This window comes from Coregonus lavaretus, assembly GCF_964263955.1.
Source record: "Coregonus lavaretus genome assembly, contig: HAP1_SCAFFOLD_2135, whole genome shotgun sequence".
NCBI classification, from domain to species: domain Eukaryota; kingdom Metazoa; phylum Chordata; class Actinopteri; order Salmoniformes; family Salmonidae; genus Coregonus; species Coregonus lavaretus.
Genome location: NW_028166478.1, coordinates 1 through 72,089, shown reverse-complemented (window position 1 = coordinate 72,089; position 72,089 = coordinate 1). Strand labels below are relative to the sequence as shown.

General features: G+C 45.0%; 1 protein-coding gene across 1 annotated transcript; it reads right to left on the bottom strand.

The window, feature by feature from the left end:
* Positions 1–38,390: 38,390 nt before the first annotated feature.
* Positions 38,391–72,083, bottom strand: LOC311114666 (paralemmin-1-like; the record flags this gene model as incomplete). Its single annotated transcript, XM_084189906.1, has 3 exons — positions 72,057–72,083; positions 68,880–69,650; positions 38,391–38,464 (listed from the first exon to the last, which is right to left on the bottom strand). Coding segments are annotated over exons 2-3 (843 nt in total), but the record flags the coding sequence as incomplete, so codon positions are not given.
* Positions 72,084–72,089: the final 6 nt, after the last annotated feature.

Below are 72,089 nucleotides of genomic sequence, written 5' to 3'. Positions count from 1 at the left end.
AGACAGCATTTAGACTACAGCCAGACTGGACCAGACAGCATTTAGACTACAGCCAGACCGGACCAGACAGCATTTAGACTACAGCCAGACCGGACCAGACAGCATTTAGACTACAGCCAGACTGGACCAGACAGCATTTAGACTACAGCCAGACTGGACCAGACAGCATCTAGACTACAGCCAGACCGGACCAGACAGCATCTAGACTACAGCCAGACCGGACCAGACAGCATTTAGACTACAGCCAGACTGGACCAGACAGCATTTAGACTACAGCCAGACTGGACCAGACAGCATTTAGACTACAGCCAGACTGGACCAGACAGCATTTAGACTACAGCCAGACTGGACCAGACAGCATTTAGACTACAGCCAGACCGGACCAGACAGCATTTAGACTACAGCCAGACTGGACCAGACAGCATTTAGACTACAGCCAGACCGGACCAGACAGCATTTAGACTACAGCCAGACTGGACCAGACAGCATTTAGACTACAGACCAGACTGGACCAGACAGCATCTAGACTACAGCCAGACTGGACCAGACAGCATTTAGACTACAGCCAGACTGGACCAGACAGCATCTAGACTACAGCCAGACTGGACCAGACAGCATCTAGACTACAGCCAGACTGGACCAGACAGCATCTAGACTACAGCCAGACTGGACCAGACAGCATCTAGATTACAGCCAGACTGGACCAGACAGCATTTAGACTACAGACCAGACTGGACCAGACAGCATCTAGACTACAGCCAGACTGGACCAGACAGCATCTAGACTACAGCCAGACCGGATCAGACAGCATCTAGATTACCGGCTAGACTGGACCAGACAGCATGTAGACTACGGGCCAGTCCGGACCTGACATCATCAACATTACGGGCCAGACGGACCAGGCAGGGAGGGGCATTCATGGTGAAGATGCTCTTTCTGTAGTTTAGCTTCCCAATAATATCTACATTCTCCTGAAGTGTACATGTGTTCACTACTTGGTGGATTGATGGAGGCTAGAGGGAGTTTCCACCATACTTCGTATATACCAGTAATTTCCTTTTCAATTCAGTGAAGGGAAGTGAACAAGTGCACACTTCGAGAGACGGGCAGAGAATCTGAATGTAGTCCTTCATTTGTAGGGTGTCTGTCACCTTGACTACCTTTCCTCTATACTGGATAGCAGAGGTGGGACCAAGTCACTATTATTCCAGTCACAAGCAAGTCTCAAGTCACAAGGCCGAGTTTCAAGTCGAGTCCCAAGTAGAACGGGTCGAGTCTCGAGTCCAAGTCCAAGTCGTGCATTCTAAGAGCAAGTCAAGTCGAGTCCCAAGTAGAACGGGTCGAGTCTCGAGTCCAAGTCCAAGTCGTGCATTCTAAGAACAAGTCAAGTCGAGTCCCAAGTAGAACGGGTTGAGTCTCGAGTCCAAGTCCAAGTCGTGCATTCTAAGAACAAGTCAAGTCGAGTCCAGTCAAGAAAAAAGAAAAAAATCTATTCATGCAATGACTTGTTCAACTACAAACCTTTGTCTATTTATTGAGGCTTACCAGACAGCCCTTTTCTTTGTTTTGTTTACATTTTGATGATGTTGTTGTGAAATAGGAACTTTGTAGCAGTCGTAAAGGCATGAAATCAGCAGAAGGCTTGTATAATATCCTCTGTATCAGGCTCAACCTGTCCTACCTGGGGTGGCAGGTGGCTTAGTGGTTAAGAGCGTTGTGCCAGTATCCGAAAGGTCGCTGGTTCTAATCCCCGAGCTGACTAGGTGAAAAATCTGTAGATGTGCCCTTGAGCAAGGCATTTAACCCTAATTGCTCCTGTAAGTCGCTCTGGACAAGAGCGTCTGCTAAATGCCTAAAATGTCTGAACAACATCCAGCTTGAAGACTTTTGAAAAGAATAATGGGCAAATGTTGCACAATCCAGGTGTGTAAAGCTCTTAGAGACTTACCCAGAAAGACTCACAGCTGGAATCACTGCCAAAGGTGCTTCCAAAATGTATTGACTCAGGGGTGTGAATACTTATGTAAATGAGATATTTCTGTATTTCATTTTCAATAAACTTGCAAAAATGACTAAAAACATATTTCACTTCGTCATAATGTTGTATTGTATGTGGATGGATGAGAATTATTAAATGCTTTATTCATTTTGAATTCAGGCTGTAACAACAAAATGTGGAATAAGTCAAGGGGTATACTTTCTGAAGGCATTGTACAACGCTTAAGTTATGTTAGTAGATATCTCACGTCTGCTCCTAGTGAGCATGCACACACAAAAACACACACACACACACACACACACACACACACACACACACACTGTTAGATTAATTTGGATTTTAAGAATAATGACTAAAGAATTTCACCCCAAACACAGTATAAATGTTAGAATTATCATGTAGTGTCAACCCACTAACAGAGGGGGCGGTACTAACCATTCAAGGGGGAAGGCGGGAACTGTTTAAGAAAGGTGGGAGGAGCATAGTGTCTTTGTTTGTCAAGGGGTATAAAAACAGGAGATTTGTGTTTTTGAGGAGAGCTCTCGCCATGAATAAAAATACAGATAAGACTTGTGAGTTGTGGACCTTGAATCATTGATGATTAAAACCAGAGCCTTACAACCTCTGGTAATGATTCAAGCTTAGGGTGAATTAGAGATAAAAATTCACATGACACACACACACACACACATACACACACACACACACACACACACACACACACACATAAGGCTGAGGAGGATGGTTGCTGGTGAATTCACCATTCTATACTAGGATTTGACCCAGCAATACAGCTACATGTTGAAGTGAGTTTTTCCCCTCCGCATTTCTCTGTCAATACTAAATTTGGCACACCGGTTGAGAACTCAATTCCCTAAATGGTCAGCCGATGATGCCATGATCCGCTTGCTAGTTTTCTTGCTGGAAGGATGGATAGAAATGTAGCATTCTGCTGTAGGGATTCTCTAAGAAGACATTTATGAAATTCCACTAAGTTGTCAACAGTGACACTCGAATGACAGAGAAACATTACATATCACAAGTGCCTTTCAGTTGAATATCCAAGGATGGTGTTGGTAATGTAATTAAAAACAATATTTTCTCTGAGAACCCAAATGGAATCTGTCCAACAGGAGCTCAAACACTTACATTCTGTAGAAGCACTTCCCAGCAAACATGACCCCATTGGCCCCATGTGGGTATTCAGTGGCAAGGTGGCACGGGCTAGCCCACACCAGCCCAGCACAGGCTAGCCCACACCAGCCCAGCACAGGCTAGCCCACACCAAGCCCAACACAGGCTAGCCCACACCAAACCCACACCAGCCCAACACAGGCTAGCCCACACCAGCCCAGCACAGGCTAGCCCACACCAGCCCAGCACAGGCTAGCCCACACCAGCCCAGCACAGGCTAGCCCACACCAGCCCAGCACAGGCTAGCCCACACCAAACCCACACCAGCCCAACACAGGCTAGCCCACACCAGCCCAGCACAGGCTAGCCCACACCAAACCCACACCAGCCCAGCACAGGCTAGCCCACACCAGCCCAGCACAGGCTAGCCCACACCAGCCCAGCACAGGCTAGCCCACACCAAACCCACACCAGCCCAGCACAGGCTAGCCCACACTAAGCCCACACCAGCCCAACACAGGCTAGCCCACACCAAACCCACACCAGCCCAACACAGGCTAGCCCACACTAAGCCCACACCAGCCCAACACAGGCTAGCCCACACCAAACCCACACCAGCCCAACACAGGCTAGCCCACACCAAACCCACACCAGCCCAACACAGGCTAGCCCACACCAGCCCAGCACAGGCTAGCCCACACCAAGCCCAACACAGGCTTACAAACAGTGTAGTTATTCCCTCCGTAAGGCAATCAAACAGGCAAAACGTCAGTACAGAGACAAAGTGGAGTCGTATCAATCACGGACTAGAAAGGAAACACCAGCCACGCCGACACCGACGCCGACGTCTCGCTTCCGGACAAGGTAAACAACTTCTTCACCAACTTTGAGGATAACACAGTGCCACCGACGCGGCCCTCTCCCAAGGACTGTGGCCTCTCCTTCTCCGTGGCCGACGTGAGTAAGACATTTAAGCGTGTTAACCCTCGCAAGGCTGCCGGCTCAGATGGCATCCCTAGCCGCGTCCTCAGAGCATGCGCAGACCAGCTGGCTGGAGTGTTTACGGACATATTCAATCTCTCATATTCTATCCCAGTCTGCTGTCCCCACATGCTTCAAGATGGCCACCATTGTTCCTGTACCCAAGCACTCACTTCTGCCCCATAGCCCCATAGCACTCACTTCTGTCATCATGAAGTGCTTTGAGAGGCTAGTTAAGGATCATATCACCTCCACCTTACCTGACACCCTTAGACCCACTGCAATTTGCGTACCGCCCCAATAGATCCACAGACTATGTAATCGCCATTGCACTGCACACTGCCCTATCCCATCTGGACAAGAGGAATACCTACGTCAGAATGCTGTTCATTGACTATAGCTCAGCATTCAACACCATAGTACCCACCAAGCTCATCATTAAGCTTGAGGCCCTGGGTCTGAACCCCGCCCTGTGCAACTGTGTCCTGGACTTCCTGACGGGCCACCCCAAGGTGGTGAAGGTAGGAAACAACACCTCCACTTCGCTAATCCTCAACACTGGGGCCCCATAAGGGTGCGTGCTCAGCCCCCTCCTGTACTCCCTGTTCACCATGACTGCGTGACCAAGCACGCCTCCAACTCAATCATCAAGTTTGCAGATGACACAACAGTAGTAGGCCTGAATACCAACAATGACGAGACAGGGGCCTGGCAGAGTGGGGCCAGGAAAATAACCTCTCCCTCAACGTCAACAAAACGAAGGAGCTGATCGTGGACTTCAGGAGACAGCAGAGGGAGCACGCCCCCATCCACATCGACGGGACCGCAGTAGAGAAGCTGGAAAGCATCAAGTTCCTTGGCGTACACATCACTGACAATCTGAAATGGTCCACCCACACAGACAGTGTGGTGAAGAAGGCTCAACAGAGCCTCTTCAACCTCAGGAGGCTAAAGAAATGTATCTTGGCCCCTAAGACCCTCACACACTTTTACAGATGCACAATTGAGAGCATCCTGTCGGGCTGTATCACCGCCTGGTACGGCAACTGCACCGCCCGCAACCACAAGGCTCTCCAGAGGGTGGTACGGTCTCCCGAACGCATTACCAGGGGCAAATTACCCTCCCTCCAAGACACATACAGCACCCTATGTCACAGGAAGGCCAAAAAGATCATCAAGGACATCAACCACCCGAGCCACAGCCTGTTCACCCCGCGATCATCCAGAAGGCGAGGTCAGTACAGGTGCATCAAAGCTGGGAAAACAGGTTCTATCTCAAGGTCATCAGACTGTTAAATATCCATCACTAGCCGGCTACCACCCGGTTACTCAACCCTGCACCTTAGAGGCTGCTGCCCTATATACACAGACATTTATTCACTGGCCACTTTAATAATGGAACACTAGTCACTTTAATAATGTTTAAATACTGCTTTACTCATCTCATATGTATATACTGTATTCTATTCTACTGTATTTTAGTCAATGCAACTCGTCCTAATAATTATATATTTCTTAATTTCATTATTTTACTTAAAGATTTGAGTATTGTTGTGAATTGTTAGATACTACTGCACTGTTGGAGCTAGGAACACAAGCATTTCACTATACCCGCAATAACATCTGCTAAATATGTGTACGTGACCAATACGATTTGATTTGATTCTTTGAATGGGCTAGCCAGCTTACTTAACGTTAGCTAGTTAACAAGCTAGAAATGAACCAAAAGTTGCTTTTAGTTGCCTGGTTTGCTAGATTGACATATACTAAACTCATTTTGAAACGGATGGGTTTATTGGTGTTAAAATACACCTGTTATGGACCACAAGGCTGCTGGTGTCATGCAGCCTGTCGTTTTTGTGCTGCAAGGAAAGACCTAGTTAAGCTGCAGCTGGCCCAGAACAGCCCTCTGAATCATTGTAATCAGAGGGCTGATATGAAAACTACTGGCAATGCCAGTCTCTCTTGGCTAAGAGTTGAGGAGAGACTGACTGCATCACTTCTTGTTTTTATAATAAACGTTAATGTGTTGGAAATTCCTAATTGTTTGCATGTAGCGCAAGTGAACAGCAAACCTGGTTTAAAAAAACAAATAAAGCAACACCTCACGCTGCAACGCCTCTCCCCCATGTGACCTACTTGTTGCGTGTATGTACTGACATGTATGTGGAACTGATAGATGCATACACACACACTACATGTTGATGTTTATAAATGTATGTAAATTGCAAAGTATTTTGTCTGTAATGTCTTTTTCGTTATGTGTTGGACCCCAGTAAGACTAAATCAAAAAAATCTAATCTTCAGCATTACACAGGCATTGTTGGAATGTGTTTTGAAAGGTGTTTAGTTACAGTATCTCCCTCCGCCCAATCAAAATACAGCTGCTAGCTGGTCTCAGTGGGTCTACATCTCCTAGAACTGTCATTAATACAAACAGCACACTAGGACTAGGCTAACTGTTGGAAACTTTACTGGCTGGATGTCATTTGGTTGGTGGACATTTTACATTTTAGTCATTTAGCAGATGCTCTTATCCAGAGCGACTTACAGGAGCAATTAGGGTTAAGTGCTTTGCTCAAGGGCACATTGACAGATTTTTCACCTAGTCGGCTTGGGGATTAGAACCAGCGGCGAGTTCCCCAGGGCAGCTGTCTAGGCCCCTTACTTTCTTCAATTTCTACTAACGACCTGCCACTGCTTTGAGTAAAGCCAGTGTGTCTATGTATACAGAGGACTCAACACTATACACAGTATATACAGTATGAAAATGTATGCGCTCACTAACTGTAAATTGCTCTGGATAAGAGCGTCTGCTAAATGACTAAAAATGGAAAAATACACGTCAGCTACTACAGCGACTGAAATGACTGCAACATTTAAAGAGCTGCAGTTAGTTTCAGATTGGGTGGCAAGGAATACGTAAAAAAATAACGAAAAGCGTTGTATCATTCACTAAACCCTAAACCTCAACTAAATATGGTAATGAATAATGTGGAAATTGAGCACGTTGAGGAGACTAAACTGCTTGCAGTAACCCTGGATTGTAAACATGTCATGGTCACTACATATTGATACAACATTAGCTAAGTTGGGGATAAGTCTGTCCATAATAAAGCGCTGCTCTGCATTCTTAACAGAACTATCAACAAGGCAGGTCCTACAGGCCCTAGTTTTGTCGCACCTGGACTACTGTTTAGTCGTGTGGTCAGGTGCCACAAAGAGGGACTTAGGAAAATTACAATTGGCTCAGAACAGGGCAGCACGGCTGGCCCTTGGATGTACACAGAGAGCTAATGTTAATAATATGAATGTAAATCTCTCCTGGCTCAAAGTGGAAGAGAGATTGACTTCATCACTACTTGTATTTGTGAGAGGTATTGACATGTTGAATGCACCGAGCTGTCGGACACCCATGCATACCCCACAAGACATGCCAAAAGAGGTCTCTTCACAGTCCCCAAGTCCAGAACAGACTATGGGAGGCGCACAGTACTACATAGAGCCATGACTACATGGAACTCTATTCCACATCAAGTAACTGATGCAAGCAGTAGAATTAGATTTAGAAAACAGATACAAATACACCTTATGGAACAGCGGGGACTGTGAAGCAACACAAACATAGGCACAGACACATGCACACACACACACGATAACATACACACTATACACACACGTACACATGGATGCTTTGTTGTAGATATGTGGTAGTGGAGTAGAGGCCTGAGGGCACACACTTAATATGTTGTGAAATCTGTTATGAATGTATTGTAATGTTTTTAAAAATGTATAACTGCCTTAATTTTACTGGTCCACAGGAAGAGTAGCTGCTGCCTACCAGTAGTTTAAACAGACAGCTCTGTGCACCCACACTGCCAAATACAAATACAAATATCAGCCAAACAGGCCACAAACATATAGACAGGCAGACAGCCAGAGAGACAGCCAGCCACAGACCGACAGAAAGACAGCCAGCCAGACAGACAGACAGACAGCCAGACAGACAGCCAGACAGACAGACAGACAGACAGACAGAGACAGTTTTAGCCTGCAGGCTCTAAGGCATCATGCTGTGAGAGATAGCCAGCCAGCCAGCCAGCCAGCCAGCCAGCCAGCCAGCCAGCCAGCCAGCCAGCCAGCCAGCCAGCCAGCCAGACAGACAGACAGACAGACAGACAGACAGACAGACAGACAGACAGACAGACAGACAGACAGACAGACAGACAGACAGACAGACAGACAGACAGACAGACAGACAGACAGAGAGACAGACAGACAGACAGACAGACAGACAGACAGACAGACAGACAGACAGACAGACATACATACAGACAGACAGACAGACAGACAGACAGACAGAGACAGTTTTAGCCTGCAGAATCTAAGGCATCATGCTGTGAGAGATAGCCAGCCAGCCAGCCAGCCAGCCAGACAGACAGACAGACAGACAGAGACAGTTTTAGCCTGCAGAATCTAAGGCATCATGCTGTGAGAGATAGCCAGCCAGCCAGCCAGCCAGACAGACAGACAGACAGACAGAGACAGTTTTAGCCTGCAGAATCTAAGGCATCATGCTGTGAGAGATAGCCAGCCAGCCAGCCAGCCAGCCAGACAGACAGACAGACAGACAGAGACAGTTTTAGCCTGCAGAATCTAAGGCATCATGCTGTGAGAGAGTGCACAGACAGATAATCATAAGAATAACGCTCTGTGCTCTGTGCATACCATTATCTCTCAATCAGGGCCACTCATTATTACCAAATGTTGGTCATTTACACTGAACAAAATATAAACGCAACATGCAACAATTTCAAAGATTTTACTGAGTTACAGTTCATATAAGGAAATCAGTCAATTGAAAAAAAAAAATCATTAGGCCCTAATCTATGGATTTCACATGACTGGGAATACAGATATACATCTGTTGGTCACAGATACCTAAAGGTAGGGGCATGGATCAGAAAACCAGTCCGTATTTGGTGTGACCACCATTTGCCTCATGCAGCGGGACACATCTCCTTCACATAGTTGATCAGGCTGTTGATTGTGGCCTGTTGAATGTTGTCCCACTCCTCTTCAAGTTCCTGGATATTGGCGGGAACTGGAACACGCTGTCGTACACGTCGATCCAGAGCATCCCAAACAGGCTCAATGGGTGTCATGTCTGGTGAGTATGCAGGAAATGGAAGAACTGGGACATTTTTAGCTTCCAGGAATTGTGTACAGATACTTGCGGCATGGGGCCGTGCATTATCATGCTGAAACATGAGGTGATGGCGGCGGATGAATGGCACGACAATGGGCCTCAGGATCTCGTCACGGTATCTCTGTGCATTCAAATTGCCATCGATAAAATGCAATTGTGTTGTCCGTAGCTTATGCCTGCCCATACCATAACCCCACCGCCACCATGGAGCACTCTGTTCTCAATGTTGACATCAGCAAACCGCTCACCCACACGACGCCATCTGCCCGGTACAGTTGAAACCGGGATTCATCCGTGAAGGGCACACTTCTCCAGCGTGCCAGTGGCCATCAAAAAGTGAGCATTTGCCAACTGAAGTCTGTTATGACGCTGAACTGCAGTCAGGCCAAGGCCCTGGTGAGGATGACGAGCATACAGATGAGCTTCCCTGAGACGGTTTCTGACAGTTTGTGCAGAAATGATTCGGTTGTGCAAACCCACAGTTTCATCAGCTGTCCGGGCGGCTGGTCTCAGACGATCCCGCAGGTGAAGTAGCCGGATGTGGAGGTTCTGGGCTGGCGTGGTTACACGTGGTCTGGGGAGGTTCTGGGCTGGCGTGGTTACACGTGGTCTGGGGAGGTTCTGGGCTGGCGTGGTTACACGTGGTCTGCGGTTGTGAGGTCGGTTGGACGTACTGCCAAATTCTCTAAAATGACTTTGGAGGGAGCTTATGGTAGAGAAATGAACATTAAATTATCTGGCAACAGATGCCAATTGCACGCTCCCTCAAAACTTGAGACATCTGTGGCATTGTGTTGTTGTGACAAAACTGCACATTTTAGAGTGGCCTTTTAGTGTCCCCAGTCAAGGTGCACCTGTGTAATGATCATGCCTGCCCACTGGCCACTCCTACAACATTACTGCATTCTAATGATTCTAGGGTGCGTTCTATTCTGGTGGCCACCCGGCCACACCTACAACATTACTGCATTCTAATGATTCTAGGGTGCGTTCTATTCTGGTGGCCACCCGGCAACACCTACAACATTACTGCATTCTAATGATTCTAGGGTGCGTTCTATTCTGGTGGCCACCCGGCCACACCTACAACATTACTGCATTCTAATGATTCTAGGGTGCGTTCTATTCTGGTGGCCACCCGGCCACACCTACAACATTACTGCATTCTAATGATTCTAGGGTGCGTTCTATTCTGGTGGCCACCCGGCCACACCTACAACATTACTGCATTCTAATGATTCTAGGGTGCGTTCTATTCTGGTGGCCACCCGGCCACACCTACAACATTACTGCATTCTAATGATTCTAGGGTGCGTTCTATTCTGGTGGCCACCCGGCCACACCTACAACATTACTGCATTCTAAAACATTCCTCAACCCCAATGTCATGTGATAGGAAGGGATCTATCTTTCATTCTGGAATACTACTCCTTTGAGCTAAAGATATGGAGCTACACACCTCTTAGATATCAACACTGTTACTGTATATCAACAACACCTACTAGATATCAACACTGTTACTGTATATCAACAACACCTACTAGATATCAACACTGTTACTGTATATCAACAACACCTACTAGATATCAACACTGTTACTGTATATCAACAACACCTACTAGATATCAACACTGTTACTGTATATCAACAACACCTACTAGATATCAACACTGTTACTGTAGTATAGCATTTGATGTCGATGGTGGTCGGGTAAGCTTGGCATCGGGTAAGCTTGGCTTTATACATAGCTTGGGCTTTGTCGAGTAAGGCTTAAACTATGTATTTAGATTGTAGTTAGGTATTGTAGGTATGTATCGTGGGTTGTTGTATGTAATTATTGTAGGTTAGTATTGTATTCGGCTGTGCTGGGTGTAGCACGAAGCTAGCTAGCTAACCCACTACCTGGACTAGCTGGCGAGTAGCTATTAGCAACGGTATAGTTGTTTCACGCCTGAGAGTGCCTGTAATTACGCCAGCTGGCTGCCTACAATAATTACATACAATAATTGCCTACCATTCAGCTGTTTTCTAACCTCATTGTCTGAACCGTTAACGTTAGGTAGCAAGTGGCTACTGTGCTTGAAATTTAGCTAGCTTGTTACTACCTGGATAGCTACTAGTAAACAATAGCTGGAACGACCGAGCTAACAGACGCGAACTGGCTGAGTCAATTCAGTGGCTAGCTTTGCACTTGGCTAGCTAACAGTAGCTGCTAGGGGTAAGTCATAACCTACACTTGTGTTTTTTTTTTTTTTACATATTGATAGCCCGAGTCGTTCAAGGAATTCGGGACATGGGTGACTAGTTAACGTTAGTTTGGCTCTCTCTGGGGGTTCGTGCCGTGAAAGGAGGGGTTCTTCTTTGTCTGAAAGCAATGGCTAGCTAGTTTGCTAACTATTCTAGCTAACTAACTGGCTGAATAAGTTGACGACGGACTCGCTCAAGCTGTCGGGACTAACCCACAACGTTAGACACGGACACGAACGATCTGCTTGCGTGTTGATACACTGGTGGTTTGTTGTGGCCGAGTATTGGCGCTAAACCGTGTTGTTGGAGACCGGCATGCTAGCTGGCTGTGGCGTCTTATGACGAGGTGCCCGGACGTTTTTCACGGAATAATACTGCACCTAGTTAGCTAGCTGAATAAACTAAGTTAGTCTATTCCTAGAAAACATTGAACCGCTGTAGTTTACAACAATTATAGTTTCTGAGGTGGAAGTTGGGAGAGTTATATTTGGGAGTTGTGGTGAGGGAGGCCCCGCTCTCTCCTTTCCCAGATGTTTAGTTCATTTCATTCCAATCTCCTCTGCATTATTGTAGCCATCTGCTGCAGCCTGTCAACTATGCCTCTGCCTATCCCTGTTCTCTCCTCTCTGCACAGGCTACACAAACGCCTCACACCGCGTGGCTGCTGCCTCTCTAACCTGGTGGTCCCTGCACGCACGACCCACGTGGAGTTCCAGGTCTCAGGCAGCCTCTGGAACTGCCGTTCTGCTGCCAACAAGGCAGAGTTCATCTCAGCCTATGCTACCCTCCAGTCCCTCGACTTCTTGGCGCTGACGGAAACATGGATTACCACTGAAAACACTGCTACTCCTGCTGCTCTCTCCTCGTCTGACCATGTGTTCTCGCATACCCCGAGAGCATCAGGTCAGCGGGGTGGTGGCACAGGAATCCTCATCTCTCCCAAGTGGACATTCTCAATTTTTCCCCTGACCCATCTGTCTATCTCCTCATTTGAATTCCATGCTGTCACAGTCACTAGCCCATTTAAGCTTAATATCCTTGTCATCTATCGCCCTCCAGGTTCCCTTGGAGAGTTCATCAATGAGCTTGACGCCTTGATAAGTTCCTTTCCTGAGGATGGCTCACCCCTCACAGTTCTGGGGGATTTCAACCTCCCTACGTCTACATTTGACTCATTTCTCTCTGCCTCCTTCTTTCCACTCCTCTCCTCTTTTGACCTCACCCTCTCACCGTCCCCCCCTACTCACAAGGCAGGCAATACGCTTGACCTCATCTTTACTAGATGCTGTTGTTCTACTAATCTCACTGCAACTCCCCTCCAAGTCTCCGACCACTACTTTGTATCCTTTTCTCTCTCCCTCTCCTCCAACACTACTCACTCTGCCCCTACACAGATGGTAATGCGCCGTTGCTCTCTCTCTCCTGCTACTCTCTCCTCTTCCATCCTATCATCTCTTCCCTCTGCTCAAGCCTTCTCCCTCCAATCTCCTGATTCTGCCTCCTCAACCCTCCTCTCCTCCCTTTCTGCATCCTTTGACTCTCTATGTCCCCTATCCTCCCGGCCGGCTCGGTCCTCCCCTCCAGCTCCGTGGCTTGATGACTCATTGCGAGCTCCGGGCAGCTGAGCGGAAATGGAAGAAAACTAGACTCCCTGCGGACATGACATCTTTTCACTCCCTCCTCTCTACATTTTCTTCATCTGTTTCTGCTGCTAATGCCACTTTCTACCACTCTAAATTCCAAGCATCTGCCTCTAACCCTAGGAAGCTCTTTGCCACATTCTCTTCCCTGCTGAATCCCCCCCCCCCCCCCTCCCTCTCTGTGGATGACTTCGTCAACCATTTTGAAAAGAAGGTTGACGACATCCGATCCTCGTTTGTTAAGTCAAATGACACTGCTGGTCCTGCTCACACTGCCCTACCCTATGCTTTGACTTCTTTCTCCCCTCTCTTTCCAGATAAAATCTTGCGACTTGTGACGGCAGGCCGCCCATCAACCTGCCCGCTTGACCCTATCCCCTCCTCTCTTCTCCAGACCATCTCCGGTGACCTTCTCCCTTGCCTCACCTCGCTGATCAACTCATCCTTGACCGCTGGCTATGTCCCTTCCGTCTTCAAGAGAGCGAGAGTTGCACCCCTTCTCAAAAAACCAACACTCGATCCCTCTGATGTCAACAACTACAGACCAGTATCCCTTCTTTCTTTTCTCTCCAAAACTCTTGAGCGTGCCGTCTTTAGCCAACTCTCTTGCTATCTCTCTCAGAATGACCTTCTTGATCCAAACCAGTCAGGTTTCAAGACTGGTCATTCAACTGAGACTGCTCTTCTCTGTGTCACGGAGGCTCTCCGCACTGCTAAAGCTAACTCTCTCTCCTCTGCTCTTGTCCTTCTAGACCTGTCTGCTGCCTTTGATACTGTGAACCATCAGATCCTCCTCTCCACCCTCTCCGAGCTGGGCATCTCCGGCGTGGCTCACTCTTGGATTGCGTCCTACCTGACCGGTCGCTCCTACCAAGTGGCATGGCGAGAAGCTGTCTCCGCACCACGTGCTCTCACCACTGGTGTCCCCCAGGGCTCAGTTCTAGGCCCTCTCCTATTCTCGCTATACACCAAGTCACTTGGCTCTGTCATATCCTCACATGGCCTCTCCTATCATTGCTACGCTGACGACACACAACTAATCTTCTCCTTTCCCCCTTCTGATAACCAGGTGGCGAATCGCATCTCTGCATGTTTAGCAGACATATCAGTATGGATGACGGATCACCACCTCAAGCTGAACCTTGGCAAGACGGAGGTGCTCTTCCTCCCGGGGAAGGACTGCCTGTTCCATGATCTCGCCATCACGGTTGACAACTCCGTTGTGTCCTCCTCCCAGAGTGCGAAGAGCCTTGGCGTGACCCTGGACAACACCCTGTCGTTCTCCGCTAACATCAAGGCGGTGACCCGATCCTGTAGGTTCATGCTCTACAACATTCGGAGAGTACGACCCTGCCTTACACAGGAAGCGGCACAGGTCCTAATCCAGGCACTTGTCATCTCCCGTCTGGATTACTGCAACTCGCTGTTGGCTGGGCTCCCTGCCTGTGCCATTAAACCCTTACAACTCATCCAGAATGCCGCAGCCCGTCTGGTGTTCAACCTTCCCAAGTTCTCTCACGTCACCCCGCTCCTCCGCACACTCCACTGGCTTCCAGTTGAAGCTCGCATCTGCTACAAGACCATGGTGCTTGCCTACGGAGCTGTGAGGGGAACGGCACCTCCGTACCTTCAGGCTCTGATCAGTCCCTACACCCAAACGAGGGCACTGCGTTCATCCACCTCTGGCCTGCTGGCTCCCCTACCTCTGCGGAAGCATAGTTCCCGCCCAGCCCAGTCCAAACTGTTCGCTGCTCTGGCACCCCAATGGTGGAACAAGCTCCCTCACGACGCCAGGACAGCGGAGTCACTCACCACCTTCTGGAGACATTTGAAACCCCACCTCTTTAAGGAATACCTGGGATATGATAAAGTAATCCTTCTACCCCCCCCTCCCCCCCCTTACTCCAACCCACCCCCCATGCCCCCCCCAAAAAAAATATATATATATATATATATATATATATATATATATATATATATATATATATATATAAAAAATACAAAAAACAAAATTTTAAGATAAACAAAAGTGGTGATCCCACTGGCTATAAGGTGAATGCACCTATTTGTAAGTCGCTCTGGATAAGAGCGTCTGCTAAATGACGTAAATGTGAATTTATGGCCCTCTTCAGAATAGATCGTCTCTCTAACCTCTGACTAGACAAACCATCAGATCTCTCTACACTGCTTCCCAAATGATACCCTTTACAGGGCTTTATAGGGCTTTATAGGGCTTTATAGGGCTCTGGTCAAAAGTAGTGCACTATATGTAGGGATTAGGGTGCCATTTCAGACTCAATCTCTCAATGCACTGCACATTCAGATAGTAATTTCAGTAATAGGCCTTTAACAGCATGTTCCCCTTGTTTACACTCAGATTCTGTCCGAAATGACACCCTAAACCTAGTGGACTTTAGAATTTTTTGAAACAAGTTATTTTTTTCATTTCACTTCACCAGTTTGGACTATTTTGTGAATGTCCATTACATGAAATCCAAATAAAAATCCATTTAAATTACAGGTTGTAATGCAACAAAATACGAAAAACGCCAAGGGGGATGAATACTTTTGCAAGGCACTGTATATATGGAATAACGTGACAACTTGGACCCAGCCTGAAACTTTTAAGCAGTCATGTGACGATCACGTCTCTGTACTCTGACACTGATGATAGAGAAACACAATCAAAAGAAGATGGAAATAAAATGCTCTCCATCTAACCAGAACAATCCTGAGACACCAGGGAAGTGGGAAGCAGCTCCAACGGACACAAAGCAGAAGACGCAAGTTAAGATACTAACTCTCTGACAAAGGTAGCCTTGAACAACTCTCTCTCACACTTCACAAACCTTGAGCATAACAGGTTGATACGGCCTGCGTCCCAAATAGCACTCTATTCCCTATATAGTGCACTACTCTGGTCAAAAGTGGTGGACTACATATGGAATAGGGTGCCATTTGGCATGCAGCTATGGTCATGCTCAGTGGTGTAAAGTACTTACGTAAAAAATACTTTAAAGTACTACTTAAGTGCTAAGGGTGCCATTTGAGACATGGGTCCTGGTAAACAAGTAGTGTGCTATAGGGAATAGGGTGCCATTTGAGACATGGGTCCTGGTAAAAAGTAGTGTGCTATAGGGAATAGGGTGCCATTTGAGACATGGGTCCTGGTAAAAAAGTAGTGTGCTATAGGGAATAGGGTGCCATTTGAGACATGGGTCCTGGTAAAAAGTAGTGTGCTATAGGGAATAGGGTGCCATTTGAGACATGGGTCCTGGTAAAAAAGTAGTGTGCTATAGGGAATAGGGTGCCATTTGAGACATGGGTCCTGGTAAAAAGTAGTGTGCTATAGGGAATAGGGTGCCATTTGAGACATGGGTCCTGGTAAAAAAGTAGTGTGCTATAGGGAATAGGGTGCCATTTGAGACATGGGTCCTGGTAAAACAGTAGTGTGCTATAGGGAATAGGGTGGCATTTTGGACACATCCAGTCTCCATTCTGCTGTCCTGTCTTCCCAGCTACTCTGTCTGGTGTCTAAACATACGACTAACTGATGCTGTTTTTAACACTGTGAATCACAGAGAGATGAGATATCAGACCCTATGGTTAAACAAAGACGAACCAGTTATCTTTGTAAAATGGGTAGTTTGAATCCTGGATGCTAATTGGCTGAAACAGCATTCTAGTGGTATGTATAGTATATCAGCCATATACAGATTAAAACAAAGACAATACAGTTATCTCCAGATTATGAAGAGGATATAATTGACGATACAGTTATCTCCAGATTATAAAGAGGATATCATTGACGATACAGTTATCTCCAGATTATGAAGAGGATATCATTGACGATACAGTTATCTCCAGATTATGAAGAGGATATAATTGACGATACAGTTATCTCCAGATTATGAAGAGGATATAATTGACGATACAGTTATCTCCAGATTATGAAGAGGATATAATTGTCATCCATGGTAACACATGGAGTTTGAGCATAACAGTGACGATTGGCTAAGATCACAGAAATAGAATTTGCTCCTATGGGGACACTCAAAATGGCCGCTAGTCCACTCATTATGACATGATTGACCTCAATGGGGACATCCGTTCTACTTGTTCTAATCCCATGGCTAAAAAAGTCATGGTCAACCTGTGTTAGACAATCGTATCAGATGAAGCCACAGACAGACATGGACCTCTCACCAGCAAGCCTTGGGCTCCGTCACAATCACCAGTAACACAGTTTCTTCCTAGAATTAGCCACAGATGGCCTTCAACGGAACAAGTGACACTAAAAGAACATTAGCCCGTTACCTCCACCGTTAACACCTCAAGCCATTCAAGATCACGTCCTACTGACTTCTTCAAGTCTTACAGCCCTACTAACCAGACATGGGTTCAAACAGTCTTACAGCCCTCCTAACCAGACCTGGGTTCAAACAGTCTTACAGCCCTCCTAACCAGACCTGGGTTCAAACAGTCTTACAGCCCTCCTAACCAGACCTGGGTTCAAACAGTCTTACAGCCCTCCTAACCAGACCTGGGGTTCAAATACTATTAGAAATCGTTCAAATACTTTGAGCGTTTGCTCTAGCCTGCCTGGAGTGGCAGATGGACAGGTTTTAGCAGTTTTGGGACTTTTTTTATTGGTCCAGTAAGCCAGGCAAACTCAATCAAGAACAGATGAAGTATTTTAAATGATTCCATGTAGTATTTGAAAGCAGGTCTGCTCCACCTTCCTCTAGCCTCAGTCCTCCTGTCTCTCTCCCCCTCCCTTAGACTCTCTCCATTAGGACAATAGGGATTACATAACCTGTTTTCTGAGAAGAGCAGGGTGAGGTTTGGAGGAAGACATAAATGATAGCAGTGTTCCTGTCCACTGTTCGCCCTGAGCCCTTATCCCCCCCCCCCCCCACATCCTCCCCCCTCCGCCACCTCACCCCCACATCCACCCCCCTCCACCACCTCACATCCACCCCCCTCCACCACCTCACATCCACCCCCCTCCACCACCCCACATCCACCCCCCTCCACCACCTCACATCCTCCCCCCTCCGCCACCTCACCCCCACATCCACCCCCTCCACCACCTCACATCCTCCCCCCTCCACCACCTCACATCCACCCCCCTCCACCACCTCACATCCACCCCCCTCCACCACCTCACATCCACCCCCCTCCACCACCTCACATCCACCCCCCTCCACCACCCCACATCCACCCCCCTCCACCACCTCACATCCTCCCCCCTCCGCCACCTCACCCCCACATCCACCCCCCTCCACCACCTCACCCCCACATCCACCCCCCTCCACCACCTCACATCCTCCCCCCTCCGCCACCTCACCCCCACATCCTCCCCCCTCCACCACCTCACATCCACCCCCCTCCACCACCTCACATCCACCCCCCTCCACCACCTCACATCCACCCCCCTCCACCACCCCACATCCACCCCCCTCCACCACCTCACATCCTCCCCCCTCCGCCACCTCACCCCCACATCCACCCCCCTCCACCACCTCACATCCACCCCCCTCCACCACCTCACATCCACCCCCCTCCACCACCCCACATCCACCCCCCTCCACCACCTCACATCCTCCCCCCTCCGCCACCTCACCCCCACATCCACCCCCCTCCACCACCTCACCCCCACATCCACCCCCCTCCGCCACCTCACCCCCACATCCACCCCCCTCCACCACCTCACATCCTCCCCCCTCCGCCACCTCACCCCCACATCCACCCCCCTCCACCACCTCACCCCCACATCCACCCCCCCCCACCCACATCCACCCCCCTCCGCCACCTCACCCCCACATCCTCCCCCCTCCACCACCTCACATCCTCCCCCCTCCAGTCAGACATTTGCAGGTGCTTTGCAGCCAGCATCTTTTATCAGCCTTATATAGCTAGTTGTCTCTGTATATATTCTCCATTACTATGTCATCACATTTCCCATCCACTTCCAGCTCTGTTCTAAACCGAGTGGTTGGTTTAGTTTGATGGTACTGAACACATGATACCCTCCAGGTTTAAAGCGATGGCTCGTCCTCCTGTTACTAGGTTTAAAGTGATGGCTCGTCCTCCTGTTACTAGGTTTAAAGCGATGGCTCCTCCTCCTGTTACTAGGTTTAAAGCGATGGCTCCTCCTCCTGTTACTAGGTTTAAAGCGATGGCTCCTCCTCCTGTTACTAGGTTTAAAGCGATGGCTCGTCCTCCAGTTACTAGGTTTAAAGCGATGGCTCGTCCTCCAGTTACTAGGTTTAAAGCGATGGCTCGTCCTCCAGTTACTAGGTTTAAAGCGATGGCTCGTCCTCCAGTTACTAGGTTTAAAGCGATGGCTCGTCCTCCTGTTACGGTGAGAGGAAGTCATAAAACAGCAGACACCTTCCTATACTCATTACCATACTTTCAGAAACACCTGGCAACTGAGTGGCTTACTAATTGTGTGCTTAGAGAATGAGTAACTCAGTGTGATGTAGGACACGTCTAGTTGAAATTAGAGCAACAATTGTAATCCCTTACAATATACGTTCAGTTGATTAAGCAAGATATTGTCTAACATCCTGGTCTGAGTAAATGTGAAAGGTATTTAGGTAATCAAAATGGAACTGTGCCATCCACATGGGCTCTGTCCTGTCCTGGGAAATAATGACTATTGATTTCTACAATGTGTGTCATTTCCTGAAAGCTATATCTGGATCACATGACAGCAGACTGTCCCAAATGGCACCCTGTTCTCTATATAATGCACTACTGGGTCATGGTGAAAAGTAGTGCACTATGTAAGGATCAGGGTGCCATTTGGGACACAGAAATATCATCATGTGAATGTTACCGACAGAGATGGGAGAGTGACCCTAAAAGACCCATGGGTCATGGACATTACCGTGGCGATAGACTGTTCTACTGTATTACAACACATTAACATTACCATGGTGATAGACTCTGTTCTACTGTATTACAACACATTGACATTACCATGGTGATAGACTCTGTTCTACTGTATTACAACACATTAACATTACCATGGTGATAGACTCTGTTCTACTGTATTACAACACATTGACATTACCATGGTGATAGACTCTGTTATACTGTATTACAACACATTAACATTACCATGGTGATAGACTCTGTTCTACTGTATTACAACACATTAACATTACCATGGTGATAGACTCTGTTCTACTGTATTACAACACATTAACATTACCATGGTGATAGACTCTGTTCTACTGTATTACAACACATTAACATTACCGTGGCAATAGACTGTTCTACTGTATTACAACACATTAACATTACCGTGGCGATAGACTGTTCTACTGTATTACAACACATTAACATTACCATGGTGATAGACTCTGTTCTACTGTATTACAACACATTAACATTACCATGGTGATATACTCTGTTCTACTGTATTACAACACATTAACATTACCATGGTGATAGACTCTGTTCTACTGTATTACAACACATTAACATTACCATGGTGATAGACTCTGTTCTACTGTATTACAACACATTAACATTACCATGGTGATAGACTCTGTTCTACTGTATTACAACACATTACCATTACCATGGTGATAGACTCTGTTCTACTGTATTACAACGCATTAACATTACCATGGTGATAGACTCTGTTCTACTGTATTACAACATTAACATTACCATGGTGATATACTCTGTTCTACTGTATTACAACACATTAACATTACCATGGTGATAGACTCTGTTCTACTGTATTACAACACATTAACATTACCATGGTGATAGACTCTGTTCTACTGTATTACAACACATTAACATTACCATGGTGATAGACTCTGTTCTACTGTATTACAACACATTAACATTACCATGGTGATAGACTCTGTTCTACTGTATTACAACACATTAACATTACCATGGTGATAGACTCTGTTCTACTGTATTACAAAACATTAACATTACCATGGCGATAGACTCTGTTCTACTGTATTACAACGCATTAACATTACCATGGTGATAGACTCTGTTCTACTGTATTACAACACATTAACATTACCATGGCGATAGACTCTGTTCTACTGTATTACAACACATTGACATTACCATGGTGATAGACTCTGTTCTACTGTATTACAACACATTAACATTACCATGGTGATAGACTCTGTTCTACTGTATTACAACACATTGACATTACCATGGTGATAGACTCTGTTCTACTGTATTACAACACATTAACATTACCATGGTGATAGACTCTGTTCTACTGTATTACAACACATTAACATTACCATGGTGATAGACTCTGTTCTACTGTATTACAACACATTAACATTACCATGGTGATAGACTCTGTTCTACTGTATTACAACACATTAACATTACCGTGGCAATAGACTGTTCTACTGTATTACAACACATTAACATTACCGTGGCGATAGACTGTTCTACTGTATTACAACACATTAACATTACCATGGTGATAGACTCTGTTCTACTGTATTACAACACATTGACATTACCATGGTGATAGACTCTGTTCTACTGTATTACAACACATTAACATTACCATGGTGATAGACTCTGTTCTACTGTATTACAACACATTGACATTACCATGGTGATAGACTCTGTTCTACTGTATTACAACACATTAACATTACCATGGTGATAGACTCTGTTCTACTGTATTACAACACATTAACATTACCATGGTGATAGACTCTGTTCTACTGTATTACAACACATTAACATTACCATGGTGATAGACTCTGTTCTACTGTATTACAACACATTAACATTACCGTGGCAATAGACTGTTCTACTGTATTACAACACATTAACATTACCGTGGCGATAGACTGTTCTACTGTATTACAACACATTAACATTACCATGGTGATAGACTCTGTTCTACTGTATTACAACACATTAACATTACCATGGTGATATACTCTGTTCTACTGTATTACAACACATTAACATTACCATGGTGATAGACTCTGTTCTACTGTATTACAACACATTAACATTACCATGGTGATAGACTCTGTTCTACTGTATTACAACACATTAACATTACCATGGTGATAGACTCTGTTCTACTGTATTACAACACATTACCATTACCATGGTGATAGACTCTGTTCTACTGTATTACAACGCATTAACATTACCATGGTGATAGACTCTGTTCTACTGTATTACAACATTAACATTACCATGGTGATATACTCTGTTCTACTGTATTACAACACATTAACATTACCATGGTGATAGACTCTGTTCTACTGTATTACAACACATTAACATTACCATGGTGATAGACTCTGTTCTACTGTATTACAACACATTAACATTACCATGGTGATAGACTCTGTTCTACTGTATTACAACACATTAACATTACCATGGTGATAGACTCTGTTCTACTGTATTACAACACATTAACATTACCATGGTGATAGACTCTGTTCTACTGTATTACAAAACATTAACATTACCATGGCGATAGACTCTGTTCTACTGTATTACAACGCATTAACATTACCATGGTGATAGACTCTGTTCTACTGTATTACAACACATTAACATTACCATGGCGATAGACTCTGTTCTACTGTATTACAACACATTAACATTACCATGGTGATATACTCTGTTCTACTGTATTACAACACATTAACATTACCATGGCGATAGACTGTTCTACTGTATTACAACACATTAACATTACCATGGTGATAGACTCTGTTCTACTGTATTACAACACATTAACATTACCATGGTGATAGACTCTGTTCTACTGTATTACAACACATTAACATTACCATGGTGATAGACTCTGTTCTACTGTATTACAACACATTAACATTACCATGGTGATAGACTCTGTTCTACTGTATTACAACACATTAACATTACCATGGTGATAGACTCTGTTCTACTGTATTACAACACATTAACATTACCATGGCGATAGACTCTGTTCTACTGTATTACAACGCATTAACATTACCATGGTGATAGACTCTGTTCTACTGTTCTACTGTATTACAACACATTAACATTACCATGGTGATAGACTCTGTTCTACTGTATTACAACACATTAACATTACCATGGTGATAGACTCTGTTCTACTGTATTACAACACATTAACATTACCATGGTGATAGACTCTGTTCTACTGTATTACAAAACATTAACATTACCATGGCGATAGACTCTGTTCTACTGTATTACAACGCATTAACATTACCATGGTGATAGACTCTGTTCTACTGTATTACAACACATTAACATTACCATGGCGATAGACTCTGTTCTACTGTATTACAACACATTAACATTACCATGGTGATATACTCTGTTCTACTGTATTACAACACATTAACATTACCATGGCGATAGACTGTTCTACTGTATTACAACACATTAACATTACCATGGTGATAGACTCTGTTCTACTGTATTACAACACATTAACATTACCATGGTGATAGACTCTGTTCTACTGTATTACAACACATTAACATTACCATGGTGATAGACTCTGTTCTACTGTATTACAACACATTAACATTACCATGGTGATAGACTCTGTTCTACTGTATTACAACACATTAACATTACCATGGTGATAGACTCTGTTCTACTGTATTACAACACATTAACATTACCATGGCGATAGACTCTGTTCTACTGTATTACAACGCATTAACATTACCATGGTGATAGACTCTGTTCTACTGTTCTACTGTATTACAACACATTAACATTACCATGGTGATAGACTCTGTTCTACTGTATTACAACACATTAACATTACCATGGTGATAGACTCTGTTCTACTGTATTACAACACATTAACATTACCATGGTGATAGATTCTGTTCTACTGTATTACAACACATTAACATTACCATGGTGATAGACTCTGTTCTACTGTATTATAACACATTAACATTACCATGGCGATAGACTCTGTTCTACTGTATTACAACACATTAACATTACCATGGTGATAGACTCTGTTCTACTATATTACAACACATTAACATTACCATGGCGATAGACTATGTTCTACTGTATTACAACGCATTAACATTACCATGGTGATAGACTCTGTTCTACTGTATTACAACACATTAACATTACCATGGTGATAGACTCTGTTCTACTGTATTACAACACATTAACATTACCATGGTGATAGACTCTGTTCTACTGTATTACAACGCATTAACATTACCATGGTGATAGACTCTGTTCTACTGTATTACAACATTAACATTACCATGGTGATAGACTCTGTTCTACTGTATTACAACACATTAACATTACCATGGTGATAGACTCTGTTCTACTATATTACAACACATTAACATTACCATGGCGATAGACTATGTTCTACTGTATTACAACGCATTAACATTACCATGGTGATAGACTCTGTTCTACTGTATTACAACACATTAACATTACCATGGTGATAGACTCTGTTCTACTGTATTACAACACATTAACATTACCATGGTGATAGACTCTGTTCTACTGTATTACAACGCATTAACATTACCATGGTGATAGACTCTGTTCTACTGTATTACAACACATTAACATTACCATGGTGATAGACTCTGTTCTACTGTATTACAACACATTAACATTACCATGGTGATAGACTCTGTTCTACTGTATTACAACACATTAACATTACCATGGTGATAGACTCTGTTCTACTGTATTACAACGCATTAACATTACCATGGTGATAGACTCTGTTCTACTGTATTACAACATTAACATTACCATGGTGATAGACTCTGTTCTACTGTATTACAACACATTAACATTACCATGGTGATAGACTCTGTTCTACTGTATTACAACACATTAACATTACCATGGTGATAGACTCTGTTCTACTGTATTACAACACATTAACATTACCATGGTGATAGACTCTGTTCTACTGTATTACAACACATTAACATTACCATGGTGATAGACTCTGTTCTACTGTATTACAACACATTAACATTACCATGGTGATAGACTCTGTTCTACTGTATTACAAAACATTAACATTACCATGGCGATAGACTCTGTTCTACTGTATTACAACGCATTAACATTACCATGGTGATAGACTCTGTTCTACTGTATTACAACACATTAACATTACCATGGCGATAGACTCTGTTCTACTGTATTACAACACATTAACATTACCATGGTGATATACTCTGTTCTTCTGTATTACAACACATTAACATTACCATGGCGATAGACTGTTCTACTGTATTACAACACATTAACATTACCATGGTGATAGACTCTGTTCTACTGTATTACAACACATTAACATTACCATGGTGATAGACTCTGTTCTACTGTATTACAACACATTAACATTACCATGGTGATAGACTCTGTTCTACTGTATTACAACGCATTAACATTACCATGGTGATAGACTCTGTTCTACTGTTCTACTGTATTACAACACATTAACATTACCATGGTGATAGACTCTGTTCTACTGTATTACAACACATTAACATTACCATGGTGATAGACTCTGTTCTACTGTATTACAACACATTAACATTACCATGGTGATAGACTCTGTTCTACTGTATTACAACACATTAACATTACCATGGTGATAGACTCTGTTCTACTGTATTACAACACATTAACATTACCATGGTGATAGACTCTGTTCTACTGTATTACAACACATTAACATTACCATGGTGATAGACTCTGTCCTACTGTATTACAACACATTAACATTACCATGGTGATAGACTCTGTTCTACTGTATTACAACGCATTAACATTACCATGGTGATAGACTCTGTTCTACTGTTCTACTGTATTACAACACATTAACATTACCATGGTGATAGACTCTGTTCTACTGTATTACAACACATTAACATTACCATGGTGATAGACTCTGTTCTACTGTATTACAACACATTAACATTACCATGGTGATAGATTCTGTTCTACTGTATTACAACACATTAACATTACCATGGTGATAGACTCTGTTCTACTGTATTATAACACATTAACATTACCATGGCGATAGACTCTGTTCTACTGTATTACAACACATTAACATTACCATGGTGATAGACTCTGTTCTACTATATTACAACACATTAACATTACCATGGCGATAGACTATGTTCTACTTTATTACAACGCATTAACATTACCATGGTGATAGACTCTGTTCTACTGTATTACAACACATTAACATTACCATGGTGATATACTCTGTTCTACTGTATTACAACACATTAACATTACCATGGTGATAGACTCTGTTCTACTGTATTACAACACATTAACATTACCATGGTGATAGACTCTGTTCTACTGTATTACAACACATTAACATTACCATGGTGATAGACTCTGTTCTACTGTATTACAACACATTAACATTACCATGGTGATAGACTCTGTTCTACTGTATTACAACGCATTAACATTACCATGGTGATAGACTCTGTTCTACTGTATTACAACATTAACATTACCATGGTGATATACTCTGTTCTACTGTATTACAACACATTAACATTACCATGGTGATAGACTCTGTTCTACTGTATTACAACACATTAACATTACCATGGTGATAGACTCTGTTCTACTGTATTACAACACATTAACATTACCATGGTGATAGACTCTGTTCTACTGTATTACAACACATTAACATTACCATGGTGATAGACTCTGTTCTACTGTATTACAACACATTAACATTACCATGGTGATAGACTCTGTTCTACTGTATTACAAAACATTAACATTACCATGGCGATAGACTCTGTTCTACTGTATTACAAACGCATTAACATTACCATGGTGATAGACTCTGTTCTACTGTATTACAACACATTAACATTACCATGGTGATAGACTCTGTTCTACTGTATTACAACACATTAACATTACCATGGTGATAGACTCTGTTCTACTGTATTACAACGCATTAACATTACCATGGTGATAGACTCTGTTCTACTGTATTACAACGCATTAACATTACCATGGTGATAGACTCTGTTCTACTGTTCTACTGTATTACAACACATTAACATTACCATGGTGATAGATTCTGTTCTACTGTATTACAACACATTAACATTACCATGGTGATAGACTCTGTTCTACTGTATTATAACACATTAACATTACCATGGCGATAGACTCTGTTCTACTGTATTACAACACATTAACATTACCATGGTGATAGACTCTGTTCTACTATATTACAACACATTAACATTACCATGGCGATAGACTCTGTTCTACTGTATTACAACACATTAACATTACCATGGTGATAGACTCTGTTCTACTGTATTATAACACATTAACATTACCATGGCGATAGACTCTGTTCTACTGTATTACAACACATTAACATTACCATGGTGATAGACTCTGTTCTACTGTATTACAACACATTAACATTACCATGGCGATAGACTCTGTTCTACTGTATTACAACACATTAACATTACCATGGTGATAGACTCTGTTCTACTGTATTACAACACATTAACATTACCATGGTGATAGACTCTGTTCTACTGTATTACAACGCATTAACATTACCATGGTGATAGACTCTGTTCTACTGTATTACAACACATTAACATTACCATGGTGATAGACTCTGTTCTACTGTATTACAACACATTAACATTACCATGGCGATAGACTATGTTCTACTGTATTACAACACATTAACATTACCATGGTGATAGACTCTGTTCTACTATATTACAACGCATTAACATTACCATGGCGATAGACTCTGTTCTACTGTATTACAAGACATTAACATTACCATGGTGATAGACTCTGTTCTACTGTATTACAACACATTAACATTACCATGGTGATAGACTCTGTTCTACTGTATTACAACACATTAACATTACCATGGTGATAGACTCTGTTCTACTGTATTACAACACATTAACATTACCATGGTGATAGACTCTGTTCTACTGTATTACAACACATTAACATTACCATGGTGATAGACTCTGTTCTACTGTATTACAACACATTAACATTACCATGGTGATAGACTCTGTTCTACTGTATTACAACACATTAACATTACCATGGTGATAGACTCTGTTCTACTGTATTACAACACATTAACATTACCATGGTGATAGACTCTGTTCTACTGTATTACAACACATTAACATTACCATGGTGATAGACTCTGTTCTACTGTATTACAACACATTAACATTACCATGGTGATAGACTCTGTCCTACTGTATTACAACACATTAACATTACCATGGTGATAGACTCTGTTCTACTGTATTACAACACATTAACATTTCCACATTCAGGTTGTACAACTAATGTACAACACATTTAACTTCACGGCCGTGGTATTTATGTGATATAACAGAGTTTGTCTGCACAAACATTTTGACACTACAATTTACCTTGTCTCCACAACACTTGTGTAGCACTTGTTGTTGTATCACAACCGTTGTGCAAAATGCATTGAACAACTAGAGGTGTGAACGGGGTCATAGACATCGATGTGCCAGTGAGAAGGAAAGACCCATGGAGTGTTTGTGTCTCGGACCTGTGGAGTCAGTGAGGGACTAACTGACACTCTGCCACTCATTCACTCTCCCTGCATCCCAAATAGCACCCTAAAGCTCACAGGGCCCTGGTCAAAAGTAGAGCACTATATAGGGAATAGAGAGCCATTTAGGATGCAAACGCATATCTGACACCCAGAGGTTAGGGATCTGACTGCAACAAACACAGCAGTTACCAACCTCGCTCCCTCCCTCCTAACCTGCTGCAGGAGAGAGAGAGAGACAGAGAGAGACAGAGAGAGACAGAGAGAGAGAGAGAGTCAGACAGAGAGAGAAACCTCTGCAGTCAGTTAGCTAGCTCCGCTGACCTCTTTAGGGCTTCTCTCTCTCTCTGTCTCTCTCTCTCTCTCTCTCTCTCTCTCTCTCTCTCTCTCTCTCTCTCTGTCTCTCTCTCTCTGTCTCTCCTCTCTCTCTTCTCTCTCTCTCTCTCTCTCTCTCTCTCTCTCTCTCTCTCTCTCTCTCTCTCTCTCTCTCTCTCTCTCTCTCTCTCTCTCTCTCTCTCTCTCTCTCTGGATGCAGTATCACGTATCCTTACCACCCTTACAACACTGTTAATAACTAAATGAACACATGACAACTTTTACCTTTCATGTCATGTGAACATATGTGAAGCTGATGACATACTTTCATTGTATTTTCGACTACATATTAACGACAAACAGAACTCTTGTTAAAGATGAACACAGAGTGCTACATCAGTTTCATTAGGTGCAATGACTAATAGCTAACTCAGGGTTTCCCAAACTTGGTCCTCAGGACCCCAAGGGGTGCACGTTTTTTCCCTAACACTACACAGCTGACTCAAATGATCAAAGCTGGATGATTAGGTGATTATTTGAATCAGCTGTGTAGTGCTAGGGTAAAAAGAAAATCTGCACCCCTTGGGGTCCCGAGGACCAGGTTTGGGAAACCCTGAACTAACAACTCATACCTGTTCACTGCACCAGGCATCAAGCCCTGATCTGTCTGGATTCCAAACGTGCCATATCGTTAGATGCGTAAGATAACAGTAAGGTTACGGTAGGAAAACACTTCGCGGTACACTTCTGTCGAGCCGGGGGAATAATGCGCAACGCTACTGATGCACCCGGTTTACCATTCCTGTTGAGATGCAGCGGAACAGATGATCCTCTGAGCTCGAGCTTGCAGCAGTTCTGTCTTGAATGACATTGAGCGTTTACCCAGGAGCTTCCTCCCTCTCTCCCTCTGCCTCACTAGCTCGGACTGTCCTCCCTCCTCTCTCTCTCTCTCTCTCTCCCTCTCCCTCTCCCTCTCCCTCTCTCTCTCTCTCTTCTCTCTCTCTCTCTCTGCCTCTCTCTCTCTCTCTGCCTCTCTCTCCCTCTCCCCTCTCCCTCTCCCTCTCCCTCTCTCCCTCTCTCTCTCTCTCTCTCTCTCTTCTCTCTCTCTCTCTCTCTCTCTCTCTCTCTCTGTTCTACCCGTCTCTCTCAAACCACGCTGTTGAATAATGCAACCCTAACGTGGCCCACTCGTAAAGGTTTCTCTCCCATTCTAGGGCAATCAGGGACTGATCGCAGAGAGAGGCACAAAATGCGCTCAGCGCGGCAGCTCGGGTTACCGCTCGGTTCTCTATTCAGCTGTGCAACCATCTGACCTGCTTTTGTACCCCCTCCCAACAGCACCGGAGCGGAACGCGGCCCCGGGGCGGGATGTTTGAAGGCACAATAACAAACACAGTACACAGACTCTCTAGAACAATGACGTTGTGCAACAATAGGCTAACTAACTGGTCATCTGATGAGGCACTGGCATAATGCAGTTTCTCTGGACCTCAGCAAGTTCGTAGAAGTTCGTAGTTCGGCCCCCCACTTCCCTCCCAATGGGCCTACCAATAAACATGTATCCAAATCACATCAAATCAAATGTATTTATAAAGCCTTTTTTTTTTTTTTTACATCAACAGAGTGCTTTAAACAGAAACCCAGCCTAAAACCCCAAACAGCAAGCAATGCAGATGTAGAAGCGTTAGCTAAAGCAAAGCTATAGGCTACACGCCTTGGCGCCACAGAAAGCCTATCATCGATTCGATATGCAGCCCGATAGACATGTCGCAATTTCAGCACTACGTAGAAAACAGCAAGGTGATGCAGTAGTATACCTACCTACATACATACACCTTGCTGTTTTCTACATAGAGGGCTATAGAAGGTTGCAGAATGCTACTGCGTCACCTTGCTGTTTTCTACATAGAGGGCTATAGAAGGTTGCGGGCCCAACTGTTTTCCTTACTAAGTATTGACAACCCAGACAGTCTATCCTGAGACATTGTGCATTATACAGTGGGGTAAAAAAGTATTTAGTCAGCCACCAATTGTGCAAGTTCTCCCACTTAAAAAAATGAGAGAGGCCTGTAATTTTCATCATAGGTACACGTCAACTATGACAGACAAAATGAGAAAAAAAAAAAATCCAGAAAATCACATTGTAGGATTTTTAATGATTTTATTTGCAAATTATGGTGGAAAATAAGTATTTGGTCAATAACAAAAGTTTCTCAATACTTTGTTATATACCCTTTGTTGGCAATGACACAGGTCAAACGTTTTCTGTAAGTCTTCACAAGGTTTTCACACACTGTTGCTGGTATTTTGGCCCATTCCTCCATGCAGATCTCCTCTAGAGCAGTGATGTTTTGGGGCTGTCGCTGGGCAACACGGACTTTCAACTCCCTCCAAAGATTTTCTATGGGATTGAGATCTGGAGACTGGCTAGGCCACTCCAGGACCTTGAAATGCTTCTTACGAAGCCACTCCTTCGTTGTCCGGGCGGTGTGTTTGGGATCATTGTCATGCTGAAAGACCCAGCCACGTTTCATCTTCAAAACCTTGCTGATGGAAGGAGGTTTTCACTCAAAATCTCACGATACATGGCCCCATTCATTCTTTCCTTTTCACGGATCAGTCGTCCTGGTCCCTTTGCAGAAAAACAGCCCCAAAGCATGATGTTTCCACCCCCATGCTTCACAGTAGGTATGGTGTTCTTTGGATGCAACTCAGCATTCTTTGTCCTCCAAACACGATGAGTTGAGTTTTTACCAAAAAGTTCTATTTTGGTTTCATCTGACCATATGACATTCTCCCAATCCTCTTCTGGATCATCCAAATGCACTCTAGCAAACTTCAGACGGGCCTGGACATGTACTGGCTTAAGCAGGGGGACACGTCTGGCACTGCAGGATTTGAGTCCCTGGCGGCGTAGTGTGTTACTGATGGTAGGCTTTGTTACTTTGGTCCCAGCTCTCTGCAGGTCATTCACTAGGTCCCCCTGTGTGGTTCTGGGATTTTTGCTCACCGTTCTTGTGATAATTTTGACCCCACGGGGTGAGATCTTGCGTGGAGCCCCAGATCGAGGGAGATTGTCAGTGGTCTTGTATGTCTTCCATTTCCTAATAATTGCTCCCACAGTTGATTTCTTCAAACCAAGCTGCTTACCTATTGCAGATTCAGTCTTCCCAGCCTGGTGCAGGTCTACAATTTTGTTTCTGGTGTCCTTTGACAGCTCTTTGGTCTTGGCCATAGTGGAGTTTGGAGTGTGACTGTTTGAGGTTGTGGACAGGTGTCTTTTATACTGATAACAAGTTCAAACAGGTGCCATTAATACAGGTAACGAGTGGAGGACAGAGGAGCCTCTTAAAGAAGAAGTTACAGGTCTGTGAGAGCCAGAAATGTTGCTTGTTTGTAGGTGACCAAATACTTATTTTCCACCATAATTTGCAAATAAATTCATAAAAAATCCTACAATGTGATTTTCTGGATTTAGTCTGTCATAGTTGACGTGTACCTATGATGAAAATTACAGGCCTCTCTCATCTTTTTAAGTGGGAGAACTTGCACAATTGGTGGCTGACTAAATACTTTTTTTCCCCACTGCTCACAATTTAAAATTAGTCTTGAATGATTCATGCCAAGATATACCAGAGATAAGGGACTGTTGGTATAGCAACCATACAACTCAAACGCCGGTTCACCAGTACGAACGAAATCGCAAACCACTTTTTTTTTTTTTGAGCCCTCAAGAACTGTTGTCGCTAAATATGGTAATCTGTTTGCATCTGCCAGTTTGTTGGCTCGCCAGTATCCAGACGACCTGTCCCCAGAGCTTCCTATACAGTTAATCTCTTTATGTAACGTGTTGAGTCGGGTAATTAAGGAGAATGAGAGGCTCAATTAAAGACGTTGCAGAACTGCTTATTTAAAGCATCACTCCTTTTCGCCCAGTTTCCCTGATGTTGCTACGGCAGTCACTCTTAACCATCCTTGTAAAGTTGTCGCTTTTTAACCATGCCTGTAAATTGTCGCTATTACTACCTGAGAAGTATTAGGCTCTCGGTCTGAGTCAGCTCCACTCGTTCCACTGGTGCTGTCATAGCCTTGACCACGGCATTTGTTAACCGGTATCCCACTTACTTTCAATTCTTTCTTTTTCAAGGCCTGAGGCACTTTCATCAGGACGATTCTTGATTCATAAACCTTTTTAATTTCCATATGTACTAGGAAGCTAAGTGTTTGTTTCTTAGCTCCTAGTACACATGGAAATTAAAATGGTTTATTAATGACTTTTTTGGAGGGTTACTGTCAAAGATTGCCGTCGATGACAGGCACATGGCCCCCCATAGTTTGTGCGTTAGCTGGGTGTCCTTTGGGTGGTGGAACATTCTTGAAACACACTCAAACCGGTGCGCCTGCCACCCACTACCATACCCCATTCAAAGGCACTTAAATATTTTTTCTTTTCCATTCACCCTCTGAATGGCACACATACACAATCCATGTCTCAATTGTCTCAAGGCTTAAAAATCCATCTTTAACCTGTCTCCTCCCCTTCATCTACACTGATTGAAGTGGATTTAACAAGTGACATCAATAAGGGATCATAGCTTTCACCTGGATTCACCTGGTCAGTCTATGTCATGGAAAAAGCAGGTGTTCCTAAAGTTTTTGTACACTCAGTGTATTTCCAGTCCATGTTATTATCCGCTCATGCAGTGTTTGACCTGTCTGAGATGACCACCCTATTCAAACCTTGAATAAGCTTTGGGGATGAGTAAACATGTAATGTATAGAAGGAGTTAGAGGCAGGAGAGGAGGAGGAGGAGTGAGGTAGAGGCAGGAGAGGAGAGGAGGGAGAGGAGGGAGGGTGGTAAAGGCAGAGGAGGAGGAGTGAGGTAGAGGCAGGAGAGGAGAGGAGGGAGAGGAGAGGGGGTGGTAAAGGCAGAGGAGGAGGAGTGAGGTAGAGGCAGGAGAGGAGAGGAGGGAGAGGAGAGGGGGTGGTAAAGGCAGAGGAGGAGGAGTGAGGTAGAGGCGGAGTGAGGTAGAGGCAGGAGAGGAGAGGAGGTAGAGGCAGGGGAGGAGGAGTGAGGTAGAGAGGAGGAGGGGTGGGGGAGTGAGGTAGAGGCTGGGGAGGAGGAGTGAGGTAGAGAGGAGGAGGGGAGGTAGAGGCAGGGGAGGAGGAGTGAGGTAGAGAGGAGGAGGGGAGGTAGAGGCAGGGGAGGAGGAGTGAGGTAGAGAGGAGGAGGGGAGGTAGAGGCAGGGGAGGAGGAGTGAGGTAGAGAGGAGGAGGGGAGGTAGAGGCAGGGGAGGAGGAGTGAGGTAGAGAGGAGGAGGGGTGGGGGAGTGAGGTAGAGGCAGGGGAGGAGGGAGAGGAGGAGGCACCAGTGTAAATAACCATTAGGAGGAGCATCTGGAGAACACGGTATAATCAGATTTACATCATAGTCATTTAGCAGACGCTCTTATCCAGAGTGATTTACAGTGCATATATTTTCGTACTGGTCCCCCATGAGAATCAAACCCACAACCCTTGTGTTCAAAGCGCCATGCTCTACCAACTGAGCCACACGGCTATAAACACATCCAGACAGACAAAGTGCGTCCCAAATGGCCCACACTATAGGGAATAGGATGCCATTTGGGACGTAAACACAGAAATGTACCATTAGCCGACTGTCCTCTGTTGGTCTTTAATCTGTTCCTAGACCAGTCATTTCTCTGTTGGTTTTAAAAAGGCCAGATCTGATTGAACAGTTTCAGCATCCCTTTTCTAGTAGTTTGTTGTACTTGCCCAACACCCTTATATTCACTGTAGTGGTACTTACAAGTCGCCCCACTTTCTCAGCCAATCACGGTTGAGCTATTCCTGCATCTCACTGCCCTCCTCTCTTCCTAGTCAGAGTGAATGAGAAGGTGTCCAACTGATGAGAGTGTCCTTACGTTTTCCTACAGCTTGACTTCTTGCTTGTGCGTTCAAATACCAGTGAGTATAAGTTATACCAATGTCGTTATATTCAAGGTCTGAGTGTAAACTGCCCTAAGTACCGATTGTTTCACCCTTTATCCGTTGAGGTATGTTCGTTTTCTACCTGTACTGGTCTATTTCAGCCACCGTTGTGGGACTGTGGTAGTCTACATGTACTGGTCTATTTCAGCCACTGTTGTGGGACTGTGGTAGTCTACATGTACTGGTCTATTTCAGCCACCGTTGTGGGACTGTGGTAGTCTACATGTACTGGTCTATTTCAGCCACCGTTGTGGGACTGTGGTAGTCTACATGTACTGGTCTATTTCAGCCACCGTTGTGGGACTGTGGTAGTCTACATGTACTGGTCTATTTCAGCCACCGTTGTGGGACTGTGGTAGTCTACATGTACTGGTCTATTTCAGCCACCGTTGTGGGACTGTGGTAGTCTATATGTACCGGTCTATTTCAGCCACCTTTGTGGGACTGTGGTAGTCCACATGTCTGCGGCCGCAGTGCCTACTACTACGATTTAGAAGTCGACGTCGGCAACCTTCCGTCCCTGCTCTGGATCAAGTGGGTCTTCTCCATCTGTCGGAGGCCTGCACCAGGCGCTGGGAGCAACGGGCTCAAGTTATCCTGCCTCTCGCCCGTCCATATAGGGTCCTCCGAATTCTAGGACGGCAGGTAGCCTAGCGGTCACTACACTAGGACGGCAGGTAGCCTAGCGGTCACTACACTAGGACGGCAGGTAGCCTAGCGGTCACTACACTAGGACGGCAGGTAGCCTAGCAGTCACTGCACTAGGACGGCAGGTAGCCTAGCGGTCACTACACTAGGACGGCAGGTAGCCTAGCGGTCACTACACTAGGACGGCAGGTAGCCTAGCGGTCACTACACTAGGACGGCAGGTAGCCTAGCGGTCACTACACTAGGACGGCAGGTAGCCTAGCGGTCACTGCACTAGGACGGCAGGTAGCCTAGCGGTCACTACACTAGGACGGCAGGTAGCCTAGCGGTCACTACACTAGGACGGCAGGTAGCCTAGCGGTCACTACACTAGGACGGCAGGTAGCCTAGCGGTCACTACACTAGGACGGCAGGTAGCCTAGCGGTCACTGCACTAGGACGGCAGGTAGCCTAGCGGTCACTACACTAGGACGGCAGGTAGCCTAGCGGTCACTGCACTAGGACGGCAGGTAGCCTAGCGGTTAAGAACTTTGGGCCAGTAACTGAAAGGTCGCTGGTTCAGATCCCTGAGCCGGCAAGGTATACAAATCTTGAGCAAGGCAGTTAACCCCCAACAACAACTGCTCCCCTGGCGCCGATGACGTGGATGCTGATTAAGGCAGCACCCCCCCCCCCCACCTCTGATTCAGAGGGGTTGGGTTAAATGCGGAAAACACATTTCCGTTGAATGCATTCAGTTGTGCAACTGACTAGGTACAGTGGGGAAAAATAGTATTTAGTCAACCACCAATTGTGCAAGTTCTCCCACTTCAAAAGATGAGAGAGGCCTGTAATTTTCATCATAGGTACACGTCAACTATGACAGACAAAATGAGAAAAAAATATCCAGAAAATCACATTGTAGGATTTTTAATGAATTTATTTGCAAATTATGGTGGAAAATAAGTATTTGGTCACCTACAAACAAGGAAGATTTCTGTCTCTCACAGACCTGTAACTTCTTCTTTAAGAGGCTCCTCTGTCCTCCACTCGTTACCTGTATTAATGGCACCTGTTTGAACTAGTTATCAGTATAAAAGACACCTGTGAATGACCTGCAGAGAGCTGGGACCAAAGTAACAAAGCCTACCAACAGTAACACACTACGCCGCCAGGGACTCAAATCCTGCAGTGTCAGACGTGTCCCCCTGCTTAAGCCAGTACATGTCCAGGCCCATCTGAAGTTTGCTAGAGTGCATTTGGATGATCCAGAAGAGGATTGGGAGAATGTCATATGGTCAGATGAAACCAAAATATAACTTTTTGGTAAAAACTCAACTCGTCGTGTTTGGAGGACAAAGAATGCTGAGTTGCATCCAAAGAACACCATACCTACTGTGAAGCATGGGGGTGGAAACATCATGCTTTGGGGCTGTTTTTCTGCAAAGGGACCAGGACGACTGATCCGTGTAAAGGAAAGAATGAATGGGGCCATGTATCGTGACATTTTGTGTGAAAACCTCCTTCCATCAGCAAGGGCATTGAAGATGAAACGTGGCTGGGTCTTTCAGCATGACAATGATCCCAAACACACCGCCCGGGCAACGAAGGAGTGGCTTCGTAAGAAGTATTTCAAGGTCCTGGAGTGGCCTAGCCAGTCTCCAGATCTCAACCCCATAGAAAATCTTTGGAGGGAGTTGAAAGTCCGTGTTGCCCAGCGACAGCCCCAAAACATCTCTGCTCTAGTGGAGATCTGCATGGATGAATGGGCCAAAATACCAGCAACAGTGTGTGAAAACCTTGTGAAGACTTACAGAAAACGTTTGACCTGTGTCATTGCCAACAAAGGGTATATAACAAAGTATTGAGAAACTTTTGTTATTGACCAAATACTTATTTTCCACCATAATTTGCAAATAAATTCATTAAAAATCCTACAATGTGATTTTCTGTATTTTTTTTCCTCAATTTGTCTGTCATAGTTGATGTGTACCTATAATGAAAATTACAGGCCTCTCTCATCTTTTTAAGTGGGAGAACTTGCACAATTGGTGGCTGACTAAATACTTTTTTTCCCCCACTGTATCCCCTTTCCCCAGATAGATATATAGATTGTGATGAGGTGGTGTTGAAGGAGTCAGGCACAGGAGGGTAAATCACAGAATAACAGGCTTTAATCCGCAAAAATATAGGGTTATGCAGAAATGCGTCAAACACACTCCAGGGCACAAAACAGGAACACTGGAAAATACAAGGCATACGGGAAAATACTCCCGTAGAACTAAATACAAGAGCTTCACTAACCTTCACAATAAACAATCACCCACAAGGACAAGGGGGCAGAGGGAACACTTATACACTGAAATTAGGGGATTAGAACCAGATGTGTGTGATAACGAGACAAGGCAATTGTGATGATGATTGGGGCGGCAGTGGTTAGTACTCTGGTGACGACGAACGCCGAAGCCTGCCCAAACAAGGAGGGGAGGCAGCCTCGGCCGAAGTCGTGACATAGATACAGTAGATAGATAGGAAGGATTGGTAGATGGATAGATATTGAGGGGACTCACCATAGCAGTGTTGGCTGGTTTAGAAATGATTCTGTTTCCGGCAGTCATGGTCGCTTGAGGAGTCTGTCCTTTACCTAAAGAAAGAACACCATCACACTGGTGAGATCATCATCTTTATTAACGTCATCACCATCATCAGTAGGCAGGGCGACAGGTAGCCTAGCAATTAGAGCTTTGGGCCAGTAACCAAAAGGTCACTGGTTCGAATACCCGAGTCGACAAGGTGAAAAATCTGTTGATTTGACCTTGAGCAAGGCTCAAGGCACGTAATCTCCAAGGGTGCCAAACTACTACTAATACTCCAACCATTTACTGTAGCATGAATACTCCAACCATTTACTATAGCAGGAATACTCCAACCATTTACTATAGCAGGAATACTCCAACCATTTACTATAGCAGGAATACTCCAACCATTTACTATAGCAGAATACTCCAACCATTTACTATAGCAGGAATACTCCAACCATTTACTATAGCAGAATACTCCAACCATTTACTGTAGCAGGAATACTCCAACCATTTACTATAGCAGGAATACTCCAACCATTTACTATATAGTAATATGCCATTTAGCAGACGCTTTTATCCAAAGCGATTTACAGTCATGTGCGCATACGTTTTTACATATGGGTGGTCCCGGGGATCGAACCCACTACCCTGGCGTTACAAGCGCCGTGCTCTACCAATTGAGCTACAGAGGACCACTACTATAGCAGGAATACTCCAACCATTTACTGTAGCAGGAATACGAGCATTGTATTAACATTGTATATTGGCCCAGTTGACCAGTCATCCCCCTGGCCCTGTTGACCAGTCATCCCCCTGGCCCAGTTGACCAGTCATCCCCCTGGCCCAGTTGACCAGTCATCCCCCTGGCCCAGTTGACCAGTCATCCCCCTGGCCCAGTTGACCAGTCATCCCCCTGGCCCTGTTGACCAGTCATCACCATGGCCCAGTTGACCAGTCATCCCCCTGGCCCAGTTGACCAGTCATCCCCCTGGCCCTGTTGACCAGTCATCCCCCTGGCCCAGTTGACCAGTCATCCCCTTGGCCCAGTTGACCAGTCATCTCCCTGGCATATATTCAGGCCAACTTAATGACTGTGTGTGGGTTGTTTTAGGAAAAAGTAGTGGTTTAGGGAAACTGACTTTAGGGTCCAGTCAGGTAGAATACAGTACTTCCCTGGCCTGAATATATGTCCTGCAGTCATTCTAACATTGTAGGTCATACCAGTGGTTGATCCTTGACTGTACGCTTAGTGTTACACTATGTACATCCTGTACACAGATCCAGGTACTGCCCCTGGGCATAGGTCTCTGTGTGTTCCACTGGGCACAGGAGTCAGTTCAACATCTAGTTTTGATTTACATTTGGTTGATTGTCAACTAATGTGAATTCAACGTGAAATCAACAAATCACCATGCCATTGGATTTAGGTTAAAAGTTAGGTGAAAAATAGACTACATTCCCTGACGTTGATGACTTAAAAAAAAAAAAATCAAATCAGTTTTCCACGCTGATGTGTGTGTGATGTTATTTACAGTGTGTTACAGTGTGTGACGTTAGTTACAGTGTGTGATGCTAGTTACAGTGTGTTGACCAGGGCCCATACGGTATGTGTCCAATATGGCTCTGGTCAAAAGTAGTGCACTATATAGGGAATAGGGTGCTATTTGGGATTCACACTGTTTTTGGGATGTTACTTAGTTGTGCTGGATAAAGTAGGGATGCATTGAGCACAACAAGTCAATAGAAGTAGTTTAGTGGTAGAGTAGTGGTGGAGTAGAGTAGTGGTAGTGTAGTATAGTGGTAACATAGTGGGAGAGTAGTGGTAGAGTAGTGGTAGAGTAGTGGTAGAGTAGAGTAGTGGTAGAGTAGTGGTAGAGTAGTGATGTGGTAGAGTATTGGGGAGTAGAGTAGTGGTAGTGTAGTATAGTGGTAACATAGTGGGAGAGTAGTGGTAGAGTAGTGGTAGAGTAGTGGTAGAGTAGAGTAGTGGTAGAGTAGTGGTAGAGTAGTGGTAGAGTATTGGTAGTGTAGTGGTAGAGTAGTGTAGTGGTAAATACTGGTAAATAGTGGTAGAGTAGTGGTAGAGTAGTGTAGTGGTAAATACTGGTAAATAGTGGTAGAGTAGTAGTAGTTGTAGAGTAGTGGTAGAGTAGAGTAATGGTAGAGTAGTGGTAGAGTATTGGTAGAGTAGTGGTAGAGTAGTGGTAGAGTAGAGTAGTGGTAGAGTATTGGTAGAGTAGTGGTAGAGTAGTGGTAGAGTAGAGTAGTGGTAGAGTAGTGGTAGAGTAGTGGTAGAGTAGAGTAGTGGTAGAGTAGTGGTAGAGTAGTGGTAGAGTAGAGTAGTGGTAGAGTAGTGGTAGAGTATTGGTAGTGTAGTGGTAGAGTAGTGTAGTGGTAAATACTGGTAAATAGTGGTAGAGTAGTGGTAGAGTAGTGTAGTGGTAAATACTGGTAAATAGTGGTAGAGTAGTAGTAGAGTAGTGTAGTGGTAGAGCAGATTAGTGGTAGAGTAGAGTATAGTAGTGGTAATGTAGTGGTAGAGTATTGGTAGTGTAGTGGTAGAGTAGTGGTAGTGTAGTGGTAACGTAGTGGTAGAGTAGTGGTAGAGTAGTGTAGTGGTAGAGTAGTGTAGTGGTAAATACTGGTAAATAGTGGTAGAGTAGTGGTAGAGTAGTGGTAGAGTAGTGGTAGAGGAGTGGTAGAGTATTAGTAGTGTAGTGTAGTGGTAGAGTAATGGTAGAGTAGTGCAGTGGTAGAGTAGTGGCAGAGTATTAGTAGTGTGGTGTAGTGGTAGAGTAGTGATAGAGTAGTGGTAGAGTAGTGGTGTAGTTGTTGAGTAGTGGTAGAGTAGTGGCAGAGTATTAGTAGTGTATTGTAGTGGTAACGTAGTGGTAGAGTAGTGTAGTGGTAAATACTGGTAAAAAGGTGTAGAGTAGTGGTAGAGTAGTAGTAGAGTAGTGTAGTGGTAGAGTAGTGGTAGAGTAGTGGTAGAGTAGTGTAGTGGTAGAGTAGTGATAGAGTAGTAGTAGAGTAGTGTAGTGGTAGAGTAGTGGTAGAGTAGTGGTAGAGTAGTGGTAGAGTAGTGTAGTGGTAGAGTAGTGGTAGAGTAGTAGTAGAGTAGTGTAGTGGTAGAGTAGTGGTAGAGTAGTGTAATGATAGAGTAGTCGTAGTGTAGTGGTAGAGTAGTGTAGTGGTAGTGTAGTGGAAGAGTAGTTGTAGTGTAGTGGTATTGTTGTGTTAGTGGTAGAGTAGTATAGTGGTAGAGTAGTGGTAGAGTAGAGTAGTGGTAGTGGTAGTGATAGAGTAGAGTAGTGGTAGAGTAGTAGTTGAGTAGAGTAGTGTTAATGTAGAGTAGTGGTAGATTAGGGTAGTGGTAGAGTAGTGGTAGAGTAGTATAGTGGTAGTGGTAGTGTAGTGGTAGAGGAGTGGTAGAGTAGTGGTAGAGTAGTGTAGTGGTAACATAGTGGTAGAGTAGTGTAGTAGTACATACTGGTAAATAGTGGTAGAGTAGTAGTGGAGTAGTGTAGTGGTAGAGTAGTGATAGAGCAGAGTAGTGGTAGAGTAGTGGTAGAGTAGTGGTAGAGTAGTGTAGTGGTAGAGTAGAGTAGTGGTAGAGTATTAGTAGTGTAGTGGTAGAGTAGTGGTAGAGTAGTGTAGTGGTAAATACTGGTAAATAGAGGTAGAGTAGTGGTAGAGTAGTGTAGTGGTAAATACTGGTAAATAGAGGTAGAGTAGTGGTAGAGTAGTGGTAGAGTAGAGTAGTGGTAGAGTATTAGTAGTGTAATGGTAGAGTAGTGGTAGAGTAGTGTAGTGGTAAATACTGGTAAATAGAGGTAGAGTAGTGGTAGAGTAGTGTAGTGGTAAATACTGGTAAATAGTGGTAGAGTAGTGTAGTGGTAGAGTAGTGGTAGAGTAGTGTAGTAGTAGAGTAGTGGTAGAGTAGTGTAATGGTAGAGTAGTGTAGTGGTAGAGTAGTGGTAGAGTAGTGTAATGGTAGAGTAGTGTAGTGGTAGAGTAGTGGTAGAGCAGATTAGTGGTAGAGTAGAGTATAGTAGTGGTAATGTAGTGGTAGAGTATTGGTAGTGTAGTGGTAGAGTAGTGGTAGAGTAGTGGTAGTGTAGTGGTAACGTAGTGGTAGAGTAGTGGTAGAGTAGTGTAGTGGTAGAGTAGTGGTAGAGTAGTGGTAGAGTATTAGTAGTGTAGTGTAGTGGTAATGTAGTGGTAGAGTAGTGGTAGAGTAGTGCAGTGGTAGAGTAGTGGTGTAGTGGTAGAGTAGTGGCAGAGTATTAGTAGTGTGGTGTAGTGGTAGAGTAGTGATAGAGTAGTGGTAGAGTAGTGGTGTAGTTGTAGAGTAGTGGTAGAGTAGTGGCAGAGTATTAGTAGTGTATTGTAGTGGTAACGTAGTGGTAGAGTAGTGTAGTGGTAAATACTGGTAAATAGATGTAGAGTAGTGGTAGAGTAGTAGTAGAGTAGTGTAGTGGTAGAGTAGTAGTAGAGTAGTGTAGTGGTAGAGTAGTGGTAGAGTAGTGGTAGAGTAGTGTAGTGGTAGAGTAGTGGTAAAGTAGTGTAATGATAGAGTAGTCGTAGTGTAGTGGTAGAGTAGTGTAGTGGTAGTGTAGTGGAAGAGTAGTTGTAGTGTAGTGGTAGTGTAGTTGTAGAGTAGTGGTATTGTTGTGTTAGTGGTAGAGTAGTATAGTGGTAGAGTAGAGTAGTGGTAGAGTAGTGGTATTGTAGTGTTAGTGGTAGAGTAGTATAGTGGTAGAGTAGTGGTAGAGTAGAGTAGTGGTAGTGGTAGTGATAGAGTAGAGTAGTGGTAGAGTAGTGGTTGAGTAGAGTAGTGTTAATGTAGAGTAGTGGTAGATTAGGGTAGTGGTAGAGTAGTGGTAGAGTAGTATAGTGGTAGTGGTAGTGTAGTGGTAGAGGAGTGGTAGAGTAGTGGTAGAGTAGTGTAGTGGTAGAGTAGTGGTAGAGTAGTGTAGTGATGTAGTGGTAGAGTAGTGGTAGAGTATTAGTAGTGTAGTGTAGTGGTAACATAGTGATAGAGTAGTGTAGTAGTAAATACTGGTAAATAGTGGTAGAGTAGTAGTGGAGTAGTGTAGTGGTAGAGTAGTGGTATAGTAGTGTAATGATAGAGTAATCGTAGTGTAGTGGTAGAGTAGTAGTAGAGTAGTGTAGTGGTAGAGTAGTGATAGAGCAGAGTAGTGGTAGAGTAGTGGTAGAGTAGTGGTAGAGTAGTGGTAGAGTAGTGTAGTGGTAGAGTAGAGTAGTGGTAGAGTATTAGTAGTGGTAGAGTAGTGGTAGTGTAGTGGTAGAGTAGTGTAGTGGTAGAGTAGTGTAGTGGTAGAGTAGTGGTAGTGTAGTGGTAGAGTAGTGTAGTGGTAGAGTAGTGGTAGAGTAGTGTAATGGTAGAGTAGTGTAGTGGTAGAGTAGTGGTAGAGTAGTGTAGTGGTAAATACTGGTAAATAGAGGTAGAGTAGTGGTAGAGTAGTGGTAGAGTAGTGTAGTGGTAGAGTAGAGTAGTGGTAGAGTATTAGTAGTGTAGTGGTAGAGTAGTGTAGTGGTAGAGTAGTGGTAGAGTAGTGTAGTGGTAAATACTGGTAAATAGAGGTAGAGTAGTGGTAGAGTAGTGTAGTGGTAGAGTAGTGGTAGAGTAGTGTAATGGTAGAGTAGTGGTAGAGTAGTGTAGTGGTAGTGTAGTGGAAGTGTAGTTGTAGTGTAGTAGTAGTGGTTGATTAGTGGTAGAGTATTGGTAGTGGTTGTGGTATAGTAGTGGTAGAGTAGTGGTATAGTAGGGTAGTGATAGAGTAGTCGTAGTGTAGTGGTAGTGTAGTGGTAGAGTAGAGTGGTGGTAGATTAGTGGTAGAATAGTGGTAGAGTTGTGTAGTGGTAGTGGTAGAGTAGAGTAGTGTAGTGTGGTGGTAGAGTAGTGTAGTGGTAGAGTAGAGGTAGAGTAGTGGTAGAGTAGTGTTAGAGTAGTGATAGAGTAGAGTAGTGGTAGAGTAGTGGTAGAGTAGTTGTAGTGTAGTGATAGAGTAGTGTAGTGGTAGATTAGTGGTAGAGTAGTGGTAGAGTAGTGTTAGAGTAGTGATAGAGTAGAGTAGTGGTAGAGTAGTGTAGTAGTAGAGTAGTGGTAGAGTAGTGATAGATCAGAGTAGTGGTAGAGTAGTGGTAGAGTAGTGTAGTAGTAGAGTAGTGGTAGAGTAGTGTTAGAGTAGAGTAGTGGTAGAGTAGTGGTAGAGTAGTGGTAGAGTAGTGGTAGAGTAGTGGTAGAGTTGTGTAGTGGTAGAGTAGTGGTAGAGTAGTGATAGAGCAGAGTAGTGGTAGAGTAGTGGTAGAGTAGTGGTAGAGTAGTGTAGTGGTAGAGTAGAGTAGTGGTAGAGTAGTGGTAAATACTGGTAAATAGAGGTAGAGTAGTGGTAGAGTAGTGTAGTGGTAGAGTAGTGGTAGAGTAGTGTAGTGGTAAATACTGGTAAATAGAGGTAGAGTAGTGGTAGAGTAGAGTAGTGGTAGAGTAGTGGTAAATACTGGTAAATAGAGGTAGAGTAGTGGTAGAGTAGTGTAGAGGTAGAGTAGTGGTAGAGTAGTGTAATGGTAGAGTAGTGTAGTGGTAGAGTAGTGTAGTGGTAGAGTAGTGGTAGAGTAGTGTAGTGGTAGTGTAGTGGAAGTGTAGTTGTAGTGTAGTAGTAGTGGTTGATTAGTGGTAGAGTATTGGTAGTGGTTTTGGTATAGTAGTGGTAGAGTAGTGGTAGAGTAGTGAAGTGGCATTGGTAGGGTAGTGGTAGAGTGGAGTAGTGGAGTGGTAGAATAATGGTAGGTGGTAGATGGTGGTAGAGTAGTGGAGTGGTAGAGTAGTGGTAGAGTAGTTGTAGGGTAGTGGTAGAGTAGTGTAGTGGTAGAGTAGTGGTAGAGTAATGGTAGAGTAGTGTAGGGTAGTGTAGTGGAAGTGGTAGTGGTGGAGTAGTGGTATAGTAGAGTAGTGGTAGAGTAGTGTAGTGGTAGAGTAGATTGGTGGTATAGTAGTGGTAGAGTAGTGGTAGAGTAGAGTAGTGGTAACATATTGGTAGAGTAGTTGTAGAGTAGTAGTAGAGTAGTGGTAAGGTACTGTGGTGGTAGAGTAGTATAGTGGTGGAGTAGTGGTAGGGTACTTTGGTGGTAGAGTAGTGTAGTGGTCGAGTAGTGTAGTGGTAGAGTAGTGTAGTGGTAGAATAGTGTAATGATAGAGTAGTCGTAGTGTAGTGGTAGAGTAGAGTAGTGGTAGAGTAGTGTAGTGGTAAATACTGGTAAATAGATGTAGAGTAGTGGTAGAGTAGAGTAGTAGTAGAGTAGTGTAGTGGTAGAGTAGTGGTAGAGTAGTGTAGTGGTAGAGTAGTGTAGTGGTAGAGGAGTGGTAGAGTAGTGTAATGATAGAGTAGTCGAGGTGTAGTGGTAGAGTAGTGTAGTGGTAGTGTAGTGGAAGAGTAGTTGTAGTGTAGTGGTAGTGTAGTGGTAGAGTAGTGGTATTGTAGTGTTAGTGGTAGAGTAGTATAGTGGTAGCGTAGAGTAGTGGTAGAGTAGTGGTTGAGTAGAGTAGTGTTAATGTAGAGTAGTGGTAGATTAGGGTAGTGGTAGAGTAGTGGTAGAGTAGTATAGTGGTAGTGGTAGTGTAGTGGTAGAGGAGTGGTAGAGTAGTGGTAGAGTAGTGGCAGAGTATTAGTAGTGTATTGTAGTGGTAACGTAGTGGTAGAGTAGTGTAGTGGTAAATACTGGTAAATAGATGTAGAGTAGTGGTAGAGTAGTAGTAGAGTAGTGTAGTGGTAGAGTAGTCGTAGAGTAGTGTAATGATAGAGTAGTCGAGGTGTAGTGGTAGAGTAGTGTAGTGGTAGTGTAGTGGAAGAGTAGTTGTAGTGTAGTGGTAGTGTAGTGTAGTGGTAGAGTAGTGGTAGAGTAGTGTAGTGGTAGAGTAGTGGTAGATTAGTGTAGTGGTAGATTAGTGGTAGAGTATTAGTAGTGTAGTGTAGTAGTAACATAGTGGTAGAGTAGTGTAGTAGTAAATACTGGTAAATAGTGGTAGAGTAGTAGTGGAGTAGTGTAGTGGTAGAGTAGTGGTATAGTAGTGTAGTGATAGAGTAGTCGTAGTGTAGTGGTAGTGTAGTGGAAGAGTAGTGGTAGTGTAGTGTAGTGGTAGAGTAGAGTGATGGTAGATTAGTGGTAGAGTAGTGGTAGAGTTGTGTAGTGGTAGTGGTAGAGTAGAGTAGTGTAGTGTGGTGGTAGAGTAGTGTAGTGGTAGAGTAGTGGTAGAGTAGTTGTAGTGTAGTGATAGAGTAGTGTAGTGGTAGAGTAGTGGTAGAGTAGTGTTAGAGTAGTGATAGAGTAGAGTAGTGGTAGAGTCGTGTAGTAGTAGAGTAGTGGTAGAGTAGTGATAGATCAGAGTAGTGGTAGAGTAGTGGTAGAGTAGTGGTAGAGTAGTGGTAGAGTAGTGTAGTGGTAGAGTATTAGTTGTGTAGTGGTAGAGTAGTGTAGTGGTAGAGTAGTGGTAGAGTAGTGTAGTGGTAAATACTGGTAAATAGAGGTAGAGTAGTGGTAGAGTAGTGTAGTGGTAGAGTAGTGGTAGAGTAGTGATAGATCAGAGTAGTGGTAGAGTAGTGGTAGAGTAGTGGTAGAGTAGTGTAGTGGTAGAGTAGAGTAGTGGTAGAGTATTAGTAGTGTAGTGGTAGAGTAGTGTAGTGGTAGAGTAGTGTAGTGGTAAATACTGGTAAATAGAGGTAGAGTAGTGGTAGAGTAGTGTAGTAGTAGAGTAGTGGTAGAGTAGTGGTAGAATAGAGTAGTGGTAGGGTAGTGATAGAGCAGAGTAGTGGTAGAGTAGTGGTAGAGTAGTGGTAGAGTAGTGATAGAGCAGAGTAGTGGTAGAGTAGTGGTAGAGTAGTGGTAGAGTAGTGTAGTGGTAGAGTAGAGTAGTGGTAGAGTATTAGTAGTGTAGTGGTAGAGTAGTGGTAGAGTAGTGTAGTGGTAAATACTGGTAAATAGAGGTAGAGTAGTGGTAGAGTAGTGTAGTGGTAAATACTGGTAAATAGTGGTAGAGTAGTGTAGTGGTAGAGTAGTGGTAGAGTAGTGTAATGGTAGAGTAGTGGTAGGGTAGTGTAGTTGTAGGGTAGTGTAGTGGTAGGGTAGAGTAGTGGTAGGGTAGTGTAGTGGTAGGGTAGAGTAGTGGTAGGGTAGAGTAGTGGTAGAATAGAGTAGTGGTAGGGTAGAGTAGTGGTAGGGTAGTGTAGTGGTAGGGTAGTGTAGTGGTAGGGTAGTGTAGTGGTAGGGTAGAGTAGTGGTAGGGTAGTGTAGTGGTAGGGTAGTGTAGTGGTAGGGTAGAGTAGTGGTAGGGTAGTGTAGTGGTAGGGTAGAGTAGTGGTAGGGTAGAGTAGTGGTAGGGTAGAGTAGTGGTAGGGTAGTGTAGTGGTAGGGTAGTGTAGTGGTAGGGTAGTGTAGTGGTAGGGTAGTGTAGTGGTAGGGTAGAGTAGTGGTAGAATAGAGTAGTGGTAGGGTAGAGTAGTGGTAGAGTAGTGTAGTGGTAGAATAGAGTAGTGGTAGGGTAGAGTAGTGGTAGGGTAGTGTAGTGGTAGGGTAGTGTAGTGGTAGGGTAGTGTAGTGGTAGGGTAGAGTAGTGGTAGGGTAGTGTAGTGTAGTGGTAGGGTAGTGTAGTGGTAGGGTAGAGTAGTGGTAGGGTAGTGTAGTGGTAGGGTAGTGTAGTGGTAGGGTAGAGTAGTGGTAGGGTAGTGTAGTGGTAGGGTAGTGTGGTGGTAGGGTACTGTAGTGGTAGGGTAGAGTAGTGGTAGGGTAGTGTAGTGGTAGGGTAGTGTAGTGGTAGGGTAGAGTAGTGGTAGGGTAGTGTAGTGGTTGGGTAGAGTAGTGGTAGGGTAGAGTAGTGGTAGGGTAGAGTAGTGGTAGGGTAGTGTAGTGGTAGGGTAGTGTAGTGTAGTGGTAGGGTAGTGTAGTGGTAGGGTAGTGTAGTGGTAGGGTAGAGTAGTGGTAGAATAGAGTAGTGGTAGGGTAGAGTAGTGGTAGAGTAGTGTAGTGGTAGAATAGAGTAGTGGTAGGGTAGAGTAGTGGTAGGGTAGTGTAGTGGTAGGGTAGTGTAGTGGTAGGGTAGTGTAGTGGTAGGGTAGTGTAGCTGTAGGGTAGAGTAGTGGTAGGGTAGTGTAGTGGTAGGGTAGAGTAGTGGTAGGGTAGGGTAGTGGTAGGGAAGTGTAGTGGTAGGGTAGAGTAGTGGTAGAGTATAGTAGTGGTAGGGTAGTGTAGTGGTAGGGTAGAGTAGTGGTAGGGTAGAGTAGTGGTAGGGTAGAGTAGTGGTAGGGTAGAGTAGTGGTAGGGTAGAGTAGTGGTAGGGTAGTGTAGTGGTAGGGTAGTGTAGTGGTAGGGTAGAGTAGTGGTAGGGTAGAGTAGTGGTAGAGTATAGTAGTGGTAGGGTAGTGTAGTGGTAGGGTAGAGTAGTGGTAGGGTAGTGTAGTGGTAGGGTAGAGTAGTGGTAGGGTAGAGTAGTGGTAGGGTAGAGTAGTGGTAGGGTAGAGTAGTGGTAGGGTAGAGTAGTGGTAGGGTAGTGTAGTGGTAGAGTATAGTAGTGGTAGGGTAGTGTAGTGGTAGGGTAGAGTAGTGGTAGGGTAGAGTAGTGGTAGGGTAGAGTAGTGGTAGGGTAGTGTAGTGGTAGGGTAGTGTAGTGGTAGGGTAGAGTAGTGGTAGGGTAGTGTAGTGGTAGGGTAGAGTAGTGGTAGGGTAGTGTAGTGGTAGGGTAGAGTAGTGGTAGGGTAGTGTAGTGGTAGGGTAGTGTAGTGGTAGGGTAGAGTAGTGGTAGGGTAGCGTAGTGGTAGGGTAGAGTAGTGGTAGGGTAGTGTAGTGGTAGGGTAGAGTAGTGGTAGGGTAGAGTAGTGGTAGGGTAGAGTAGTGGTAGGGTAGTGTAGTGGTAGGGTAGTGTAGTGGTAGGGTAGTGTAGTGGTAGGGTAGAGTAGTGGTAGGGTAGTGTAGTGGTAGGGTAGAGTAGTGGTAGGGTATTGTAGTGGTAGGGTAGTGTAGTGGTAGGGTAGAGTAGTGGTAGGGTAGAGTAGTGGTAGGGTAGTGTAGTGGTAGGGTAGAGTAGTGGTAGGGTAGTGTAGTGGTAGGGTAGTGTAGTGGGAGGGTAGTGTAGTGGTAGGGTAGAGTAGTGGTAGGGTAGAGTAGTGGTAGGGTAGAGTAGTGGTAGGGTTGTGTAGTGGTAGGGTAGTGTAGTGGTAGGGTAGAGTAGTGGTAGGGTAGAGTAGTGGTAGGGTAGAGTAGTGGTAGGGTAGTGTAGTGGTAGGGTAGAGTAGTGGTGTAGGGTAGTGTAGTGGTAGGGTAGTGTAGAATAGGGTAGAGTAGTGGTATTGTAGTGTAGTGGTAGGGTAGTGTAGTGGTAGGGTAGAGTAGTGGTAGGGTATAGTAGTGGTAGGGTAGAGTAGTGGTAGGGTAGAGTAGTGGTAGGGTAGAGTAGTGGTATTGTAGTGTAGTGGTAGGGTAGTGTAGTGGTAGGGTAGTGTAGTGGTAGGGTAGAGTAGTGGTAGGGTATAGTAGTGGTAGGGTAGAGTAGTGGTAGGGTAGAGTAGTGGTAGGGTAGAGTAGTGGTATTGTAGTGTAGTGGTAGGGTAGTGTAGTGGTAGGGTAGAGTAGTGGTAGGGTAGAGTAGTGGTAGGGTAGAGTAGTGGTAGTGTAGTGGTAGGGTAGAGTAGTGGTAGGGTAGAGTAGTGGTAGGGTAGAGTAGTGGTAGGGTAGTGTAGTGGTAGGGTAGAGTAGTGGTAGGGTAGTGTAGTGGTAGGGTAGAGTAGAGTAGTGGTAGGGTAGTGTAGTGGTAGGGTAGAGTAGTGGTAGGGTAGTGTAGTGGTAGGGTAGAGTAGTGGTAGGGTAGTGTAGTGGTAGGGTAGAGTAGTGGTAGGGTAGAGTAGTGGTAGGGTAGTGTAGTGGTAGGGTAGTGTAGTGGTAGGGTAGTGTAGTGGTAGGGTAGAGTAGTGGTAGGGTAGAGTAGTGGTAGGGTAGTGTAGTGGTAGGGTAGTGTAGTGGTAGGGTAGAGAAGTGGTAGTGTATAGTAGTGGTAGGGTAGTGTAGTGGTAGGGTAGTGTAGTGGTAGGGTAGTGTAGTGGTAGGGTAGAGTAGTGGTAGGGTAGTGTAGTGGTAGGGTAGTGTAGTGGTAGGGTAGTGTAGTGGTAGGGTAGAGAAGTGGTAGTGTATAGTAGTGGTAGGGTAGAGTAGTGGTAGTGTAGTGTAGTGGTAGGGTAGTGTAGTGGTAGGGTAGAGTAGTGGTAGGGTAGTGTAGTGGTAGGGTAGTGTAGTGGTGGGGTAGAGTAGTGGTAGGGTAGAGTAGTGGTAGGGTAGTGTAGTGGTAGGGTAGTGTAGTGGTGGGGTAGAGTAGTGTCCTATTGATGGAAGAAGAGTTAGAGAAAGAATCATAGCAAAGACACAGGAGGGAGGCCACAGTGGAAAAATCTGTTTATTTGACTAGTTCTTCTATATTATTATACCATACAGAGGGAGATAGAGAGAGATTCACTACTACAGCAGGCCAGACCACTGGCTGACTGGCTCACAGTCTGGACTGGACGGGTTGAAGGAAGAACGGGGTGAATGTGTGGGTGAGAGAGAGACAGAGTGAGTGATGATCCTAATCATAACTATATCAAATGACACCTCAGCTTAACAAAAATACAGCATTAGTACGTTTGTTGTTGTTAGTTTGGGTTGAAAAGCACAGCGGTTTTGTTTCAAGGTCGTTGTTGATTATTCCCAGTACAGCAGCTTTAGACAGAGAAGCAGTTGTTTCACCACGGAAGAAAAAGACATCCTTTACACATCTCAGAAGCTCTGTATGGCAGTGTGGTTGGCTCTGAAAACGGTGTCTGCGTCCTATTCCTTACATAGTCCACTACTTTTCACCAAAGCCCTATGGGTGTTTTATATAGGGAGCCATGTGGGAAGCAGACTGTGTGACAAACAACAGTCAGTCAAGACCTGGTCCTTAGTCAGTCAAGGCCTGGTCCTTACTCAGTCAAACTTACTCAGTCAAACTCCCGTCTGGACTACTGCAACTCGCTGTTGGCTGGGCTCCCTGCCTGTGCCATTAAACCCCTACAACTCATCCAGAATGCTGCAGCCCGTCTGGTGTTCAACCTTCCCAAGTTCTCTTACGTCACCCCCCTCCTCCGCACACTCCACTGGCTTCCAGTTGAAGCTCACATCCGTTACAAGACCATGGTGCTTGCCTACGGAGCTGTGAGGGGAACGGCACCTCCGTACCTTCAGGCTCTGATCAGTCCCTACACCCAAACGAGGACATTGCGTTCATCCACCTCTGGCCTGCTGGCCCCCCTACCTCTGCGGAAGCACAGTTCCCGCTCAGCCCAGTCAAAACTGTTCGCTGCTCTGGCACCCCCAATGGTGGAACAAGCTCCCTCACGACGCCAGGACAGCGGAGTCACTCACCACCTTCCGGAGACATTTGAAACCCTACCTCTTTAAGGAATACCTGGGATAGGATAAAGTAATGCTTCTACCCCCACCCCCCCCTTTACTCCAAATCCCCCCCCCCCCCCAAAAAAAAAAAAAACATTGTAAAGTGGTTATCCCACTGGCTATAAGGTGAATGCACCTATTTGTAAGTCGCTCTGGATAAGAGCGTCTGCTAAATGACGTAAATGTAAATGTAAATGTCCTTACTCAGTCAAGGCCTGGTCCTTACTCAGTCAAGGCCCGGTCCTTACCCAGTCAAGGCCTGGTCCTTACTCAGTCAAGGCCTGGTCCTTAGTCAGTCAAGGCCTGGTCCTTACTCAGTCAAGGCCTGGTCCTTAGTCAGTCAAGGCCTGGTCCTTACTCAGTCAAGGCCTGGTCCTCACTCAGTCAAGGCCTGGTCCTCACTCACACACATCCTTATAATTATTATCATCAACTCAAAGCACTATGTCTCTGTCGAAATGGCACCCTATTCCCTATATAGTGCGCTAGTTTTGACCACAGTCCATAGGGGTAGGGCTGTTATAGTGACCGTATTACCGCAACACCAGCGGTCAAGAGTCATGTGACCGTTTAGTCACGGTAACTAGCCTTCTCCGAGCTCTGATGCTGCTGATGGTCATTGGTAGCCTACCAAACATGACATTTTTAACAACGCTTTTTTTAGGATAAAAACTAGTTCATTGCATCTGCCACGGAGCCCGGTTTCATCATATTACCACATGGCCCAGCTGCTTGCCGTAGTTTTGAAGTAGTCGCGAAAAAACAGGCCTTATTTTTAGGTCGTTTTTCACCCTGCCAGCTGCTATTAGTTCTATTGAGCTCCGTGGCACCAACTGGCCTTCAGAACGTTCTATTCCCAGCCCATTGTTCTACATCACAGTGCCTGCTTCGCTATTGCTGGCAATGAGACCTGCCCACATCAACCTCGTAGGTTTACCTCAGGTAACTTATTCTTAACAAGGTTACGGCTACTTGGTGAGCAATCTCACTGTTCGCCTGGGTACACGTTGTGGTGAGCCATAGTGCTAGCGATGGCTGGCGCATAGCCATCAAATGTTAAACATTTTCTGGTCATGGTTAACAATATTTTTTTTTTCCCTGAAAAAGGTGTAAAAGTTAGTAACTGCCTGGTACTCAGTGATCTATTGTCCCTCTAATCACTCTGACATCAATGCAAATGCAATCTAAAATCAAATCAAACACTTCATGAGAGCCCATCAGCTCATGTTGCGCAACACTTCTATAGGCTATGCAATGGAGTGAGAAAACAGAGTATGATGGCCTCTATTAAAAAGAGGAGGATCCCATCAGCTTTCTATAGGCTAGGCCTACTATATTTATTTCTCAACTATCCTAATACTAAGCACATTTCTTCGCTTTGCAACATCAGCATAGCCTACCTGGCTGTCATGAAACGGAGCCGCGGGAAAAGCGTCCTCCATTCGCTATTTAAAATGACATAGATTATGTTTTTGTTTTTTTCTGCCCCTGTTCTGACAGGTGCATGACAATGGTCCATTCTAAATTAAAACTAATTTCACACATACAGTGCATTCGGAAAAGTATTCAGACCCCTTGACTTTTTCCACATTTTGTTACGTTACAGCCTTATTCTAAAATTGATTAAATTGTCCCCCCCCCCCCCACCCTCATCAATTTACACACAATATCCCATAATGACAAAGCAAAAACAGGTTTTTAGAAATGTTTGCAAATGTATAAAAAAACTGAAATATCACATTGACTTAAGTATTCAGACCCTTTACTCTGTACTTTGTTGAAGCACCTTTGTTCTAAAGCTTTTGACAGGTAGTGTATATGTAAAGATGAAATGAATAATAGTCTGATGGGTGACGATATCATCACTGATGCCCAGCATGTCCAGTAAGGCAAGAAACAGCACAGGCCTTTTTTCCCTCGACTTTTTCAAATCACACATCATGTAGCCTAGCCCATAGGCCTATATGTTTAGATATGTTTTTCATTTGTATATGTATATTTTTTTTTACCCCCTTTTTCTCCCCAATTTCGATCTTGTCTCATCGCTGTGACTCCCCAAAGGGTGTGTCCTCCGAAACACGACCCGCCAAACCACGCTTCTTAACACCCGCCCGCTTAACCCGGAAGCCAGCTGCACCAATGTGTCAGAGGAAACACTGTTCAACTGATGACTGAGGTCAGCCTGCAGGCGCCCGGCCCGCCACAAGGACTCTCTAGAGCACGATGAGCCAAGTAAAGCCCCCACGGCCAAACCCTCCCCTAACCCGGACAACGCTGGGCCAATTGTGCTCCACCCTATGGGACTCCAGGTCACAGCTGGTTGTGACACAGCCTGGGATCGAACCCGGGTCTGTAGTGAATCGCCACTTGATAAGGCCCCTTTGATAAGGTTTGTATCACAACTAAAGCGTCCAAATAACTCCAAAAGTAGCCTAGAGGCTTTAGGACTCCTGGAACAGGGTTAGAGAACACATAGCCCACAGAGCCTAGTGAAAACCTGTTCTTATTAACATAGTCAGTGCGCAATCACGTGTGAAAACAGAGTTTTGACTGGCCTCTATTTAAAAGAGGATCCCAGCTTTCTCCTGCTGCTATATTTTTTGCTCAATTCTTAAACTTAAGCACATGAATCCGCTCTACAACTGGTGTAGCCTAACTGGCATTCATAGGCGGTGCGTGAGTTTCAAGTTTGGGGACGCTAGCTAATTTTCACCATAAAATGCACCTTTATAATAAAGCATTACATGTATAATCTCATTTGCGGACTTATGTAAAATAGCCTACTATTCGTAATGTGATGAGTTGATTGGATAGTCATAATTTAGGCTAATATAAAGCAATCACTGTTCGCAAAAAAAAAGACAGTTCAACGCATGGCCGAGCACGTATAGCATAGAGTAGGCCTAGGCTATATCAGATACGTTTCTTCTTTCTTTGCATGGGAGAAATGTGGCCTTTTATAAACACATTTCATACCATTCTACTACACTTTATATGACTGGAGACATTAGCAGACTCTTTTTTAATAGGACAAATTATAGGGTAGCCTTACTCTGCTGACACTGACAAACAGATCAATAAAAACGATGTTATCCATATAATAGACCTATGAGAAGAGGAGACACTAATATAATATAATGTTGTCCATATAATAGACCTGTCAAAAAACAAACTTTTAAGTAGCACTGACCAAACAATGATAAACAGTGAATATGCGCAGTGCGCACTCGTCGGGGATATTGCCGATGCTCTCCGGTGGTGCCAATAAGATAGGCTATTCTGTTGTTCACTCAATTCAGTTGAGAATGTTCATAACTAAAAGACAGATTGGTATTTTCATTGTCTTCTTTACAGCAATAACCATTTGCTTTCCAAACTATGTTTTCCTGCGATTGTATTTTGAAATATTGCGATATGCATGGCTTGGCCTCTCTACTTTTCACAGACAGTCGCAATAATTTGCCCAAATTAAGCGCGTTACCGTTCCTTCCGACTGTAGGCAATCCGATTTAAAACAATCCACAATTTATGTTTTTAAAAGAAGCTACTGATCCTCTGTGGCCAAGCCATGCTTTAGTAACCTATTATGAATGATTTTATTTATTTCTGTACAGACAGTAGTAGGCTAATTAGGCAATATAACTTTGTCAATTTAATTAAGTTTAGTTCAGGAAAAGCTTCCCCAACCTTATGGACGCGCTGCCTATGCTGGCATATTAAAAACATAACGGCACCTAAACTCCATTTGCAATTGAGTGCAGGCTACGGAGGATGTTTTTTTTTTTAATAGGCCATTCTAAATACATTTTAGTCATTTAGCAGAGGGTTAAGTGCCTTGCTCAAGGGCACAACTACAGATTTTTCACCTAGTCGGCTCGGGGATTAGAACCAGCGACCTTTCGGTTACTGGCACAACGCTCCTAACCACTAAGCTACCTATAAGCGATATGTAAAGACCAGGTTAAATTAAGAATATTTTGATGGGGTGAGAATATTATCAAACGCTTATCAAATTGTGAGTGAGACAACTCAGAGTATGCTATTCTGTTCTTCTGAAATAGGCTACATTTTCTTCATATCATGTATAATTTTTTTTTTGGACCTGTCTAAAATAGATTTATTGTGACGGTGTAGGCTATATTAAATGGATTAATAAGATTTTTAGCCGGTCTGCATCAGTTGCTTGTAGGCTATGTGTGGAAGCCCGAAGATGCTAAACGTGTTTATGTTCATTAAGGGTCAATTACCCTGAGACTGCAATTATTTGCATTACAATCACTGGCTGATAAAATGTCATGACCGCCACAACCCAACATAGGGCTCTGGTCTAAAGTAGTGCACTATATACTGTACGGAATAGGGTACCATTCAGGACACAGGCTTACTGTAGTGTTTTGAGTTGATGATAATAATTCTAAGGATTTTCAGATACAGATTGACAGTAACAGTGATAGCAACAGTGACAGTGATAGTGACAGTGATAGTGACAGTAACAGTGATATTAACAGTGATAGTGACAGTAACAGTGACAGTGATAGTGACAGTAACAGTAACAGTGACAGTGATAGTGACAGTGATAGTGACAGTAACAGTGACATTAACAGTGATAGTGACAGTAACAGTGACAGTGATAGTGACAGTAACAGTAACAGTGACAGTGATAGTGACAGTGATAGTGACAGTAACAGTGACATTAACAGTGATAGTGTCGGTGACAGTGATATTGACGTGACAGTGACAGTGATAGTGACAGTAACAGTGACAGTGATAGTAACAGTGACAGTGAAAGTGATAGTAACAGTGACAGTGATAGTGACAGTGATAGTGACAGTGACAGTAACAGTGACAGTGATAGTGTCGGTGACAGTGATAGTAACAGTGATAGTGACAGTGATAGTAACAGTGAAAGTAACAGTGACAGTGACAGTGACAGTAACAGTGACAGTAACAGTGATAGTGTCGGAGACAGTGATAGTGACAGTGACAGTGACAGTGACAGTGTCGGAGACAGTGATAGTAACAGTGACAGTGACAGTGACAGTGATAGTAACAGTGACAGTGATAGTAACAGTGATAGTGACAGTGACAGTAACCGTGATAGTAACCGTGATAGTAACAGTGATAGTAACAGTGATAGTAACAGTGATAAATAGTGATAGTGTCGGTGACAGTACTTCTAAATAAGTAAACAACATTCCTTGTTTATCTAGTGGTCTGAATTCATTCTACCAGGGGTTTTTCACTTGGTGAGTAGAGTGGTGAACTCTGTATAAACCTAACCATGGTGTAACGGCTAAGGTGCTTCAATATTATTATCATTATACTATGGATCCCTACTGTATCTCTCCATACTGTGGCTGAACTAGAAGGTCTTATTAAAAACCAGACAGGTGTATAAAAACCTTGTTTCATACACAAAGCAACATCAACACACTCTAGGAAAAAGAATCAAGGTTTGTTGTTATAGAAAAACATGATGGCTTTGTGACTAGAATGCCTCTGACTACTCTGTAGAAAAGCGCATCTTGTGGCCCAAACATGGGGTGTGCATCCGGAATGGCACCCTGTTCCCTATGTAGTACACTACTTTTGACTATGGCCCATAGGGAGGGGAGAGGAAGGAGGACAGGAGGGGAGAGTTAGGAGGACAAGAGGGGAGAGGAAGGAGGACAGGAGGGGAGAGTTAGGAGGACATGAGGGGAGAGGAAGGATGACAGGAGGGGAGAGGAAGGAGGACAGGAGGGGAGAGTTAGGAGGACAGGAGGGGAGAGGAAGGAGGACAGGAGGGGAGAGTTAGGAGGACAGGAGGGGAGAGGAAGGAGGACAGGAGGGGAGAGGAAGGAGGACAGGAGGGGAGAGGAAGGATGACAGGAGGGGAGAGGAAGGAGGACAGGAGGGGAGAGTTAGGAGGACAGGAGGGGAGAGGAAGGAGGACAGGAGAGTTAGGAGGACAGGAGGGGAGAGGAAGGAGGACAGGAGGGGAGAGGAAGGAGGACAGGAGGGGAGAGTTAGGAGGACAGGAGGAGAGAGGAAGGACAGGAGGGGAGAGTTAGGAGGACAGGAGGAGAGAGGAAGGAGGACAGGAGGGGAGAGTTAGGAGGACAGGAGGAGAGAGGAAGGAGGACAGGAGGGGAGAGTTAGGAGGACAGGAGGGGAGAGGAAGGAGGACAGGAGGGGAGAGTTAGGAGGACAGGAGGGGAGAGGAAGGAGGACAGGAGGGGAGAGGAAGGACAGGAGGGGAGAGTTAGGAGGACGGGAGGGGAGAGGAAGGAGGACAGGAGGGGAGAGTTAGGAGGACAGGAGGGGAGAGGAAGGAGGACAGGAGGGGAGAGGAAGGAGGACAGGAGGGGAGAGGAAGGAGGACAGGAGGGGAGAGGAAGGAGGACAGGAGGGGAGAGGAAGGAGGACAGGAGGGGAGAGGAAGGAGGACAGGAGGGGAGAGTTAGGAGGACAGGAGGAGAGAGGAAGGACAGGAGGGGAGAGTTAGGAGGACAGGAGGAGAGAGGAAGGAGGACAGGAGGGGAGAGTTAGGAGGACAGGAGGAGAGAGGAAGGAGGACAGGAGGGGAGAGTTAGGAGGACAGGAGGGGAGAGGAAGGACAGGAGGGGAGAGGAAGGACAGGAGGGGAGAGTTAGGAGGACGGGAGGGGAGAGGAAGGAGGACAGGAGGGGAGAGTTAGGAGGACAGGAGGGGAGAGGAAGGAGGACAGGAGGGGAGAGGAAGGACAGGAGGGGAGAGGAAGGACAGGAGGGGAGAGTTAGGAGGACAGGAGGGGAGAGGAAGGAGGACAGAAGGGGAGAGTTAGGAGGACAGGAGGGGAGAGGAAGGAGGACAGGAGGGGAGAGGAAGGACAGGAGGGGAGAGTTAGGAGGACGGGAGGGGAGAGGAAGGAGGACAGGAGGGGAGAGTTAGGAGGACAGGAGGGGAGAGGAAGGAGGACAGGAGGGGAGAGGAAGGACAGGAGGGGAGAGTTAGGAGGACAGGAGGGAAGAGGAAGGAGGACAGGTGAGGATAGTTAGGAAGACAGGAGGGGAGAGGAAGAAAGAAAAAAATAAGAAATGCTCCAATCCATGCTAAGGATCTATGGCTTTTATGGATGCTGCATTTGTATACAAATACTATATATACTACCTGTCAAAAGTTTTAGAACACCTACTCATTCAAGGGTTTTTCTTTATTTTTACTATTTTCTACATTGTAGAATCAGATGACCTGGCCTCCACAATCCCACGACCTCAAACAAATTGAGATGGTTTGCAGCCAACAAGTGCTCAGCATACAGTGGGGAAAAAAAGTATTTAGTCAGCCACCAATTGTGCAAGTTCTCCCACTTAAAAAGATGAGAGAGGCCTGTAATTTTCATCATAGGTACACGTCAACTATGACAGACAAATTGAGATTTTTTTTCTCCAGAAAATCACATTGTAGGATTTTTAATGAATTTATTTGCAAATTATGGTGGAAAATAAGTATTTGGTCACCTACAAACAAGCAAGATTTCTGGCTCTCACAGACCTGTAACTTCTTCTTTAAGAGGCTCCTCTGTCCTCCACTCGTTACCTGTGTTAATGGCACCTGTGTGAACTTGTTATCAGTATAAAAGACACCTGTCCACAACCTCAAACAGTCACACTCCAAACTCCACTATGGCCAAGACCAAAGAGCTGTCAAAGGACACCAGAAACAAAATTGTAGACCTGCACCAGGCTGGGAAGACTGAATCTGCAATGTGTAAGCAGCTTGGTTTGAAGAAATCAACTGTGGGAGCAATTTTTTGGAAATGGAAGACATACTGATAATCTCCCTCGATCTGGGGCTCCACGCAAGATCTCACCCTGTGGGGTCAAAATGATCACAAGAACGGTGAGCAAAAATCCCAGAACCACACGGGGGGACCTAGTGAATGACCTGCAGAGAGCTGGGACCAAAGTGACAAAGCCTACCATCAGTAACACACTACGCCGCCAGGGACTCAAATCCTGCAGTGCAAGACGTGTCCCCCTGCTTAAGCCAGTACATGTCCAGGCCCGTCTGAAGTTTGCTAGAGTGCATTTGGATGATCCAGAAGAGGATTGGGAGAATGTCATACGGTCAGATGAAACCAAAATAGAACTTTTTGGTAGAAACTCAACTCGTCGTGTTTGGAGGACAAAGAATGCTGAGTTGCATCCAAAGAACACCATACCTACTGTGAAGCATGGGGGTGGAAACATCATGCTTTGGGGCTGTTTTTCTGCAAAGGGACCAGGACGACTGATTCGTGTAAAGGAAAGAATGAATGGGGCCATGTATCGTGAGATTTTGAGTGAAAACCTCCTTCCATCAGCAAGGGCATTGAAGATGAAACGTGGCTGGGTCTTTCAGCATGACAATGATCCCAAACACACCGCCCGGGCAATGAAGGAGTGGCTTCGTAAGAAGCATTTCAAGGTCCTGGAGTGGCCTAGCCAGTCTCCAGATCTCAACCCCATAGAAAATCTTTGGAGGGAGTTGAAAATCCGTGTTGCCCAGTGACAGCCCCAAAACATCACTGCTCTAGAGGAGATCTGCATGGAGGAATGGGCCAAAATACCAGCAACATTGTGTGAAAACCTTGTGAAGACTTACAGAAAACGTTTGACCTGTGTCATTGCCAACAAAGGGTATATAACAAAGTATTGAGAAACTTTTGTTATTGACCAAATACTTATTTTCCACCATATTTTGCAAATAAATTCATTAAAAATCCTACAATGTGATTTTCTGGAAAGAGAATTCTCATTTTGTCTGTCATAGTTGACGTGTACCTATGATGAAAATTACAGGCCTCTCTCATCTTTTTAAGTGGGAGAACTTGCACAATTGGTGGCTGACTAAATACTTTTTCCCCCACTGTATGTGGGAACTCCTTCAAGACTGTTGGAAAAGCATTCCAGGTGAAGCTGGTTAAGAGAATGCCAAGACTGTGCAAAGCTGTCATCATTGCAAAGGGGGGCCATTTGAAGAATTTCAAATATATAATATATTTTGATTTGTTTAACACTTTTTTGGTTACTACATCATGATTCCATATGTGCTATTTCATAGTTTTGATGTCTTCACTATTATTCTACAATGTAGAAAATAGTAAAAATAAAGAAAAACCCTTGAATGAGTAGGTGTTCTAAAACTTTTGACCGGTAGTGTATATATATATAATATATATACATACACTGAATATACAAAACTGCTCTTTCCATGGTCCTCTGTAGCTCAGCTGGTAGAGCACGGCGCTTGTAACGCCAGGGTAGTGGGTTTGATCCCCGGGACCACCCATACACAAAAAAAATAAAAAATGTATGCGCGCATGACTGTAAGTCGCTTTGGATAAAAGCATCTGCTAAATGGCATATTATTATTATATTACAAAGACTGATCCGGTGAATCCAGGTGAAAGCTTTGATCCCTTATTGATGTCACTTGTTAAATCCACTTCAATCAGTGTAGATGAAGGGGCGGAGACAGGTTAAAGAAGGATGTTTAAGCATTGAGACAACTGAGACATGGATTGTGTATGTGTGCCATTCAGATGGTAAATGGGCAAGAAAGAAGATTTAAGTGCCTTTGAATGGGGTACGGTAGCAGGTGGCGTGTAGTGGTTATAGCCCCGTGTAGCTCAGTTGGTAGAGCATGGCGATTGCAACGCCAGGGTTGTGGGTTCGTTTCCCACGGGGGACCAGTATGAAAAAATTAATAATTGTATGCAAAAAAACTGTAAGTCGCTCTGGATAAGAGCGTCTGCTAAATGACCAAAATGTAAAAATGTGCCAGGTGCACCGGTTTTTGTCAAGAACTGCAACGCTCAATAGTTTCCCGTGTGTATCAAGAATGGTCCACCACCCAAATGACATCCAGCCAACTTGAAACAACTCTGAGAAGCATTGGAGTCAACATGGGCCAGCATCCCTGTGGAACGCTTTCGACACCTTGTAGAGTCCAATGCCCTGACAAATTGAGGCTGTTCTGAGGGCAAAAGGGGGGTGCAACTCAATTTTAGGAAGGTGTCCTTAATGTTTTGCACATTCAGCGTATATTATTATTACTATACAATCAACGTCTCTATAAATACATGTTGAAAATATCATCTGCACTCATATTGAGCAAATATATACTTTCTTTATCTACAGACTGTGTGTGTGTGTGTGTGTGTGTGTGTGCGCGTGCGTGCGTGTGTGTTTGTGGGTGTGCACACACGCACGCACGCACGCACGCACGCACGCACACACACACACACACACACACACACACACACACACACACACACACACACACACACACACACACACACACACACACACACACACACACACACACACACACACACACAGTCTGTAGATAAAGAAAGTATATATTTGAATACCTTCAAATTACCGAGGCTGTTCTCAGGGATCTGTCTGTCTGTGACATGCTGGCATCATCACCTGAGCACTAACACACTGCCACTCCATAGTCAGGCTGGGTCCCAACTGACCCACTCCATAGTCAGGCTGGGTCCCAACTGACCCACTCCATAGTCAGGCTGCGTCCCAACTGACTCCTATTCCCTGTGTAGTGCCTTACTTTTGACCAGGGTCCGAAGTTGTGTTCGCTGGTTTGCTAACTTCAGTCGGATTGTGGTAGAGATTGTTCTAGGTGGTAGCAAATGATATGCTAACTGGAATCACAGTGGAGAATATGATGCCTATATCAGTTGGCAACAATACCAGTCAGTCTTAAACTATTGAGAATTAAGTATTTCCACATCGTTTTTACTATTATTGTTGTTGATGGATTGTTCTGCAGTATGTAAGTGTTGTTCTGTTGGTGCATAGCTAGGCCAGACCCCATAATACTTGTAAACTAAGGTCTGGTTACTCTGCCAGGCAAACTGGACCTCAGTAGATTCTCAGTACAACCCTCATTACACTACGTCACATGGTTAACCCAATGGCATGCTGTCAGTGTGTGTACAGGTAGGTCAGATAGCAGAACAGAGTTAGAGACACTAGGAGCTTTAGTTGACCTTAAGCGTTCTTTGTAACCTGATGTTAAAGTCAACTGGGAGGAGAATGACTTCCTTCGTCCCCTAGTTCCTTTAACCAGCAGGTTGACCTTTATTGTGATGAGTCTTGTCCTGGAGGCAGAACTGGGGCGATTTCCCCTTAGATAGGCCAGCAGCAAAGTCAAAATTGGCTATTTTTCAAAGATGAATGAAGCTGCCTCCAGAACAAAGTTAACGATGACAAAAACGAACCTGCTCTGAACCAATGCATTTAGAGAGAGAGAGAAAGAGAGACAGAGAAAACCTACTCAGTTGTACAACTGAATGCATTCAACTGAAATCTCTGTCTTCTGCATTTAACCCAACCCCTCTGAATCAGGACGGGGGGGGGGGGGCTACCTTAATTGACGTCCACGTCATTGGCGCATGGGGACAGAACGGCAGATTTTTCCACCTTGCCGGCTCGGGGATTTAAACCAGAGACCTTTCGGTTACTTGCCCAATGCTCTTAACCGCTAGGCTACCTGTCGACGTAGAGTTCCCTCCTCTACTCTGATATCCAGGTAGTTCCCTCCTCTACTCTGATATCCAGGTAGTTCCCTCCTCTACTCTGATATCCAGGTAGTTCCCTCCTCTACTCTGATATCCAGGTAGTTCCCTCCACTACTCTGATATCCAGGTAGTTCCCTCCACTACTCTGATATCCAGGTAGTTCCCTCCTCTACTCTGATATCCAGGTAGTTCCCTCCTCTACTCTGATATCCAGGTAGTTCCCTCCTCTACTCTGATATCCAGGTAGTTCCCTCCTCTACTCTGATATCCAGGTAGTTCCCTCCTCTACTCTGATATCCAGGTAGTTCCCTCCTCTACTCTGATATCCAGGTAGTTCCCTCCTCTACTCTGATATCCAGGTAGTTCCCTCCTCTACTCTGATATCCAGGTAGTTCCCTACTCTACTCTGATATCCAGGTAGTTCCCTCCTCTACTCTGATATCCAGGTAGTTCCCTCCTCTACTCTGATATCCAGGTAGTTCCCTCCTCTACTCTGAGATCAAGGTAGTTCCCTCCACTACTCTGATATCCAGGTAGTTCCCTCCACTACTCTGATATCCAGGTAGTTCCCTCCTCTACTCTGATATCCAGGTAGTTCCCTCCTCTACTCTGATATCCAGGTAGTTCCCTCCTCTACTCTGATATCCAGGTAGTTCCCTCCTCTACTCTGATATCCAGGTAGTTCCCTCCTCTACTCTGATATCCAGGTAGTTCCCTCCTCTACTCTGAGATCAAGGTAGTTCCCTCCACTACTCTGATATCCAGGTAGTTCCCTCCACTACTCTGATATCCAGGTAGTTCCCTCCTCTACTCTGATATCCAGGTAGTTCCCTCCTCTACTCTGATATCCAGGTAGTTCCCTCCACTACTCTTATATCCAGGTAGTTCTCTCCTCTACTCTGATATCCAGGTAGTTCCCTCCTCTACTCTGATATCCAGGTAGTTCCCTCCTCTACTCTGATATCCAGGTAGTTCCCTCCACTACTCTGATATCCAGGTAGTTCCCTCCACTACTCTGATATCCAGGTAGTTCCCTCCTCTACTCTGATATCCAGGTAGTTCCCTCCTCTACTCTGATATCCAGTTAGTTCCCTCCTCTACTCTGATATCCAGGTAGTTCCCTCCTCTACTCTGATATCCAGGTAGTTCCCTCCTCTACTCTAATATCCAGGTAGTTCCTTCCACTACTCTGATATCCAGGTAGTTCCCTCCTCTACTCTGATATCCAGGTAGTTCCCTCCTCTACTCTGAGATCCAGGTAGTTCCCTCCACTACTCTGATATCCAGGTAGTTCCCTCCACTACTCTGATATCCAGGTAGTTCCCTCCTCTACTCTGATATCCAGGTAGTTCCCTCCTCTACTCTGATATCCAGGTAGTTCCCTCCACTACTCTGATATCCAGGTAGTTCCCTCCTCTACTCTGATATCCAGGTAGTTCCCTCCTCTACTCTGATATCCAGGTAGTTCCCTCCACTACTCTGATATCCAGGTAGTTCCCTCCTCTACTCTGATATCCAGGTAGTTCCCTCCTCTACTCTGATATCCAGGTAGTTCCCTCCTCTACTCTGATATCCAGGTAGTTCCATCCTCTACTCTGATATCCAGGTAGTTCCCTCCTCTACTCTGATATCAAGGTAGTTCCCTCCTCTACTCTGATATCCAGGTAGTTCCCTCCTCTACTCTGATATCCAGGTAGTTCCCTCCTCTACTCTGATATCCAGGTAGTTCCCTCCTCTACTCTGATATCCAGGTAGTTCCCTCCTCTACTCTGATATCCAGGTAGTTCCCTCCTCTACTCTGATATCCAGGTAGTTCCCTCCTCTACTCTGATATCCAGGTAGTTCCCTCCTCTACTCTGATATCCAGGTAGTTCCCTCCACTACACTGATATCCAGGTAGTTCCCTCCTCTACTCTGATATCCAGGTAGTTCCCTCCTCTACTCTGATATCCAGGTAGTTCCCTCCTCTACTCTGATATCAAGGTAGTTCCCTCCTCTACTCTGATATCCAGGTAGTTCCCTCCTCTACTCTGATATCCAGGCAGTTCCCTCCTCTACTCTGATATCCAGGTAGTTCCCTCCTCTACTCTGACATCCAGGTAGTTCCCTCCTCTACTCTGATATCCAGGTAGTTCCCTCCTCTACTCTGATATCCAGGTAGTTCCCTCCTCTACTCTGATATCCAGGTAGTTCCCTCCTCTACTCTGATATCCAGGTAGTTCCCTCCTCTACTCTGAGATCCAGGTAGTTCCCTCCACTACTCTGATATCCAGGTAGTTCCCTCCACTACTCTGATATCCAGGTAGTTCCCTCCTCTACTCTGATATCCAGGTAGTTCCCTCCTCTACTCTGATATCCAGGTAGTTCCCTCCTCTACTCTGATATCCAGGTAGTTCCCTCCACTACTCTGATATCCAGGTAGTTCCCTCCTCTACTCTGATATCCAGGTAGTTCCCTCCTCTACTCTGATATCCAGGTAGTTCCCTCCACTACTCTGATATCCAGGTAGTTCCCTCCTCTACTCTGATATCCAGGTAGCTCCCTCCTCTACTCTGATATCCAGGTAGTTCCATCCTCTACTCTGATATCCAGGTAGTTCCCTCCTCTACTCTGATATCCAGGTAGTTCCCTCCTCTACTCTGATATCCAGGTAGTTCCCTCCTCTACTATGATATCCAGGTAGTTCCCTCCTCTACTCTGATATCCAGGTAGTTCCCTCCTCTACTCTGATATCCAGGTAGTTCCCTCCTCTACTCTGATATCCAGGTAGTTCCCTCCACTACACTGATATCCAGGTAGTTCCCTCCTCTACTCTTATATCCAGGTAGTTCCCTCCTCTATTCTGATATCCAGGTAGTTCCCTCCACTACTCTGATATCCAGGTAGTTCCCTCCTCTACTCTGATATCCAGGTAGTTCCCTCCTCTACTCTGATATCCAGGTAGTTCCCTCCACTACTCTGATATCCAGCTAGTTCCCTCCTCTACTCTAATATCCAGGTAGTTCCCTCCTCTACTCTGATATCCAGGTAGTTCCCTCCTCTACTCTGATATCCAGGTAGTTCCCTCCACTACTCTGATATCCAGGTAGTTCCCTCCACTACTCTGATATCCAGGTAGTTCCCTCCTCTACTCTGATATCCAGGTAGTTCCATCCACTACTCTGATATCCAGGTAGTTCCCTCCTCTACTCTGATATCCAGGTAGTTCCCTCCTCTACTCTGATATCCAGGTAGTTCCCTCCTCTACTCTGATATCCAGGTAGTTCCCTCCTCTATTCTGATATCCAGGTAGTTCCCTCCACTACTCTGATATCCAGGTAGTTCCCTCCTCTACTCTGATATCCAGGTAGTTCCCTCCTCTACTCTGATATCCAGGTAGTTCCCTCCTCTACTCTGAGATCCTGGTAGTTCCCTCCTCTACTCTGATATCCAGGTAGTTCCCTCCTCTACTCTGAGATCCAGGTAGTTCCCTCCACTACTCTGATATCCAGGAAGTTCCCTCCACTACTCTGATATCCAGGTAGTTCCCTCCTCTACTCTGATATCCAGGTAGTTCCCTCCTCTACTCTGATATCCAGGTAGTTCCCTCCTCTATTCTGATATCCAGGTAGTTCCCTCCTCTACTCTGATATCCAGGTAGTTCCCTCCTCTACTCTGATATCCAGGTAGTTCCCTCCTCTACTCTGATATCCAGGTAGTTCCCTCCTCTACTCTGATATCCAGGTAGTTCACTCCTCTACTCTGATATCCAGGTAGTTCCCTCCTCTACTCTGATATCCAGGTAGTTCCCTCCTCTACTCTGATATCCAGGTAGTTCCCTCCTCTACTCTGATATCCAGGTAGTTCCCTCCTCTACTCTGATATCCAGGTAGTTCCCTCCTCTACTCTGATATCCAGGTAGTTCCCTCCTCTACTCTGATATCCAGGTAGTTCCCTCCTCTACTCTGATATCCACGTAGTTCCCTCCTCTACTCTGATATCCAGGTAGTTCCCTCCTCTACTCTGATATCCAGGTAGTTCCCTCCTCTACTCTGATATCCAGGTAGTTCCCTCCTCTACTCTGATATCCAGGTAGTTCCCTCCTCTACTTTGACATTGTTAGCATAAGGAGTTTATGTCCAATGCAAGCCTATCATTAGGTATGATAGCTGTTGAGTGGCTGATAGATAGTGTTTAGGAGTGGCTGATAGATGGTGTTTAGGAGTGGCTGATAGATGGTGTTTAGGAGTGGCTGATAGATTGTGTTTAGGAGTGGCTGATAGATGGTGTTTAGGAGTGGCTGATAGATGGTGTTTAGGAGTGGCTGATAGATGGTGTTTAGGAGTGGCTGATAGATGGTGTTTAGGAGTGGCTGATAGATGGTGTTTAGGAGTGGCTGATAGATGGTGTTTAGGAGTGGCTGATAGATGGTGTTTAGGAGTGGCTGATAGATAATGTTTAGGAGTGGCTGATAGATGGTGTTTAGGAGTGGCTGATAGATAATGTTTAGGAGTGGCTGATAGATGGTGTTTAGGAGTGGCTGATAGATAGTGTTTAGGAGTGGCTGATAGATAGTGTTTAGGAGTGGCTGATAGATGGTGTTTAGGAGTGGCTGATAGATGGTGTTTAGGAGTGGCTGATAGATAGTGTTTAGGAGTGGCTGATAGATGTTTGTAGACATATGAGCCAGTCTGAATGAAACACAAACACCCAAATTGACCCTTTCATCTTCAGATCCAGTTCTGTAACATGATCTACCAGTACTGTTGAGGATAGATAGTGAGGTTAAATGACTGTGCCTATTTCTTACAGACAATCTCTTTCTTCACGTGACATGCTTGTTTTGATGATGTCCTGTTGTTTATTCTCATTGTCGATTATTACAAAATAACAGTTAATAACCACCACACTACAATGTGTTGTGTACACATAAACTAGCAACTGACTGTCCAACCCAACCCCTGTGAGGTTTCCCCTAGCTAAAGATCCAGGATCAGCTTCCCCTCGCCCAATCCTGTCCTTAACCATTATTGGGGGAAATTAAAAACTGACCGAAGATCAGTGTCTAGGGTCAACTCAGACAGGCCAGAGATGAGACAGGATGCTTTGCTTTCCCAGCTCACAGAGGGGAGAGAGAGCGAGTGCATCGTCAGGGTCAAGGTTCGGACACAACCAGCTCACAGAGGGGAGAGGTTGTAGGTCAAAGGTCAGATAAAGAGAGTGATGTAACCCCAGCCAGGTCCCAGAGGTCAGAGTGCAGGGGGAGGTTCTGTTAGTAGCCATGAGGAGGAAGAGGATGAGGAAGAGGAGGAGGAGGGTTTAGGGAGGAGGAAGATCAGAGCCTTGATGAACCAACGAGCTCTTCCCTCCCGGCAGTCCCAGGAAAAATAGAGAGTTGTGGGTAGTGTAGTTAAAGTAATGAGGAGGTCACATGATGGTACAGCATTGGCAGCGCTTTTTCTTCTCTATACCTGCTGGGGAGGGGAGTTCCTTGGTGGTCGTGGCAGAGCTCTCGTCCTTCCCCTCCGACGACAGTTCGGTGGTGTCGCTGAGCGGCCGGGCGCCGGACACCAGGTCGGCGGCGTTGCCATCCATTATGGAGTAACCGTCGGTGACCGTTTTCTCCCGTAGCGACTTCTCATCGTCGTCATCGATCAGGACGATCTCTGCCTTGATGGTGCCGTCGAATCCCAGCAGCCTCTTGGTCTCATCCTGGTCATCTACATTATGGTAGCCCATGAAGATCATCGTGATCGGCTTCTCTGCCGTGGCCTGGGGAGCTTCCGTCACCTCCCCCTCGTAGGTCACCTCCCAGCTGGGTGGAGGCTGGGTGGTGATGGGGGCGCCTGGAGCCTGGGGCACCTTGTGGGCCGTTGTGGTAGGGCTATGGACGGCTGGGGGGGTGGTGTAGGTGGTTGGGAGCTCATCGGCGCGGTCAGCAGAGCTGGGGGAGGTTTTGGGGTCGCCAGCGCCATCGGGGGTGACGGTAACCTCAGTCTGGCTGGCGGGCCCCCCGACCCTCTGCATCAGCTCGTCCACCTGTTGGGAGCTCCAGGGGTGAACCCCGTTCTCCAGGGTGGTGCACCCCACCGAGCGGACCTCGTAGACAACATTCCGGCCGTCGTCGAAGACCTTGACCCCACGCTGGGGCACCTCGTCAGGGCTGATGGAAGACGCTGACAGGATCCTGGTGTCACCTGTCTTCCTGTCCTTCTCCACGTTGATCTCCATGGCGTACATCGCTACAGACAGACGGACAGAACACATTATCACATCGTTACCATTATAGTCCTACAATAGGCACATCACCATGGCTACAGACAGACAGACGGACAAGGGGAGACGCACAGCATACAGCATGTTACCACTAAACTATGACCATAGACACAGCATACAGCATGTTACCACTAAACTATGACCATAGACACAGCATACAGCATGTTACCACTAAACTATGACCATAGACACAGCATACAGCATGTTACCACTAAACTATGACCATAGACACAGCATACAGCATGTTACCACTAAACTATGACCATAGACACAGCATACAGCATGTTACCACTAAACTATGACCATAGACACAGCATACAGCATGTTACCACTAAACTATGACCATAGACACAGCATACAGCATGTTACCACTAAACTATGACCATAGACACAGCATACAGCATGTTACCACTAAACTATGACCATAGAAACAGCATTCAGCATATTTCCACTAAAATATGATTATAGACACAGAATACAAAATGTTTCCACTAAAATATTATTATAGACATAGAATACAGCATGTTACCACTAAAATATTATTATAGACACAGAATACAGCATGTTACCACTAAAATATTATTATAGACACAGAATACAGCATGTTACCACTAAAATATGATTATAGACACAGAATACAGCATGTTACCACTAAACTATGACCATAGAAACAGCATTCAGCATATTTCCACTAAAATATGATTATAGACACAGAATACAGAATGTTTCCACTAAAATATTATTATAGACATAGAATACAGCATGTTACCACTAAAATATTATTATAGACACAGAATACAGCATGTTACCACTAAAATATTATTATAGACACAGAATACAGCATGTTACCACTAAAATATGATTATAGACACAGAATACAGCATGTTACCACTAAAATATGATTATAGACACAGAATACAGCATGTTACCACTAAAAAATTATTATAGACACAGAATACAGCATGTTACCACTAAAATATGATTATAGACACAGAATACTCCATCAACACACTGGTCCTGACACGTCTTTTCTCCATCAACACACTGGTCCTGACACGTCTTTTCTCCATCAACACACTGGTCCTGACACGTCTTTTCTCCATCAACACACTGGTCCTGACACGTCTTCCTCCATCAACACACTGGTCCTGACACGTCTTTTCTCCATCAACACACTGGTCCTGACACGTCTTTCTCCATCAACACACTGGTCCTGACACGTCTTTCTCCATCAACACACTGGTCCTGACACGTCTTACTCCATCAACACACTGGTCCTGACACGTCTTTCTCCATCAACACACTGGTCCTGACACGTCTTACTCCATCAACACACTGGTCCTGACACGTCTTCCTCCATCAACACACTGGTCCTGACACGTCTTTCTCCATCAACACACTGGTCCTGACACGTCTTTCTAACATCAACACACTGGTCCTGACACGTCTTTCTCCATCAACACACTGGTCCTGACACGTCTTTCTCCATCAACACACTGGTCCTGACACGTCTTTCTCCATCAACACACTGGTCCTGTCACGTCTTTCTCCATCAACACACTGGTCCTGTCACGTCTTTCTCCATCAACACACTGGTCCTGACACGTCTTTCTCCATCAACACACTGGTCCTGACACGTCTTTCTAACATCAACACACTGGTCCTGACACGTCTTTTCTCCATCAACACACTGGTCCTGACACGTCTTTTCTCCATCAACACACTGGTCCTGACACGTCTTTCTCCATCAACACACTGGTCCTGACACGTCTTTCTCCATCAACACACTGGTCCTGACACGTCTTTCTCAACTAGGGAGTGTGTTGTTACTGGAGCGCTGCTGGCCTTTTAAGGCTGCACTGCATCGTGTGTGTGTCGTGTGTGTGTGTGTTTGTCGTGTGTGTGTGTGTGTGTGCCGTGTGTGTTTGTCGTGTGTGTGTGTGTTTGTCGTGTGTGTGTGCCGTGTGTGTTTGTCGTGTGTGTGTGTGTGTGTGTGTGCCGTGTGTGTTTGTCGTGTGTGTGTGTTTGTCGTGTGTGTTTGTCGTGTGTGTGTGTGTGCCGTGTGTGTTTGTCGTGTGTGTTTGTCGTGTGTGTGTGTGTTTGTCGTGTGTGTTTGTCTTGTGTGTGTGTGTGCCGTGTGTGTTTGTCGTGTGTGTGTGTCGTGTGTGTGGTTGGTTGTATAGCAGCTCTAGCTGTCTCTGGATTGGGGCCACTATCCCTACGTCCCTCCATCTGGAATCCCCATTAGCTACCACCCCTGGTCCTGTCCTGTCCTGTCCTGGCGCCGGCCTGTCCTTCCTGTCCTGTTTGTCCTGGCCTGCTCTTCTCTGTTGCTCCGGTCCAACCAAGCCTCAACCCCCCCCAGCACCTACCAGGTTTCCTTGGTTGCTCCCCAGAGGCAGGTG